Consider the following 72,089-nt stretch of genomic DNA (forward strand, 5'->3'; position numbering starts at 1 on the left):
AAGAAAAAAGATTTTTCATAAAGAAATTTTTTGTTAGAAACTTTAATAGAAAAAATAATTATCATAAAGAATTTTTTGTCAGAAAATAAAATAACAAAATATGTTTTTGAATATAATGATAAAATACAGTAATATTAAATAGCAGGAAAAAGAATCACTCAATAATCTATTTTTATAGTAAAGTTATTCAAAAACTAGTGGTTCACACAAATTTAAAAAAATTCAAATTTAAACTATTCAAATTGGAAAACAAATGGCACTAACAGAAAGTTTATATTTTTTATTACCTAAAAGCAAAAATAATTACATGAAAAATTAGTAAGTATTTTGCTTTAAGGATAAACAAAATAAAATAAATAAAGCAAAAAAGAAAACAAAAAAATTTAAAAAATGCCACCTACTGGGCCACCACGGCCTGAATACGACTAGAAACCCACCCATGGGCCAGGATTCAGGCCCGCAGCAGGCCCAGCAGGCCCACAGGCACAACATGATAAAGATTAGGCCCGTAAGCCTGCATTGGAGAGGAGCTCGAGAGGGATGCGGCAGTGGGGCTTATAAACCACTACGGCCCCTCTCAACTAGCGAGGTGGGACTAAACTTTTGGCCACGGGCAGCACGAAGCCTTTGGTCCCGGTTGATGGCACCAACCGGGACCAATGCATACCTTTAGTCCCGATTCGACGCCCCAACCGGGACCAATGCCTACCTTTAGTTCCGGTTGGTGCCACCAACCGGGACCAAAGGCCTCTGCTTCCCGCCCTTTGGGCTGCTGAAAAGAGACATTTGGTCCCGGTTGATGGCACCAACCGGGACTAAAGGGGGGCATTGGTCCCGGTTGGTGCCATGAATCGGGACCAATGCTCTGGCTATATAAGCAAGACTTAGAAGTTTCGCCAAAATCCATCTGTTCCTTCTCCGCCTCCACGCCTCCTACTCCTCGTCGCCGCTGAGCCCTGCCCCGACGCCGTCAGGCTGGTCCACCTCGCCGTCGTCGCCGCCGTTGCCCTCGACGCCCCTGCCCCGACACCGTCGCCGTCGTCGTCGCCGCGCGCCGCCCCTGTCGGCCCGACACCGTTGCTGTCGCCGTGTGTGCTGCCCCTGTCCCGACCCCGTCGCCACCGCCGTGCCGCCCCTTCCCCGACCCCGTCGCCGCACGCGCCGCCCCTTCCCCGACCCCGTCGCCGTCGCCCCGACCACACGCCGCCGCCTTCGGTCCGGCCGCCGGCCTTCCTCTCATTTTTTTCATTATTATAAAAATGTATATATATATATATATATATGTTCTCTATGTATATATGTTCATATATGCAAAAGTTAGATTTTTAGAAAAGTTTCATCTATGTATGTTCTCTGATTTAGTGCATTTTAGGTTAGTTTCATTTTTAGAAAAGTTTTATATTTTTAGGAAGAAGGAAGAAGGAAGAGAAGGAAGAAGAAAGAAGAAGAAAAAGTTTTATATATGCAAAAGTTACATTTTAGAGGAGAAATAAATAAGAAGAAGAAAAAAACAAAAAAAAAGAGGGGGGTGGGGGTTCATATGATGTTTTTTTGTGCATACGATGTTTTTTTTCATATGATGTTTTTTCATATGTGTATTAATTTTTTATTTAGGTTGTTAATTAGTAGATATCGATTTTAGGTTAGTGCATAGGTTAGTGTAGAGGAAAAAGTAAAATAAAGAAAAGGAAGAAAAGAGGAAGAAGAACAAAAAGAAGGAGTGGAAAAAGGAAATTAAGAAGAGGAAGAAGGAGAAGAAGAAAGGAGAAGATGAGGAGAAATAAATAAGAAGAGAAAAAAAGAGGAGAAGAAGAAAAAATAGAGTAATTTCTATTTTCTTCTTCTTCACCTCTATTCCTTTCTTCTTCTTCTTTTTTTCTTCGATCTTCTCCTCTATTCCTTTCTTATTCTCCTCTTTTTTTTCCTCTTCTTATTTTTTATCGGGTATGTCATTGTCGATATACCACCTCCCCGATAACTTCGACATGAGGGGGGGGGGGTCGATATACCCCATCCCTGATAACTTCGACATGAGGAGGGGGGAGGGGGTCGAGGGGTCGAGGGGTCGAGGGTCGAGGGTTCTAGGGTTTTAGGGTCGAGGGGTCAAGGGTTTGAGGGTCGAGGGTTGTCGAGGGTTCGAGGGTTTGAGGGTCGAGGGTTGTCGAGGGTTCGAGGGTTGAGGGTCATCGAGGGGTCGAGGGTTCTAGGTTTTCGAGGGCCAAGGGTCGTCGAGGGGCCGAGGGTTCGAGGGTCGAGGGTCGTTGAGGGGTCGAGGATCGCCGAGGGGTCGAGAGGGTCGTACCATCATGCGCATGTTACTTTCGCCTAATGATGAAGACATGGTTTTGTTGAATCCTTTGACACTAGACCCTAGAAGCGCTGCCGAGGCCACCCAAATTTACCAAGTTAAAAGAGCGTTGTCGTTGAGGCCACCCCGAACCATTGAAGCGTTGCCGAGGCCACCCCAAACCCTAGAGAACCGTCAAGGCCACTAATTAATATAATTCCTTGTTGTGATTAGCTAGCTAGGTCTACGTTTGCCACTGATATATCCATCTGTCATGTTTGTATAATAATTGTCATGTTGTAATATTTGCAGAAACTATGGAGCACGACCGAGACGAGGAAGCAGAACGGGTGTTGGGAGATATAATCGTAGGCGGAGGTGATGTCATGTCGTATCTCAACGAAACTGGAGAGAGTGAAGCAGGCTACGGTTATCGAACACGGGAGGAGGAAGGACATGATTATGATGGCTCCGGTGACCGAATGTCGGTGCAAGAAGGAGACCGTGATGACGGCTCCGGTGACCGAACAGAGTCCGGCCAGGTATATATATTAATTAAGCCTGTGCTGACTAGCTAATTGATGCATTCATTGTTTTGGTATCTACACATATTAACTCTCGTCTTTCTTCTTATTTCTAGCCCTCCGAATCGAGCACAACTTCGGTAAAGTTGCGCTCAGATGAAAGGTTCACGGTCACAGCAATCGCGCCCGATGGACAAACGATTGAACCCCTCCGGACCAAGGACACATTTACTGCTCAATGTGGGGTTCTTGTTAGGGACATGATCCCGATCAGCATCGAGCTATGGAATCAGCCTAAGAAGGAATAGCTTCAAGTTTCCTTTGTCGAAGATGCACAGAAAGAGGATTTTTGGAATGCGCTGAAGGTAAATTTCACCCTACCGGAAGAGGATGATCCGTAGAATCCAGTTATAGAGCCATTGATCAAGTCCTGTGCTCTCAAGAAGATGGCAGATCTATCCAGGAGGTGGAAGAATGAGCTGAAAGCAAAGTTTGTCGACCAAAAGAAGACACCAGAATTCATTGGCCGGTATGAGAAGCTTAGAGATCAATGTGACGCATTTGTGACCAACAAGACATCGGAGAGGAGTAAGAAGATGTCAGCGACAAATAAGATAAATCCTGCAAAGAAGGAGCATCACCATCGCACGGGGTCAGGTGGCTACCTCAAAGCCCGGCCGTTGTGGGCCAACGTTGAGAACGACCTGCTTGCTAAAGGGGTCGAACCAGAGACATTGAACTGGCCAGACCGTCCAAGGACTTGGTTCTTCGGGGTTGGCGGAACCTTGGACCCTGTAATAGGGAAGTGCGTTTGGACGAACGAGCAACTGCGAATACCCGTCACGAAGCTTCAGGACTATATCGCCGCAGCGCAGGAAGAGAGGTTCGTTCTAGATAGATAGAAGGACGAGCTCACAATGGCCCTTGGGAATCCTGAGCACCCTGGACGGACACGAGGCACGCCAGGCTCCGTTCCGTGGAAGGTTGGGTTTCTGGACGCAGGCGGTTACAAAACCCAGGAGAGGAGGAGGAAGGTGGAGCAGAGCAAACTGCAGGAGCTGCACGCAAGGGTACGGAAGCTAGAGGAACGCGGTGCAGTTCGAAGGAAGCGACCTGCCGAAGCTACCCCCGAAGCTACCCCGCCATCTTAGCGGAGAAGCAGCGTGGCTTCCACCGAGCTGCTTCAGCTGGATCATGTCTTCACGGCTCCTGCTAGCTACTCCGTGGATGCTATCACGGAGTCTCAACATTGCCACCTTATGACGCAATGGCATAACTACAAAGTCAAGGCGGCTGTCGGCTCTGTTCGACCTCCTGAACCTGACGCAACTTTTCACTGCCGTCCAATTCCAGAAGGATATGCTAGGGTGACGGTGGAAGAAATAACGGAGTGATTCGAGGAGCTCGTGCTTGACCACCCTACCGGTGAAGGGGAGACTAGCTAGGCTGGGTTCTGCTTTGAAGACTCCATGCCTATGGCGGAAGGAGCTCATCAACCTTTCGAACTGGATGCCTCCGCCTCCTCCTCCTCCTCCGGCGAGTCAGGGCACTCCGCCTCCTCCTCTGCCTGCTTCTCCGGTGAGTGATCAGGGCACTCTGCCTCCTTCTCCGGCGCGTGGCGGCACTCCGCCTCCTTTTCCGGCGCGTGGCGGCACTTCGCCTCCTTCTCCGGCGCGTGGAGGAACTCCGCCTCGTTCTCCGCCTGCACCGGCGCGCTTGACCAGCCAGCCTCCTCCTTCTCCACCTCATCAGCAAGGGTGGAAGAGACCTGCCACCGCTCCGGCTGCTCCGGCGTGTCGTAGTCCTTCTCCTCCGCCTCGTAAGCAACAAAATAAGACAGCCGCAGCCGCTCGGCCTGCTCCGGCGTCTAGCAGTACAGCCCGAGGCGGGAGGCAATACAGATTCGGTCCATCTCTCAAGACTCCAGAGAAGTTACCATACGAGATGACCGCACAGGAAAAAGAAGACATCCACCTCCGGAGGAGAAGATTGATCCGGTGAAAGCGAATCGCACTTTGAATGCCCTGCAGCGACCACCATCGTCTCTGCTGCAAACCAACTATGAGCGCATTACTGAAAAGACATATAAGGAAGCTAAGCGGTCGGGAAGTACTTGAAGTGACAAAAGGTTACAAGAACGAAGAACTGGGAAAAAAATTCAACAGCTCAACGAACAAGAGAATCGATCGTGCCCCCGACTCAAGGTGTCTAGCGATATCGTCGCTAATCATCCGGGGATCTTGCCCGGTACCAATCCTGAAGATTACGACGATGAACATTTTGATATAATGGAGGTGGACGAATTCAAATACGAGTACGGGAAGCCTCTCGTCAAAGATGGAACTACTCTAACAACGATGATGCAAAGATTCCATGATTGGTACATGGAAACCTACAGAAAGCAGTCAGCTGGGAAGAAAATCGATACTTTAACGCTGAAAGTTAAAGAGGATCAGCACGACCTCGTTGGAATTGAGGAGTTGGCTGTTCCATTTGAGGAGTTCTTCCAGTTTTTCAATCTAAAGGCCCTTGATAAATTAACGGTCACTTGTTACTGTCTATAAGTACTACTTCTGTCATTAAGTCTTTATATATAGCTCAGCTCTTTCATTGCATGGATATATAATTATCCTCACTATATTATGCAGATTGAAGATTGTCGAATGCAGAAAAAATGAAATGTATGATATTGGGTTCATTAACACAAATCTCATAGATGAATTTACGGTTACATTTCATGCTAAAGAAACCGAGGACAACTTGCTACGATCGTTGGTAATAAATCAAAACAAAGATGCAATACTCTTTCCTTACAATTTTAAATGAGTGTTACTGTCTTGTGCATATTAGGTTTCTCTTAATTATTACTCGAGGTTATAGTAGTTAATGTAATTGATGAGTTATGCATGTGTGCACAGGTTCCACTATATTCTTCTAGAGATTAAGCTTGAGCAGGGACTAGTAAATGTCTTAGACTCGAGATGAAAAGATCCCGAGGACTATACGGACATGTCTAAGATGCTTGAAAAGTAAGTTGAATCGATCATTATCGCACCATATCGGCAACTTTGTTCATTTCACGATATCAAGTAACTGTTTTCTTTGTCTCGCGGGGTTTGGAAAGTATTCACCGCATACGTTACTTCATTGCCGCGGAATCTGCGATGGAAATACCCGAAAGTAAGTACTACTAGCTAGCTAGTTCCGCGCATCTCCCGTTGATTCTAGCTACTTTCATCAATGCCATTTATAATGCTTCATTATCAGTTTGATTGACCTCTATTTCTCGTAAAGTGCTTGTGGCAGGAATCCGGGAATAATTACTGTGGATACTACGTCTACGAGTTCATCAACAACGCGATGGCCAAGAATAGGCGGGGCTACTTCTAAAGACAATATGAAGTGCGCAAGCAAAAATATTCACAAGTATATTTTATTACCATCATTTCTGTTGAGTTTCATTCATATATATGTATTGGCCCCCTTATTCAAATTAGATGTGGGAGATGCGGAATGAACTCCTACCAGAAGATCGCATGCGAGAAATTCAACATGAATTGGCTGGATTCTTTCTTGACCACGTCATCAATAAAGCCGGAGAATACCACCATGCATGTGGAAGTTGAGTTCATATGTTAGGGTATTGTAAGATATATATATATATATATATATATATATATATATATATATATATATATATATATATATATATATATATATATATATATAGCATCGTTAAGATATACGAAAACTTGTTGTTCGACCAATCTCTCGGAGAAGCAGAGGTCGATCACTTCTGTATATGTTCATGACGATCTTCTGTACTTAATAGTTTCCTTCATTTGCTTACTAGCTAGCTAGCGTGTCGAGTCCTCTCTATACGTAGCGTCGACCAAGCACAGAGATAAGCATGGACACTTCTCTCGATTAGTTAGCTAATACTATATATGAAACCCCTAAATTAACCCTACAAAACCCCCCTCCCTTTCAAGAAAAAAAATAAAAAACCTAGCCCCTGAAATGCTGACGCATGGAAGCCTTTTGGTCCCGGTTGGTGGCACCAACCGGGACAAAAGGCCCCATGCCTGGGCAAGCGGCAGCGGCCACGTGGAGCCCCCATCTGTCCCGGTTCCTGGGCCAACCGGGACTAAAGGGACATGGCTTTAGTGACGACCCTTTGGTCCCAGTTCGGGAACCGGGACCAATGGCCCTCATGAACCGGTCCGTATGGCCCTTTTTCTACTAGTAGGAGAGGAGACGGACGTGTGGGCGAGATGGTAAATTCCCACACACTAGCCCTTGTGCGTGAGTGAAAACAGACGTGTGTGGGCGAACTGCTAAACGCCCACACACCGGCCCTCCCGTATGGTGAAACGGACGTGTGGGTGACCGGATGATTGCTCACACACCAGCCCAGTCTTATGTGACACCACAAACAAGATTCGTGCAACCACAAACGGACGTGGATCCACGCGTGTGGGCGAGATGCAAACGCCACACATGTGGACGTTAGTATTTCCGTTTCTTTTTGGGTAAAATGTTAACTACAAATCTATGATCGATGAACAAAAACACAAAGACATGGAACAGCAGCCTTACATAAAAATAACGCTAGCCAATACAAATCCTGGTCACAGAAGCAGCAGCAAAGAAGGACCCCATCTAGCAACACTTGCAAATCCTGACCGTGCTGCCCGCCTTTGCGATGGCTGTCCTCCGCACGCCAAAGAAGTTTTTCAAAGACGTGGACAAGGCCCGACGGCGATTCCTATGGGCTCAACATGACGAGATCACTGGCGGGAAGTGCAAGGTTAGCTGGCGGATAGTCACGTCGCCGATTGACCGTGGCGGCCTTGGGATCCAGGACATGGAGCGATTCGCGCGCGCGCTCCGGCTCCGATGGCTCTGGCTGGCATGGGCTGACCCAGCACGGTCGTGGGTAGGCCTGGACGTACCGAGCAGGCTTTTCGGCCCGCTCGTGGACCGCGCTGGACCGGACCGATCGGTCCTGGCCCGCTGGAAAATATGGCCGGTCCGAGCCATGAATTTTGGCCCGAAAATCAACCGCTCCGGTCCGGTCTTAGCTCGGTTAACTCGGTTGGACCGTTTGGACCGAAACAAACATGGTTGTTTCTCAATGCGGCAGCTTTCCGGCGACGTGAACCAGCGATGGGGTCTGAATCCGGCGTGGTCAACACGAGGCAGTTCACATTCGAGCAGCTGGACGCAGCGATGAGGCAGTTCGACGATGGCGGCGAGAAGTCCGTCGACATGGCGTACGATAATGGCGGCCGTCCCTTTCCTTTCATTCAGCGTAATATTAGTGTAAAAGGATGGAGTTTCTCTGCCATTTTCCCTTTCCATTCATTCAACGTAGGAGAAGCAGAAAGAACGTGAAAGACAGGATCGATCTGATACGGCCGTTTCCCTTTCCTTTCACTAATTCGTTAATTAATAATCCGGCTTCTGCGTCCACTACGCCCACGATTAGGACTCAGCTCCACGTTAGGTATGATCCACTAATCACGGAGGACTAGCACACCCAAATTTGTGCGCTCATGCACGTGCTACCTTATTTGCATGCGGCTGAGAAAATGCTCCCGTGCCTTCCGGCGTCCATGGTCGCCGCGCAGAAGCTCACGACCACCACATCCACATCCTGACGCCCCCGCCATGGTCACCACATCCGTCTCTTGCCGTCGTTGCCGACGCCATGGTCACCACATCCGTCTCTTGCCGTCGTTGCCGACGCCATGGTCACCGCGAGCTCTCCATGGCCGGTCCTCTCGGTCCTCTCGGTCCGGCTCGGGCTTCGTCGCCGCCGGTCCGGTCCCTGCAAACAGGACCGCGAAGCTGGTCGGTCCGGTCCGGCTCGGTCCGCCGACGGCCGGTCCAACTGGCGGCTCGGTCAAGGCCCGGACCGTGTCCACCCTGAGTCGTGGGTGGGCACAGGATCACCATGCGATGTCAAAGACCGGGCTATCTTCGCCTCGGCCACAAAGGTAGAGGTGGGCGACGGAAATCGGGCCCTGTTCTGGCACTGCCCATGGCTGGGCGAGGAGCCGCTCTGCGGGGCCTTCCCACTGCTGTTCGGCCGCTCCATCAGGAAAAACCGCACGATGGCGGAGGCCCTGCATGGAGACAGATGGGTGCTCGATCTGAGACACGGTGACACTATGGAAATCATCCCCCAAGTCATCCTGCTACGGCACCGCATCAGCGAGGCCAACCTGATCCTCCGAGAAGGGGTGGCGGACGCGATCAGTTGGAAGGTGGGAGGCCAGTACACGGCAAGGGCAGCTTACAACATGCAATTCACAGACGAGCCGAGGGAGCACTTGCATCAGCTCATATGGAAGATTTGGGCGCCGGGCAAGGTCAATTTTTTTATCTGGCTACTCCACCTTAATCGTCTCTGGTGCAATGACCGCCTGCAGCGAAGAGGATGGCCCAACGTATATTTCTGTCAACTCTGCTACAGAAACCTAGAATCCTCATTCCACCTACTCTGGGAATGCCTAACTTCATGCCAGGCCTGGGCAACTGCGGCCACCTGTCACGGCTGTGCTGCACTCTCTCCAAGCACCTGGGAAGCCTGCGCGACCACCACCGAAGCAGTGACCGCGATTGTCAACACCGTGGCATCTCACGACAGAAAGGGCACCAAGACAATGATCGCACTGCTGGCCTGGCAAATCTGGCAGGAGCGTAACAGCTGCACATTCAAAGGTAAAACATCGAGCTGGCGTGACATTCTAGCGGCCTGCCGGAGAGACATTGAGCAATGGCGGCTCCCGGAGCCTGCGGCATAGAGGCCCCTTTCGGGGAGGTTAAGTGAGGAGTAAACCTGTATATTTTCTTTCTGCGGTGGGCGGCCTCTGTGCTCTCTCCTGCCGCGCCCTCAGACCCTGATCGCTTGATCAACTTTTTGTAAGCTCTCTCTTCTGCTAAGCCAGTGAAAAACCAGCAACGCTGGATCTTTCAAAAAAAAGATTTCTAAATCACCAAAAGTACCAACCTTTTTTCTCCCAACAGGTGAAAGTCAATCAACCAAAGTCGATAACGTATTCCGACCACCATTTACCCGGTTCTGGACGTAGCTATAGCCAAAGATTATATCCTGAACAAAGTCCGTACTTGCCAGAAAACGAAAACAATAGTCATATTGAAGTAGCAATCGGACACATAACAGCGGTAGTAGTGATCAAATCACTTGCCACTGTAGTGAATGATGCCGCTGAGCAGCAAATCACGTGCAGCTTCCGAAATATGCCTACTAAAAGATATCTTCACACAAAGATAAGGAGTGGCCGGTTGCCGAAATCAGCAAGATCAAAGTGTGCACTGAACATTAAAGAGCCAAATATTAAGCTACAGAAGGGCTCTCCCCCTTTTCTTCTTTAATATATGATACGCACACTCGTGCGTATTCGAGAAAAAAAATGCTACAGAAGGGAGTATCTGAACTCTCCATTTCAACAACTACAATGACATAACTTCTCACCAGGGAACCAGCATTTCATACTGCAACCGTGTCATTCATGCTTTTTAACAATGCAAACTGGAAATGATCAGGGGAGAACAGTACAACAGTTCTATGGCATACATAATCCATTGTTTAGAACATTAATTAGCATGATGCTGAAGATAGCATAACAAGCACCAAATGGTGATAGCAGAAGAAGTGCTGCTCTGCCCTACAAATTGTTAAGTTCATATGAGATAGATGCTCCAGGGCACAGCAAGTGAACAAGTAGTCCAAAACATTAAGTTGGAGCACGACATCCTATAGCACCATGAGGTATGGAGGTACAACGCCTTCTCGCCTTTCAAACATTCGATGTGAAATCATACTCTCTTGGAGGCGATGCCCAGTAAGAGTCAAGTTGCACCCATACTCTTCGAATCCCACATTTCCTATAAACACACCATCAATGTCACAATGCAACAGACGATGATGCTTCTCAATTAACAGCTCATGATCGTTGATCACAGCCAGTCTAGGGTAAAACCCCACCCCCAAATTGATTGGTGGTGATGCCTCCGTCTCTAACAAGGTAATCTTGTATTGAAAGCCTCGGGTCTCAACATCATATTGATCAGTGGTTTCCCTTTGCAGTTTGGTCCCTCCACACTAGTAGAAAACAGGGCTTTCGTCCAGGCCAGTTTAGCCCATTAGTCCCGGTTCAATCCAGAACCGGGACCAATGGAGCTATTTGCCCCGGTTCGTGAGCCCAGGGGGCCGGCCGGGCCACGTGGGCCATTGGTCCCGGTTCATCCGGACCTTTTGGTCCCGGTTGGTGGGACGAACCGGGACCAATGGTCCTGGTTCCTGGCCCACCACTATTGGTCCCGGTTGGTGGCATGAACCGGGACCAAAAGGGTTACCTTTAGTCCCGGTTCATGCCACCAACCGGGACCAATAGTGGTGCCTATATATAGCCCCTCGCGCAAGAGCAGAGCACACTGCTCTGTTTTTTCTGGCCGAGTGGGAGAGGGCTTGGTGGTGCTCTAGCTCACCTCCTATGCACACAAGGTGTTCGATGGAATGCCCGAGCCACACTACTTAAGGTTTCTCCTCTCCAAGCTCGACCGCCAAGCTCCATTTTCCTCAATATTTATCTAGGTTTAGCGGTCCGTCACGCCCCGTCCCCGTCTTCACCGCCGTCGATCACCCGCGCCGATCTCATCGCCGGCACCACCGTGGTGAGCCTCTTGTTCTTATCTTTTTTCTGAAAGGAAAAATATTATTACTTGTTTGTTTAGATAGATACTTGTATTATTTTCTTACTTTTATTATTGCATCTTATATAGTGCGCCGATGGTTTTGGTATCCGCCCCCGTCGGCCCTCGTCCTGTCTATGATTCGGATGTGGTATATATTATCTTTTCATAACTATTGGTTCATTTATTGTTTATGAAAATTATGTCGACCAACGTGACATAGATTTTATTTATCTAGGAGGTTGTTGAACCGGAAATTCCAACCGACCCTATTGTCGAGAGGTTAAATTTAGTTGAAGAAGAAAACAATTTCTTGAAGGAAAAAATAAAAAAACTTAAGGAGGAGAAGATGATATTGGAGTTGCATGTTGCGGATGTCGTCGATGATCACAAGATCAAGATGGATGCAATGCGCTTGAAGATGAGAAAGATTAGAAAATATGCCATTCATACCGAGGCTTGGTATCATTATGCCGTTGGATCAGTTGTTACCTTGGTTGCGATTATGATCGCATTTGTTTTCGCATTGAAATGTTTTACATAGTTTCAATGTATGGTTTAATTAATTTAGATGCTCTGCAGAGCTTTATGTTGTTAGATGAGAACTATGTATCTACTTTGGTTTTTATGTGATGATGAACTTCTATTAATTTGGTCACTTAATTATCTATTCATGATGCTCTGTAATGATTTTTGACACACTTAATTATATATAATGCACGCAGATGAACCGGCAATGGATGTACGGTGACAGACACACCTCCGAGTACATTAAGGGCGTGCATGATTTTCTCGAAGTGGCTGAGGCAAACAAGCAGAATGGTTTTATGTGTTGTCCATGCCCTATATGTGGGAATACGAAGTCTTACTCTGACCGGAAAATCCTTCACACCCACCTGCTTTACAAGGGTTTCATGCCACACTATAATGTTTGGACGAGGCACGGAGAAATAGGGGTTATGATGGAAGACGGCGAGGAAGAAGAGTACGATGACAACTATGTGCCCCCTGAATACGGTGATGCTACTGAACATCAAGATGCACCAGACGATGTGCACGATGGTGCTGCAACGGGCGAAGCTGCTGAAGATCAAGAGGAACCAGACGACGTGCCCGATGATGATGATCTCCGCCGGGTCATTGTCGATGCAAGGACACAATGCGAAAGTCAAAAGGAGAAGCTGAAGTTCGATCGCATGTTAGAGGATTACAAAAAGGGGTTGTACCCCAATTGCGAAGATGGCAACACAAAGCTCGGTACCGTACTCGAATTGCTGCAGTGGAAGGCAGAGAATGCTGTGCCTGATAAAGGATTTGAGAAGCTACTAAAAATAATGAAGAAGAAGCTTCCAAAGGATAACGAATTGCCCGACAGTACATACGCAGCGAAGAAGGTCGTATGCCCTCTAGGATTGGAGGTTGAGAAGATACATGCATGCCCTAATGACTGCATCCTCTACCGCGGTGCCTACAAGGATCTGAACGCATGCCCGGTATGCGGTGCATTGCGGTATAAGATCAGACGAGATGACCCTGGTGATGTTGACGGCGAGCCTCCCAGGAAGAGGGTTCCTGCGAAGGTGATGTGGTATGCTCCTATAATACCACGGTTGAAACGTCTGTTCAGAAACGGAGAGCATGCCAAGTTGATGCGATGGCACAGTGAGGACCGTAAGAAAGACGGGAAGTTGAGAGCACCCGCTGACGGGTCACAGTGGAGAAAAATTGAGAGAAAGTACTGGGATGAGTTTGCAAAGGACCCAAGGAACGTATGGTTTGCTTTAAGCGCGGATGGCATTAATCCTTTCGGGGAGCAGAGCAGCAATCACAACACCTGGCACGTGACTCTATGTATGTATAACCTTCCTCCTTGGATGTACATGAAGCGGAAGTTCATTATGATGCCAGTTCTCATCCAAGGCCCTAAGAAACCCGGCAACGACATTGATGTGTACCTAAGGCCATTAGTTGAAGAACTTTTACAGCTGTGGAATGGAAACGGTGTACGTACGTGGGATGAGCACAAAAAGGAGCAATTTAACCTAAAGGCGTTGCTGTTCGTGACCATCAACGATTGGCCCGCTCTCAGTAACCTTTCAGGACAGACAAACAAGGGATACCACGCATGCACGCACTGTTTACTTGACACCGATAGTATATACCTGGCAAGCTGCAGAAAGAATGTGTACCTGGGCCATCGTCGATTTCTTCCGACCAACCATCAATGTCGAAAGAAAGGCAAGCATTTCAAAGGCGAGGCAGATCACCGGAAGAAGCCCGCCATGCGTACCGGTGATCACGTACTTGCTATGGTCAATGATTTACACGTAATCTTTGGAAAGGGTCCCGGCGGACTAGCTGTTCCGAATGACGCTGAGAATCACGCACCCATGTGGAAGAAGAAATCTATATTTTGGGACCTACCCTACTGGAAATACCTAGAGGTCCGCTCTTCGATCGACGTGATGCACGTGACGAAGAACCTTTGCGTGAACCTGCTAGGCTTCTTGGGCGTGTATGGGAAGACAAAAGATACACCTGAGGCACGAGAGGACCTGCAACGCTTGCACGAAAAAGAGGGCATGCCTCTGAAGCAGTATGAAGGTCCTGCCAGCTACGCTCTTACGAAAGAAGAGAAAGAAATATTCTTTCAATGCCTGCTCAGTATGAAGGTCCCGACTGGCTTCTCGTCGAATATAAAGGGAATAATAAATATGCCAGAGAAAAAGTTCCAGAACCTAAAATCTCATGACTGCCACGTGATTATGACGCAACTGCTTCCGGTTGCATTGAGGGGGCTTCTACCGGAAAACGTCCGACTAGCCATTGAGAAGCTATGTGCATTCCTCAATGCAATATCTCAGAAGGTGATCGATCCAGAAATCGTACCAACGCTAAGGAGTGATGTGGCGCAATGTCTTGTCAGTTTCGAGCTGGTGTTCCCACCATCCTTCTTCAATATCATGACGCACGTCCTAGTTCATCTAGTCGACGAGATTGTCATTCTGGGGCCCGTATTTCTACACAATGTGTACCCCTTTGAGAGGTTCATAGGGGTCCTAAAGAAATATGTTCGTAACCGCGCTAGGCCAGAAGGAAGCATCTCCATGGGCCATCAAACAGAGGATGTCATCGGGTTTTGTGTTGACTTCATTCCTGGCCTTAAGAAGATAGGTCTCCCTAAATCGCGGTATGAGGGGAGACTGACTGGAAAAGACACGCTTGGAAGGGACTCAATAATATGCAGGGACGGATATTCTTGGTCTCAAGCACACTACACAGTTCTACAGAACTCTACCTTGGTGACCCCGTATGTCGATGAACACAAGAACAGTCTGCGCTCCAAACACCCGGAGCAGTGCGACGACTGGATTACATGTGAACACATCAGGACTTTCAGCAGTTGGTTGGAAACACGTCTCAGAGGTGACAACATTGTTTGTGATGATCTGTACTTGTTGTCCAGGGGACCATCTTCGACTGTAATGATTTGGAAAGGATACGAGATAAATGGGAATACATTTTACACGATTGACCAAGATGAAAAGAGCACCAACCAAAACAGCGGTGTCCGCTTTGATGCAGCAACCGACAATGGAAATGACACATATTATGGTTACATAGCAGACATATGGGAACTTGACTACGGAGTAGATTTTAAGGTCCCTTTGTTTAAGTGCAAGTGGGTCAATCTGTCAGGAGGCGGGGTACAGGTAGACCCACAGTACGGAATGACCACAGTGGATCTGAAAAATCTTGGGTACACTGACGAACCGTTCGTCCTAGCCAATGATGTGGCACAGGTTATCTATGTGAAGGACATGTCTACCAGACCGAGGAAAAGAAAAGATAAGGAAGCGAATACATCATACAATGAGCCAAAGCGCCACATAGTTCTTTCAGGAAAAAGGGACATCCTGGGAGTGGAGGGCAAGACAGACATGTCTGAAGAGTATGAAAAGTTTCATGAAATTCCCCCCTTCAAAGTCAAGGCTGACCCAAGCATCCTGATAAACGATGAAGATTATCCATGGTTACGGCGCAATAAGCAAACGACACAAGCGAAGAAAAAGTGAAGACTTTCTCCCGCAACTATTATGATGATAACATGCCAACTTTGTAACAGACGAGTATGATACCATTGTCCGTTTTGTACATGCACATGCTATGCCAACTTTTTCAGAGTTCATTTGAAAACTATGAATTTTAAAACCTCGCCAACCGAAGGGCGCTCACACCGGTTTATAAATAAAGCAACAAAGAAAACAAAAAAAAAGTTCCAAATTTGAAAACTAATGGCACTAACAGAAAGTTTATATTTTTTCTAAAACTAAAAGCAAAAAGAATTAAAAAAATAAAGCAAAAAACAACAAAAAATAAATAATGCAGAAAACAGAACAAAAAACTGAAAAAAATAAAAATAGCAACAATAAGTATTTTGTTGTAAGTAGAAACAAAATAAAATAAATAAAGCAACAAAGAAAACAAAAAAAGAGTTTTCAGATTTGAAAACTAATGGCACTAACAAAAAGTTTATAATTTTCCTGAAACTAAAAGCAAAAAGAATTAAAAAATAAAGCAAAAGACCAAAAGAAAAATAAACCAAAACCAAAATAAACTAAATAAAGCAACAAATAAAACAAAAAAACAAAAAAATTTGAAAACTAATGGCACTAACAGAAAGTTTATAATTTTTCTAAAACTAAAAGCGAAAAGAATTAAAAAATAAAGCAAAAAACAACAAAAATAAATAATGCAGAAAACAGAACAAAAAACTGAAAAAAATAAAAATAGCAACAATAAGTATTTTGTTGTAAGTAGAAACAAAATAAAATAAATAAAGCAACAAAGAAAACAAAAAAAAGAGTTTTCAGATTTGAAAACTAATGGCACTAACAGAAAGTTTATAATTTTTCTAAAACTAAAAGCAAAAAGAATTAAAAAATAAAGCAAAAGACCAAAAGAAAAATAAACTAAAACCAAAATAAACTAAATAAAGCAACAAATAAAACAAAAAAACAAAAAAAATGCCACCTACTGGGCCCCTACGGCCTGAATACGACTAGAAACCCTATGGGCCAGGATTCAGGCCCGTGGAAGGCCCAGTAGGCCCACAGGCACAGATGGCAGAGTTAGGCCCGAAAGCCTGCTTTAGAGAGGAGCTCGAGAGGGGAGCCGCACCGCACCTTATAAACTGGTGCGGCTCCCTCTCAACTAGCGAGGTGGGACTAAACATTTGGCGCGGGGCAGCACAAGGCCTTTGGTCCCGGTTAGTGGCACCAACCGGGACTAAAGGGGGCCTTTAGTCCCGGTTGGTGCCACCAACCGGGACCAAAGGCCGCCGCTTCCCGCCCTTTGGGCTGCTGAAAATTGGCCTTTGGTCCTGGTTGGTGGCACCAACCGGGACTAAAGGGGGGCATTAGTCCCGGTTGGTGCCACCAACCGGGACTAATGCCCTTGCTATATAACCAGGACTTATGAAAATTTCACATCTCCCTCGCCTCCCTAGCCAGTTGCCCCCGCCGCCAGGCTGCCCAAATCGCTCGCGCGCTCCTCGTCGCCGTTGCCGCCGCCGGCCGCCATCCCCGTCTCCCCGTGCCCCTGCCCCGCGCCCGAGCCCACGCCGGCCGCCGCCCCGTGCCCCTGCCCCGTCCCCGAGCACGCACGGCCGCGCCCCTGCGCCCCGGCCCGCCCCCACCATTGTCGACGTCGTCGCCGGCGCCCGCCCCCACTGCCGCCCCTGCCTCGACGCCGCCCCTCCTCCCCGTTTGGTCCGGCTCCGGCGACCCCCTTTCCTCCCTGTCCCCTCGATCCTCTTCATATAATTTTTTTTCATATAATTTTTTTTCATATGCATATGTTGATTATATGGATGGATGGATGATGTATATGTTCATTATATGGATGGATGGATGTTGTATGCTTTTTTTCATATAATTTTTTTAGGCAGATTTTTAGATTTTTTAGGCAGATTTTTAGAATTTTTTGTGTATGTATGTTATGTTTATATGTATGTATGTATGTTCATATGTATGTATGTTTATATGCAAAGCATATGCAAAGAAAATGTATGAATGGTCCTATGCAAAAAAAAAAACAAGCAATACAAGAAGAAGAAAAAGAATGAGAGGAAAAAGGAAAAAAGAAGAGGAAGAAAGGAGAAGAAGAGGGGATAGGAAGAAGAGGAGAAATAAATAAGAAGAAGAAAAAAGAAGAAAAAGAAGAGGAGAAGAAGAAAAGAATAGAGGAGAAGAAGAAAAAATAGAATTTTTTCTATTTTTTCTTCTTCTCCTCTATTCTTTTCTTCTTCTCCTCTTTTTTTTTCTTCTTTTTCTTCTTCTTCTTCTTCCTTCTTCCTTCTTCCTCTTTTCTTCCTTTTCCTTATTTTCCTTTCTCGAGGGATAAGAAGAAAAGAAGAGGAGAAGAAGAAAGAAAGGAATAGAGGAGAAAGAAGAAACTTTGACACGAGGGGGGGGTACCGATACCCCCTCCCCGATAACATTATTTAGGCACCCGAAAATTCACCAAAAAAGCTTTGGGACTACCGAAGAAGCTGCAATTTAGGCACCCGAAAGTAAGTACTATAGAGTAGCATATTCCAGGCATCTCCTAGTGATTCAAGCGCTAGTTTCATCAATACCATTTAGCATGCTTGCTAATTATCAGTTTGATTGACCTCTATTTCTTGTAAAATGGTTGTGGCAAGAACAAGGGAATGATTTCTGTGGATACTACATTTGCGAGTCCATCCGCCACACGACCTGTGAGCGGGGCTACTCCGACAAACAATATGAAGTGCGTAAATAACAATATTCACAATTTTATTTTATTACCATCATTTGTGTTGAGTTTCATTCATTCATATATATATATATATATATATATATATATATATATATGTATGTATTGACCCCCTTCTTAAAATTAGATGTTTCGGATGCGGGATGAACTCCTAGCACCAGATCGCATGCGAGCAATTCAAGAGGAATTGGCGGCATTCTTTCTTGACCACGTGATCGCTGAAGACGGAGAATACTATGTGGACCACGCGTCCGTATTTTAGGAGATTATATATTTGTAAAAGATAATTATTGTATATATGTAGCCGGTAGTGTCGGATAGATATACGAAAACTTGTTTGTTCGACCAATCTCTCGGAGAAGGAGAGGTGGTCGATATCACTTCTCTCTGTATGCATATATGTTCATGACGATCTTCTGTTTGCTTACTAGCTAGCTAGCGTGTCTAGCTAGTCCTCTCTATACGTATGTATGTATGGTACGTAGCGTCGACCAAGCACGGACAAAAGAGAGGACACTTCTCTCTATTAATTAGCTAGCTATAGCACAATATATGAAACACCTAAATTAACCCCCCAAAACCCCCCAAACCCCCCCCCCCCTTTCAAAAAAAAACAAAAACCACAGCCACATAAACGCTGACGCGTGGATGCCTATTGGTCCCGGTTGGTGCCACCAACCGGGACCAAAGGCCCTCCTGCCTGGGCTCAGGGGACATGCCACGTGGAGGCCCTTCTGTCCCGGTTCTGGATTGAACCGGGACTAAAGGGGGGAGGCATCAGTACCGACCCTTTAGTCCCGGTTCACCAACCGGGACTAAAGGCCCTTACCAACCGGGACAATAGGCCCTTTTTCTACCAGTGCCACCTCATCTACGCCACTGCACAAAGGCCTTCGGGGTTGCCGTGAGATCTTGAGAAATAGTGGAGTTTAGGCTCTTGTATCTGCAGCTCTTCAGACAGTGATATCTTCTTCTCTGGGGCACTGGCTGGCATTACTTTGGTCCTCATGACTTCCTGTCCGCGGTCAACATCGATAAGCTGGCTAGCTGTAGCATTGGAGCGGCATGCCGCTGCGTGTTGTCTTGTTCAAGAGGATTAAGATGGTTTCCCATGGGGACTTCGACGTGGTTTCTTTATTTCTCAAGTGTGTTTGTACTCTGGTTTGCTTAATAGAATTTTACTATGATCAAAGTGAACACTTTGTATTTTCCGTTTTTAAGTATATTTGAACTAAATACAAAGGTCGGTACGGTTTTATAATGTTTACATGTTGTTAGGAGAGTGGATTAGCCCATTTTAGTTATGATTAATCCATATTTCCATGGAACCTTCAAGAGTAGGTAGAACCTGGCAAAGGAAGCAACTATTCACTCGTGGCTCCCCCTTACGGACCGTGTTGGCCCTGTATAGATAGCAGTCTGCATCATCGATGAAGAACACATTTGATGTTACTTGTCGTCGGTGGCTCTTATATTCCTCACAACATATATATACTACTCCCTCCGTTCGAAATTACTTGTCGCAAAAGTGGATGTATCTAGATGTATTTTAGTTCTAGATACATTCATTTTCGAGACAAGTAATTCCGAACGAAGGGAGTACTATTGAAGGCTTTAAAATCAGGTAATTATCACCGTAGGTTTTGAAAGCGGCCCAAACTGCCCTCTAGCGTTTGGGAGGGTGGTTTGGCAGCAATGATGGTTTGGTTTGGTTTGGTTCTCGGATAGGACCAACAATCCAAACTGACCAGCCTTGAGCGAAAAATGGGTTTCCATTTGCAGTTTTGCACCTGCTTTGGTTAACATGGTTCTTGCATAGACCTTACGTTACGAACATCAGCTCCTGAATTACCAACAGTAGCATAGAAGGGGATGTAGCTCAGATGGTAGAGCGCTCGCTTAGCATGCGAGAGGTATGGGGATCGATACCCCACTTCTCCATTCTTTCTTTTTTCGTTTCTTTGCAGGTCTTGAGTACTCTAGAGTAGAAATTCATCCATACCAAAAAAGGAACAGCATGAAAGCGCATCTGGTGTAGTGGTATCATAGTACCCTCCCACGGTACTGACCAGGGTTCGATTCCCTGGATGCGCATTTTCTCAATTTATGTCTTTTTTCCTCTATAGTAATTTGGTGTCACTGCGGCTTCTAAAAAAACCATTTTTGTAGATATATAATGGTGGAAGCATCTGAATTAGCACATTTACCTCGTCCATGAGGTGTAGGCAGTCAAATTATCGCCAATTTTTTAGATAGAGATGAATTGGGAATTAGCACATTTTGCTGGTCCTTTTTTTTGGGGGGGGGGGGGGGGGGGGGTAAAAGAATGTCCCAATATGTCTTTCCTCCTCCCCAAGAAAAGTCTCCTTCCTTCTCCCACCGGCGCCGGCGCCGATCAGTCCCATCTCCCATGGCCTTTGGGCCATGGAGGTGTGGAGGATCTCAGCCCCCCGCCGGCGGGAGGGACCCTGTTCTCGTTTTTGTTAGCTTAATCGCCTTGGTTGGAGCTGTGTGGCGGTGGCGATGTCCCTCAGTAGGAATAATGTCTCCCACGTCCTATCGTCGCCCCGATGGTGCAGATAGCGTCAGAGGAGGATGTGTGGAGGTGCGTCTCCATCGGATCTCAGGGGATTCGTCCGGTGCTGGTCTTCGATGGATCTATTTGGATCCAGTTCATCTTCGTTCGTGTGGTTACAAGTATGATCTTTCCGATCTACAACTCTCTTCATTGGCGATGGTTGCTGCTCTGATGTGCTGATCTTTTGGGGCCTTAGCACGACGACTTCCCGACTGTCTACTACAACAAGGTTTACCCGGCTCCGTAGAGGGAGGGGCGATGACGGCGACGCACCTTCGGCTCACAAGGTGCGCTCCAGTGCTTATAGTCATTGCTAGGTGGTCCATGGACCTGGTTGTAATTTTTATTACCTCTTGTGTTCTTTATACTGCCATGATTAATGAATAAATTGAAAAATTCTCTCGCAAAAAAGGAAGAAAGAAAGAAAGACCAGGTCCCAATATGATGAACAAAAACACAAAGACATGGAAAATAACGCCGACCAACACAAATCCCGGTTAGAGAAGCAATACTTACAACAAGACTATAACTATTGAAAGTCAATCAGGACAGCATAATAAGCACCAAATGCAAATGGTAATAGCAGCAAGGACAAAGTGTCCAGTTCTACCGGTGCTAAAAGTAATAACATAGTGCCAAAAACGTTCTTATATTATAGGACGAAGGGAGTAGAAGAGAAGGCCAGGCTCACACTCGTTGATCAGAGCCATTCCAGGGACATGTTTGATGCCCAGTATTGGGACAATTTTTGTCTTTTTTCCTCTATAGTAATTTGGTGTCACTGCGGCTTCTAAAAAAACCATTTTTGTAGATATATAATGGTGGAAGCATCTGAATTAGCACATTTACCTCGTCCATGAGGTGTAGGCAGTCAAATTATCGCCAATTTTTTAGATAGAGATGAATTGGGAATTAGCACATTTTGCTGGTCCTTTTTTCCGGGGGGGGGGGGGGGGGGGGGTAAAAGAATGTCCCAATATGTCTTTCCTCCTCCCCAAGAAAAGTCTCCTTCCTTCTCCCACCGGCGCCGGCGCCGATCAGTCCCATCTCCCATGGCCTTTGGGCCATGGAGGTGTGGAGGATCTCAGCCCCCCGCCGGCGGGAGGGACCCTGTTCTCGTTTTTGTTAGCTTAATCGTCTTGGTTGGAGCTGTGTGGCGGTGGCGATGTCCCTCAGTAGGAATAATGTCTCCCACGTCCTATCGTCGCCCCGATGGTGCAGATAGCGTCAGAGGAGGATGTGTGGAGGTGCGTCTCCATCGGATCTCAGGGGATTCGTCCGGTGCTGGTCTTCGATGGATCTATTTGGATCCAGTTCATCTTCGTTCGTGTGGTTACAAGTATGATCTTTCCGATCTGCAACTCTCTTCATTGGCGATGGTTGCTGCTCTGGTGTGCTGATCTTTTGGGGCCTTAGCACGACGACTTCCCGACTGTCTACTACAACAAGGTTTACCCGGCTCCGTAGAGGGAGGGGCGATGACGGCGACGCACCTTCGGCTCACAAGGCGCGCTCCAGTGCTTATAGTCATTGCTAGGTGGTCCATGAACCTGGTTGTAATTTTTATTACCTCTTGTGTTCTTTATACTGCCATGATTAATGAATAAATTGAAACATTCTCTCGCAAAAAAGGAAGAAAGAAAGAAAGACCAGGTCCCAATATGATGAACAAAAACACAAAGACATGGAAAATAAAGCCGACCAACACAAATCCCGGTTAGAGAAGCAATACTTACAACAAGACTATAACTATTGAAAGTCAATCAGGAGAGCATAATAAGCACCAAATGCAAATGGTAATAGCAGCAAGGACAAAGTGTCCAGTTCTACTGGTGCTAAAAGTAATAACATAGTGTCAAAAACGTTCTTATATTATAGGACGAAGGGAGTAGAAGAGAAGGCCAGGCTCACACTCGTTGATCAGAGCCATTCCAGGGACATGTTTGATGCCCAGTATTGGGACAATTTTTGTCTTTTTTCCTCTATAGTAATTTGGTGTCACTGCGGCTTCTAAAAAAACCATTTTTGTAGATATATAATGGTGGAAGCATCTGAATTAGCACATTTACCTCGTCCATGAGGTGTAGGCAGTCAAATTATCGCCAATTTTTTAGATAGAGATGAATTGGGAATTAGCACATTTTGCTGGTCCTTTTTTCCGGGGGGGGGGGGGGGGGGGTAAAAGAATGTCCCAATATGTCTTTCCTCCTCCCCAAGAAAAGTCTCCTTCCTTCTCCCACCGGCGCCGGCGCCGATCAGTCCCATCTCCCATGGCCTTTGGGCCATGGAGGTGTGGAGGATCTCAGCCCCCCGCCGGCGGGAGGGACCCTGTTCTCGTTTTTGTTAGCTTAATCGTCTTGGTTGGAGCTGTGTGGCGGTGGCGATGTCCCTCAGTAGGAATAATGTCTCCCACGTCCTATCGTCGCCCCGATGGTGCAGATAGCGTCAGAGGAGGATGTGTGGAGGTGCGTCTCCATCGGATCTCAGGGGATTCGTCCGGTGCTGGTCTTCGATGGATCTATTTGGATCCAGTTCATCTTCGTTCGTGTGGTTACAAGTATGATCTTTCCGATCTGCAACTCTCTTCATTGGCGATGGTTGCTGCTCTGGTGTGCTGATCTTTTGGGGCCTTAGCACGACGACTTCCCGACTGTCTACTACAACAAGGTTTACCCGGCTCCGTAGAGGGAGGGGCGATGACGGCGACGCACCTTCGGCTCACAAGGCGCGCTCCAGTGCTTATAGTCATTGCTAGGTGGTCCATGAACCTGGTTGTAATTTTTATTACCTCTTGTGTTCTTTATACTGCCATGATTAATGAATAAATTGAAACATTCTCTCGCAAAAAAGGAAGAAAGAAAGAAAGACCAGGTCCCAATATGATGAACAAAAACACAAAGACATGGAAAATAAAGCCGACCAACACAAATCCCGGTTAGAGAAGCAATACTTACAACAAGACTATAACTATTGAAAGTCAATCAGGAGAGCATAATAAGCACCAAATGCAAATGGTAATAGCAGCAAGGACAAAGTGTCCAGTTCTACTGGTGCTAAAAGTAATAACATAGTGTCAAAAACGTTCTTATATTATAGGACGAAGGGAGTAGAAGAGAAGGCCAGGCTCACACTCGTTGATCAGAGCCATTCCAGGGACATGTTTGATGCCCAGATTAAGCGGCGGCCAAGCCCCAGGTTTCAGCATCACAGTCATGCCACACCGGCTTCAAGAGGACTGGTGCCAATTAAGAGATTGTGATGGTGCTATTAGAGCATCTCCAACAGGCGCGTCAAAAGACGCGCACGCGCGGTAAACCCAGCTTTTAGCGCGCGCGGAATGTTTTGCCGCGCTCCAGCGATGGTGGGAAACTCTCGCGCGCGGGAATCGTTTGCGCGCGCGCGCGAAAAGGCGGCAGCTCGCGCGCCATTTTTGGCGCACCGCTTCCGGCGTGCCTATAAAATGCGGCGCTCGCCACGCGCCTTCTTCACGACTCCGATTTCACTTCCTCTGCCACGCACCTCTTCCCCCCCCCCCTCTGCCACGCGCGCCTCCACCGCTCCAGCGCCCCGCCAACGACGCGCCACCATACCGCCGCGCCGCCGAGGAGCGTCGGGCTTCTGCGGCGTCCGCCTGCGCCGCAACGGTGGGTACTACTCTGAGATATGCTTCGGCGATCTCCGGCTCGGCCTGGGCACCTACGGGACGACGCACGAGGCCGCCCACGCGTACGACGCGGCGGCGTGGCGCCTAGGCAGGCCGCGCGGGCAGATGAATTTCCAGGACGTCTACACGCTCCAGCAGGCGCTGGACGTCGCCCCGTCGCCTCGTCTTAACACGGCAGAAGACCGTGTGGAGCACACTGAGCGGCAGCGCCGCCTCCTCGTTGCCCAGGAGGACGAGCGGGTCATGGGGGAGTGGCGTCGGCGCCACCCGGAGGACGTCGCCTACGAGCAATCCTACTGGGCAAGGTGCCGCGAGGAGGACACGCGAAGGCGCCGCAATTCGCGGTTGGAGAAGCGTCGGCGGAAGGCATTGGCGAATGCGCAGTCAGATATCGTTGCAGCAGGTGGGAGGTCGTTCTTCACGGAAAATGATGATCGTTGGTTGGACATATGGCTCGATACCTCGGACGACACCGACGAGTATGATGATGGTGATGATGATAGCGACTTGGAGTAGTTTCTATCTAGTTGTGCCGTAGTTTATCTATGCTTTCAAACTATCTATCTAGTTGCACCGATGTAAAATACCTTTGTATTGTTTTTTATTTATGCAATCTATCTAGTTTTTATTTATCTATGCTTCCGATTCTAAAAATAAAAAAAATATTGTGTGCGCGCTGCATTTTTTGCGCGTTGCTGGAGCGACGCGTGCGCGCTGCACTTTAGCGCAGTTGCTGGAGCTAGCGCTGCGCGCCGCGCCAAACCAGATGATGGGCGTGCGGCGCGCGGCGCGTTCGGCGTCTGTTGGAGATGGTCTTAGCTTCACAGCAGGCTGGACATTTTAATCACAGGTCAGGACACTCTTGAGTCAGAAGCTACTAGTATCTCTAAAGGTGTTTCGCTAGCTCTACAATGGACTATTTCGCCCATAGTTGTTGAATCAGACTGCCTCAAGGCCGTTGACGTGCTGGGAGACAAGGAAGTTGATAGATGAAAAAACTCTTTCCTGATTCGGGAGGTCAAAAAGAAACGGAACGAACAAGATACTTGTACTAAGTCTTTTTAGAGATTCCACCGTAGACTACATACAGATGTATATAGATATATTTAGAGTGTAGGTTCACTCACTTTGCTCCGTATGTAGTCTCTTATTAGAATCTCTAGAAAGACTTACATTTAGGAACGGAGGAAGTATTACTCATGCGGTAGGGTTCAAAGCTGTACGGCTGCTTTTTTGCTAGGGTCATGACCTCCTCAGGTCGTTAAACTCAGGGCCGACCCTGAGGGGGTGGCCGCCCAGGGCCCCCGAAATCTAGGGGGCCCCTCCAGGGTTCACAAGGAGCCCATGGCCCAGACCATAAGGAGGCATCGACCTGGAGCGCACGGAGAAATTCCTGTTTTCCTTCTTCCCATCGCGAGTTCGCCACTTCGCGACGATCCTATTCCCCCGGGGGCCCCGACCGCGAGTCGCGGCGCCGATGTAGATCGCTCTCCGCCATGCGGCCGGCTGGTCTTCCTCCAGGTCCCCAGTCCCATTGTGTTATCCCCCGTTCGTGAGATGCCTGTCATGTGCAAGACGAAGCCACTCCACTTATAAGGTCATCCCTAACCTGCTCTTTCTAGTTGGTCACGTTCATATGGTTCAGTAGCAGTCAGATCTTAGAAGGTCTCGCATATGACGCAGTACAAAATTTTAATTTCGTGTGCCAGTTGCTCTATTTGTCTGTACTTTGTCGACACAACACCAATCGCCTTATCTATTGAAAAAGTTGCCTGCTATATGTTCGATTGTCGTTCTTTGCATTCTCTCTCCAAATCATCATGACTGCAAATTTAACTTAAAAATTGGAAGAAGGTCTCAGCTATACACACATAACTTCAATCCAAACATGGTTATATAATAAAGCCACTCAGACTCCCGTAGCCGTCGGGTAGGTAAATGATTTTTTATTGTTGCAAATGAAGCTTTTAAACTTTAAACCTTTCATCTTGATGTTTGCCCTCTGTCAGGTATTCGATCTGTCTAATTAAATAAAGGAATACACTATTTACAATTTTCATTTTATTTTGAAACAATAGACAATAATAAGTTAGGTAAAGGAATGAATCTAAAAAGAAATGAGATTATTATTTTAGATTCATTCCTTTACCTAACTTATTGTTGTCTATTGTTTCAAAATAAAGATTAAAATATATCTAGATACATCTCCTTTTGTCCCCGGTTGTAATTTTGCCCTGGGCCCCCGAAATATCAGGACCGGCCCTGGTTAAACTTTGGTGAAACTGAACGCAAAAAACAAAGAAGTGGGGTATACCGTATACATAACCACCTTTTTATTCACCACACAGTTGCGATTTTCAACAAGCCATGTAAACTACCATCTACTCCCTCTGTCCGAAAATACTTGTCATCAAAATGGACAAAAGGAGATGTATCTAGATATATTTTAGTTCTAAATACACCCCTTTTTATCTATTTTGATGACAAGTATTTTCGGACGGAGGGAATACTCAGGTAAGTTAATTAGTAGATTCATAACAGGGGATGTAGCTCAGATGGTAGAGCGCTCGCTTAGCATGCGAGAGGTATGGGGATCGATACCCCACTTCTCCAATCTAATATTTTTGCTCATTTTTTGCAAATCCGAATACAGAATCCAATTGATGCGCATTTCTTCTCATTTTTATCTTTTTGTAAGTTTAATTCCCTGGATGCGCATTTTTATCTTTTTGTAAGTTTAAGTTCTTTTATACATCTCGACTTCTCGAGGTGTTGCTGTGGAAACTGTCGCCATCTGAATCAGCCAAATTATCATCATTTTTTTGTAGATAAATAATGGAAACATCATGGTGAAACTGTCACCAAAGCAATCTACAAAACTTCATCCAGATGAAGATGAACTAGGAATTAGCACATTGATGGTAAAAGGAACAAGACCAGGGTACACTATGAAGAACAAAAACACTGGGCAACAAATTTATTCAGCCAAATCGAGTGTCCCAAAAAAAGCCAATCAACCTCGCCAATTCAGCATCCACATCAAGAGACAGTCGCATTTCTTCAATCTAATATTTTTGCTCATTTTTTGCAAATCCGAATACAGAATCCAATTGATGCGCATTTCTTCTCATTTTTATCTTTTTGTAAGTTTAATTCCCTGGATGCGCATTTTATCTTTTTGTAAGTTTAAGTTCTTTTATACATCTCGACTTCTCGAGGTGTTGCTGTGGAAACTGTCGCCATCTGAATCAGCCAAATTATCATCATTTTTTTGTAGATAAATAATGGAAACATCATGGTGAAACTGTCACCAAAGCAATCTACAAAACTTCATCCAGATGAAGATGAACTAGGAATTAGCACATTGATGGTAAAAGGAACAAGACCAGGGTACACTATGAAGAACAAAAACACTGGGCAACAAATTTATTCAGCCAAATCGAGTGTCCCAAAAAAAGCCAATCAACCTCGCCAATTCAGCATCCACATCAAGAGACAGTCGCATTTCTTCAATCTAATATTTTTGCTCATTTTTTGCAAATCCGAATACAGAATCCAATTGATGCGCATTTCTTCTCATTTTTATCTTTTTGTAAGTTTAATTCCCTGGATGCGCATTTTTATCTTTTTGTAAGTTTAAGTTCTTTTATACATCTCGACTTCTCGAGGTGTTGCTGTGGAAACTGTCGCCATCTGAATCAGCCAAATTATCATCATTTTTTTGTAGATAAATAATGGAAACATCATGGTGAAACTGTCACCAAAGCAATCTACAAAACTTCATCCAGATGAAGATGAACTAGGAATTAGCACATTGATGGTAAAAGGAACAAGACCAGGGTACACTATGAAGAACAAAAACACTGGGCAACAAATTTATTCAGCCAAATCGAGTGTCCCAAAAAAAGCCAATCAACCTCGCCAATTCAGCATCCACATCAAGAGACAGTCGCAACATAACATGGTGAAAGATACATAAATAATGGAAACACCATGGTGAAACTGTCACCATGCAAGCTACAAACCTTCAACCAGATAAAGATGAACTGGGAACTAACACATTTATACCTGGTCCATTTTTTGGGGGGTAAAAGGAACAAACTAGGTTCCACTATGATGAACAAAAACAAAAAGACATGGAACCTTACAGAAAATTAACCTTGTCACAGAAAATTAACGCCGGCCAACACAAACCTTGTCACAGAAGCAGCAGCAAAGAAAGACCCCAGCTAGCAACACTCGCAAGATTATATATCACCGAAGTACCAACCTTTTTTCTGCCGACTGGTGAAAGCCGATCAACCAAAATTCTGAACTTATTCCTACCCAGTTGCCAAAATCAGTAGGACCAATGTGTGCACTGAACATGAAGGATCAAAAATACACAAAAATATTAAGCCACGAACCATTTCAACGACTAAAATGCCACAAATTCTCACCAAGGAAATTAGCATTTCAAACTGCAACCACTCCCTAGTAACAACGAAAACTGAGAGCAAACAGGGGTGAACATTATAACAGTTCCATATAGCACTAACATGATTTACGTCGCATAACGGTAACAATGCAGCATTTCAGGCAGCCTTTACACTTTGGAGGAGATGTGTATGTGCTGCTGCCTGCTGATACAGTCATTCACTCATCCTGACCTTCATTTTGTAGGTAAGCAGTTTGTGTATGTACAGGGAAGGAAAGCACAGAAATCCCTGGTTTCATCAGATGGTGCTCCTAGAATTGATAGTTTTATGTTCGGCAAAAAACTTTTACATGGCAACTCTTCAGTCTGCGGTTAAGAAAACTTCATATGCACTTCGGAGATATAGTGTATCCTCCTTTTCTAGACGCCTTAGACCATCAGAAATCCGAAGATTGAACATCAGTGATGCTATGGCTGTATGAAATGCACCGGCAACTATATTTTGATTGGTTTCGGATGATAAAAATTGGTTGTGTTTCCCACTGCTCCAGAAGAAGCAAAGCACCTTAATAACCTGATCCATATGGACATGGTGTTGCTATAAATTAGTACAATTAGATAGGAACATGTCATATAATAACTCTGATACACGGCAACTCATGTAACTAACTATAATGAATTCATATCTGTAGGCCAGTGTCAAATAGAAAAACAACAAAATATGACATGATATTTTTTGCATGACACGTAAATTAGCGCAAAACACATATTGTTTCAGAAAATAAAAGCTATTCGTAATCAAGCTTCAAGCACAAGATGTCAATAATTTTGTCAGTTAATAATTGTCACGATAAATAAGATAACCAATTGTTGGACTATTTTGCTTATGCAGGTTTGCCTAAGCTAGATGGGAATTAATGATAGACAGATGGATTGAAAGGAGCTGCACAACATACTATCAATGATAGACTTGGATGGACCATATCATGGGTAGGTAGCTCGATTCGAACAGCGTCAGTTAATTTCGCATTCTTCCTGAAATGGAAGATCAGTACAGTGTACACCATTTGCCAACCTCTTCCACAAATTGCAATTCACCAATAGAGCAACAAAAGTAGCACTGCACGGCTTGTGTCCCATCTAATAGCATCAACAAATGTAGAAACTCCCTCTGATCCATATTTCGTGTCGCTCAAATTGATGTATCTAGCACTGAAATACGTCTAGATACTTCCATTTGAGCGACAAGTAATATGAATCGAAGGAAGTACAATCTTGCAGTTATTTCCAGTCACTATCTCTCAACGTTCAACAACCAATGTAGAAGAGTTGTACAATCTTGCAGTTACTTTCAGTCACTATCTCTCAACATTCAACAACCAATGGAATCAAGCTAATCCGTAGCACCGGTTTCTTCTGTAATCTAAAAAATTCCTTGTCGTCCCATCAAAATCTGCGAGCTACAAACAATTTGAAGGTACAGTCGTCGTACCTCTGACCAAGGAGCCTGGATTGAACAATCCTTGTGTAGTATGATTTCAGCTTCTTGCCGGCTTTCGCAGCACCGCCGAGAGGTAGGTTGATGTCGCTGCACCGCCGGCCTTCTCTCCGACGACCCACTTGAGCTTCTTGTAACCAAACCTGTCAACGAGCTTGGCAACCACTCGCCTCCTCTCCTCGCTCTGGCACACGTAGCTGTCGATCCAGAGCAGCCCGCCGGCGCGCAGCACCCTGTCGACGTCGAACAGGAAGAACTCCAGCGCCTCCGGCGTCGCCGCCTGCCCCATGGCGGGCGACCCGGCCTCGTCCAGCGCCGCGGTGCCGACGTGCACCAGGTCAAACACCCCGTCGTAGAAGGGGAACCGGTGCGCCGGCGAGAGCAGGAGCGGGAACAGGCCCCTCGCCGCCACGAACTCGTTCATCGGCTTCCCGGGCCCGTCGAGCACGGAGGTGACGACGGTGACCCCGCGCTCCCTCATCCGGGCGGCGAAGTTGGCGGCGCCGCCGGCGACGTCGAGGCCGATCCGGATCTTGGACGCGGCCAGGCGCAGCACGTCGTCGACGAGGAACTCGTGGCCGCCGCCGCGCGCGGGGCCGTCCCAGCGGCGGTGGTCGAGGCCCATGCCGGAGGCCGGGAGCGGGGCGCGGGGCCCGCGGGAGAGGCACCGGCGGCGGGGCAGCGGCTCGCAGCCCTTGGAGACGAGCCGGCGCGGGAGGGTGGCGTTGCGCGGGCAGGCGGAGTGGGGCGCGTAGGACATGAAGGCCGAGAGGAGCGCCAGCGCGGACGGGGAGCGGAGGCAGGAGGCCGCGACGGAGGCCGGCATGTGGGTGAGCCCCGTCCGCGCGTCGCGGCCGAGCGGCAGCGCGTGCGGGGTGAGGAAGAGGAGCAGCTCCGGGGGCAGGCCGTCCGGGAGGCGGGCGCCGGAGGAGGAGGACCCGCCGCCGATCTCGAGCGCGATGGCGGCGACGTGCGCGGAGAGGTTGGAGGAGGCGGAGGGGGTTGTGCCGGCGGCGGGGTCGTGGCGGGGAGGGGCGGCGAAGAAGGCGAAGAAGGCGAGGAGGTTGGTGCAGAGGAGGGAGAGCAGCATGAGGAGGTTGAGCGGCGCCGGTGAGCAGAGGCAGGAGAGCGGCCCGCCGTGGCGGCGGCGGGACGCCGGCAGCTTCAGGGACACGGACCCCATGGCGCGCGGCTCCGTTGCTCCCCCGAGCGGGCGAGAAGAGGGATGGAAGGCAGCGGCTTTTGCGAGCTCGGCTAGTGGAAACCACGGCCCGGCGCGGCGGGGAGGGATCTCGGGCTCTGCTCCGGGCGCCGGCTTGCTCAGCGAGAGCGAATCGAGTGGAGTGGGGAGTGGGGAGTGAGATAGAGAGGACCGAGGGGGTTGTCGTTGTGTATGACATCCGGTCTCGTATGTACCTTGATTTATTTGTTATCCCAAACACAGTACATTTCTTTAGTTCTAAAAATACATCAGGTTCTAGGTTTGGCCTAATTCTTTTTTTCAAGTTTTTAAAAGATTCCTTGTATTGTTTGTTGGATTAGGTCTAACTCTTTTGACCAAACTGCGAGGGCGGAACTTTACGAGATGAAATGGGGACAAATGTCTTTTTAACCGTTGGATTTGATCGCGAATCTTTAGCAGAGGAACAACTATGTCAGCGAACGAAATTGATCGGGAAAAACGCAATCGTTGCAAACACATCCACTCGTCTTCGCACCACTCATCCCCGTATCTCTCCCGTCGCTAACCGTCCCTCTCATCTTTCTTCATACGGGCCACCCACTGCATTTGTTGACCAGGTAGCGGCATTGAATCATTCCTCTCTCCCAGGCGGTTCTCCGGAGATGGTGTTGTCCTGATTCCTTGCGGTGGCACAATGCAGTGGCGCGGAGGAGGAGGCTCGCGTGCGTCACGCGGCCATCATGAGTCGATGTCGCGACTATATCATCGATGATTTTTTGTCCAAAAAGACCCCCTGGCTAACAGAATTGTCAAAAAGTACTACCCGTCGATATATTTGACAAAAAAGACCCCTGGACCGTGGCGGCAGGTGCGGCAGGTGACACGTGGCACTTGCCGCCACGCCAGGAGGTGGGGGGCCCTGCCGCCACGGCAGGAGGCGGTCACGCGGGGTATAACGTATTTACCACAGTTCCTCTCGCCGGGATGGAACGGGGCGGGCCTGGTGGGCCCAGCTGCCACAAGACGAGGCGGCGTGCGCTGCTCCTGCCGGGCCATAGGCCGACAGATTCTGCTGCCCGCGGGCCCAGCCGGTGGGCCATGCAGCCACTATGTGAGGCGGCATCTCTGCTACACGCGCGACAACTGAAGGAAATATGCCCTAGAGGCAATAATAAAGTTATTATATATTTTCTTATATCATGATCAATGTTTATTATTCATGCTATAATTGTATTAACCAGAAACATAATACATGTGTGAATACATAGACAAAATAGTGTCACTAGTATGCCTCTACTTGACTAGCTCCTTAATCAAAGATGATTTAGGTTTTCTAACCATAAACATGAGTTGTCATTTGATAAACGGGATCACATCATTAGGAGAATGATATGATTGACTTGACCCATTCTGTTAGCTTAGCACTTGATCGTTTTAGTTTACTGCTATTGTTTTCTTCATGACTTATACATGTTCCTATGACTATGAGATTATGCAACTCACGGTTACCGGAGGAACACTTTGTATGCTACCAAACGTCACAACTTAACTGGGTGATTATAAAGGCGCTCTACATGTGTCTCCGATGGTGTTTGTTGAGTTGGCATAGATAGAGATTAGGATTTGTCACTCCGATTGTCGGAGAGGCATCTTTGGGCCCTCTCGGTAATGCACATCACTATAAGCCTTGTAAGCAATGTGACTAATGAGTTAGTTACAGGATGATGCATTACGGAACGAGTAAAGAGACTTATCAGTAACGAGATTGAACTAGGTATTGAGATACCGACAATCAAATCTCGGGAAAGTAACATAACAATGACAAATGGAACAACGTATGTTGTTATGCGGTTCGACCGATAAAGATCTTCGTAGAATATGTAGGAGCCAATATGGGCATCCAGGTTCCGCTATTGGTTATTGACTAGAGAGGTGTCTCGGTCATGTCTACATAGTTCTCGAACCCATAGGGTCCGCGCGCTTAACGTTCGTTGACGATATAGTATTATATGAGTTATGTATGTTGGTGACCGAATGTTGTTCGGAGTCCCGGATGAGATCACGGACATGACGAGGAGCTCCGGAATGGTCCGGAGGTAAAGATTCATATATTGGATGATATGGTGAGGCCAAGGGGTCAAGCCCATGAGGCTTTAGCTCAGTGCAAAAGGAGTTTTGCGGAGGCCACGGGTCCAAACGCCGAGGCCCATGGCGTCTGGGCCAGACTGTTGGGGAACATTGCAGAAAATAAAAATTTTCTACGCATCACCAAGATCAATCTATGGAGTCATTTAGCAATGAGAGAGAGGAGTGCATCTACATACCCTTGTAGATCGCGAGCGGAGGCGTTCAAGAGAACGGGGTTGATGGAGTCGTACTCGTCGTGATCCAAATTACCGATAATCCTAGCGCCGAACGGACGGCTCCTCCGCGTTCAACACACATACGGTTGGGAGAGACGTCTCCTCCTTCTTCATCCGGCAAGGGGAAAGGAGAGGTTGATGGAGATCCAGCAGCACGACGGCGTGGTGGTGGAAGCAGCAGGGATCTCGGCAGGGCTTCGCCAAGCTCAGCGAGAGGGAGAGGTGTTACGGAGGGAGAGGAAGGCGCAAGGGGCTTGGGTGTGCAGCCCTCCCTCCGCCCCTCTTTATATAGGGGCCCTGGGGGGCCCCGCCCCCCTATAGATCCAATCTCAGGGGGGGGGGGGCGGCGGCCAAAGGGGGGACTTGCCCCCCAAGTCAGGTGGGGCGCCCCCACCCCCAGGGTTTCCAACCCTAGGCGCAGGGGGAGGCCCAAGGGGGGCGCACCGGCCCACCAGGGGCTGGTTCCCTTCCCACTTCAGCCCATGGGGCCCTCCGGGATAGGTGGCCCCACCCGGTGGACCCTCGGGATCCTTCCGGTGGTCCCGGTACAATACCGGTGACCCCCGAAACTTTCCCGGTGGCCGAAACTGGACTTCCTATATACAAATCTTTACCTCCGGACCATTTCGGAACTCCTCGTGACATCCGGGATCTCATCCGGGACTCCGAACAACTTTCGGGTTACTGCATACTAATATCTCTACAACCCTAGCGTCACCGAACCTTAAGTGTGTAGACCCTACGGGTTCGGGAGACACGCAGACATGACTGAGACGACTCTCCGGTCAATAACCAACAGCGGGATATGGATACCCATGTTGGCTCCCACATGCTCCTCGATGATCTCATCGAATGAACCACGATGTCAAGGATTCAAGTAATCCCGTATACAATTCCCTTTGTCAATCAGTATGTTACTTGCCCGAGATTCGGCGTCGGTATGACAATACCTCGTTCAATCTCGTTACTGGCAAGTAACTTTACTCGTACCGTAATGCATGATCCCGTGATCAACCACTTGGTCACATTGAGCTCATTATGATGATGCATTACCGAGTGGGCCCAGAGATACCTCTCTGTCATATGGAGTGACAAATCCCAGTCTCGATCTGTGCCAACCCAACAGACACTTTCGGAGATACTTGTAGTGTATCTTTATGGCCACCCAGTTACGTTGTGACGTTTGGTACACCCAAAGCACTCTTACGGTATTCGGGAGTTACAAGATCTCATGGTCTAAGGAAATGATACTTGACATTAGAAAAGCTCTAGCAAACGAACTACACGATCTTGTGCTATGCTTAGGATTGGGTTTTGTCCATCAAATCATTCTCCCAATGATGTGATCCCGTTATCAATGACATCCAATGTCATGGTCAGGAAACCGTAACCATCCATTGATCAACGAGCTAGTTAACTAGAGGCTCACTAGGGGCATATTATGGTCTATGTATTCACACATGTATTACGATTTCCGGATAACACAATTATAGCATGAACAATAGACAATTATCATGAACAAGGAAATATAATAATAATCATTTTATTATTGCCTCTAGGGCATATTTCCAACATTCTCCCACTTGCACTAGAGTCAATAATCTACTTACACTATGATGAATCGAACACCCATAGAGTTCTGGTGTTGATCATGTTTTGCTCGCGGAAGAGGTTTAGTCAACGGATCTGCGACATTCAGATCTATGTGCACTTTACAAATATCTATGTCTCCATCTTGAACATTTTCACGAATGGAGTTGAAGCGACGCTTGATGTGCCTAGTCTTCTTGTGAAACCTGGGCTCCTTGGCAAGGGCAATGGCTCCAGTGTTGTCACAGAAGAGAGTCATTGGCTCCGACGCATTGGGAATAACTCCTAGGTCGGTAATGAACTCCTTCATCCAGATTGCTTCATGTGCTGCCTCTGAGGCTGCCATGTACCCCGCTTCACATGTAGATCCCGCCACGACACTTTGCTTGCAACTGCACCATCTTACTGCCCCACCATTCAAAATATACACGTATCCGGTTTGTGACTTAGAGTCATCCAGATCTGTGTCGAAGCTAGCGTCTACGTAACCCTTTACGACGAGCTCTTCGCCACCTCCATATACGAGAAACATATCCTTAGTCCTTTTCAGGTACTTCAGGATATTCTTGACCGCTTTCCAGTGTTCCATGCCGGGATTACTTTGGTACCTTCCTACCAAATTTACGGCAAGGTTTACATCAGGTCTGATACACAACATGGCATACATGATAGACCCTATGGCCGAGGCATAGGGGACGACACTCATCTTTTTTCTATCTTCTGCCATGGTCAGACATTGAGCGGAGCTCAATTTCACACCTTGCAACACATGCAAGAACCCCTTCTTGGACTGATCCATATTGAACTTCTTCAATATCTTATCAAGGTATGTGCTTTGTGAAAGACCTATGAGGCGTCTTGATCTATCTTTGTAGATCTTGATGCCTAATATGTAAGCAGCTTCTCCAAGGTCCTTCATTGAAAAACACGTATTCAAGTAGGCCTTTATGCTCTCCAAAAGTTCTATATCATTTCCCATCAAAAGTATGTCATCTACATATAATATGAGAAATGCTACAGAGCTCCCACTCACTTTCTTGTAAATGCAGGCTTCTCCATAAGTCTGCATAAACCCAAACGCTTTGATCATTTCATTAAAGCGAATGTTCCAACCCTGAGATGCTTGCACCAGCCCATAGATGGAGCGCTGGAGCTTGCATACCTTGTTAGCATTCTTAGGATCGACAAAACCTTCCGGCTGCATCATATACAATTCTTCCTTAAGAAAGCCGTTAAGGAATGTCGTTTTGACGTCCATTTGCCATATCTCATAATCGTAGAATGCGGCAATTGCTAACATGATTCGGACGGACTTAAGCTTCACTACGGGTGAGAAGGTCTCATTGTAGTCAACCCCTTGAACTTGTCGATAACCCTTAGCGACAAGTCGAGCTTTATAGATGGTAACATTACCATCCGCGTCCGTCTTCTTCTTAAAGATCCATTTATTTTCTATCGCTCGCCGATCATCGGGCAAGTCTGTCAAAGTCCATAATTTATTTTCATACATGGATCCTATCTCGGATTGCATGGCTTCAAGCCATTTGTTGGAATCTGGGCCTGCCATCACTTCTTCATAGTTTGAAGGTTCACCGTTGTCTAACAATATGATTTCTAGGACAGGGTTGCCATACCATTCTGGTGTGGAACGTGTCCTTGTGGACCTATGAAGTTCAGTAGCAACTTGATCCGAAGTACCTTGATCATCATCATTAACTTCCTCTCTATCCAGTGCAGGCACCACAGAAACATTTTCTTGAGCTGTGCTACTTTCCGGTTCAAGAGGCAATACTTCATCAAGTTCTACTTTCCTCCCACTTACTTCTCTCGAGAGAAACTCTTTCTACAGAAAGGACCCATTCTTGGCAACAAATATCTTGCCTTCGGATCCGAGGTAGAAGGTATACCCAATGGTTTCCTTAGGGTATCCTATGAAGACACATTTTTTTGACTTGGGTTCGAGCTTTTCAGGTTGAAGTTTCTTGACATAAGCATCGCATCCCCAAACTTTTAGAAACGACAGCTTAGGTTTCTTCCCAAACCATAATTCATACGATGTCGTCTCAACGGATTTAGATGGTGCCCTATTTAAAGTGAATGTAGTTGTCTCTAGAGCGTATCCCCAAAATGATAGCGGTAAATCGGTGAGTGACATCATAGATCGCACCATATCCAATAGAGTGCAATTACGACGTTCGGACACACCGTTACGCTAAGGTGTTCCAGGCAGCGTGAGTTGTGAAACGATTCCACATTTCCTTAAGTGCATACCAAATTCATGACTTAAATATTCTCCCCAATGATCTGATCGTAAGAACTTTATCTTTCGGTCACGTTGATTCTCTACCTCACTCTAAAATTCCTTGAACTTTTCAAAGGTCTCAGACTTGTGTTTCATCAAGTAGACATACCCATATCTACTTAAGTTGTCAGTGAGAGTGAGAACGTAACGATAGCCTTCGCGAGCCTCAACACTCATTGGACCGCACACATCAGTATGTATGATTTCCAATAAGTTGGTTGCTCGCTCCATTGTTCCGGAGAACAGAGTCTTGGTCATTTTTCCCATGAGGCATGGTTCGCATGTGTCAAATGATTCGTAATCAAGAGACTCCAAAAGTCCATCAGCATGGAGCTTCTTCATGCGTTTGACACCAATGTGACCAAGGCGGCAGTGCCACAAGTATGTGGGACTATCGTTATCAACCTTACATCTTTTGGTATTCACACTATGAATATGTGTAACATCACGTTCGATTCGAGATTCATTAAGAATAAACCATTGACCAGCGGGGCATGACCATAAAACATATCTCTCATATAAATAGAACAACCATTATTCTCGGATTTAAATGAGTAGCCATCTCGTATTAAACGAGATCCAGATACAATGTTCATGCTCAAAGCTGGCACTAAATAACAATTATTGAGGTTTAAAACTAATCCCGTAGGTAAATGTAGAGGTAGCGTGCCGACGGCGATCACATCGACCTTGGAACCATTCCCGACGCGCATCGTCACCTCGTCCTTCGCCAGTCTCCGCTTATTCCGCAGCTCCTGTTTTGAGTTACAAATATGAGCAACCGCACCGGTATCAAATACCCAGGAGCTACTACGAGTACTGGTAAGGTACACATCAATTACATGTATATCACATATACCTTTGGTGTTGCCGGCCTTCTTGTCCGCTAAGTACTTGGGGCAGTTCCGCTTCCAGTGTCCGCTTCCCTTGCAATAAAAGCACTCAGTCTCAGGTTTGGGTCCATGCTTTGGCTTCTTCCCGGCAACTGGCTTACCGGGCGCGGCAACTCCCTTGCCGTCCTTCTTGAAGTTCTTCTTACCCTTGCCTTTCTTGAAACTAGTGGTTTTATTGACCATCAACACTTGATGTTCCTTTTTGATCTCCACCTCCGCTGATTTCAGCATTGAATATACCTCAGGAATGGTTTTCACAATCCCCTGCATATTGAAATTCATCACAAAGCTCTTGTAGCTAGGTGGGAGTGACTGGAGGATTCTGTCGACCACCGCGTCATCCGGGAGATTAACTCCAAGTTGAGATAAGCGGTTGTGCAACCCAGACATTTTGAGTATGTGCTCGCTGACAGAACCATTCTCCTCCATCTTACAACTGTAGAACTTGTCGGAGACTTCATATCTCTCAACCCGGGCGTGAGCTTGGAAAACCATTTTCAGCTCTTGGAACATCTCATATGCTCCGTGCTGCTCAAAACGCTTTTGGAGCCCCGGTTCTAAGCTGTAAAGCATGCCGCACTGAACCAGGGAGTAATCATCACTAGGCGACTGCCAGGCGTTCATAACGTCTTGAGTTGCTAGGAAAACGGGTGCTTCACCTAGCGGTGCATCTAGGACATATGCTTTCTTGGCAGCTATGAGGATGATCCTCAAGTTCCGGACCTAGTCCGTATAGTTGCTGCCATCATATTTTAGCTTGGTTTTCTCTAGGAACACGTTGAAGTTGAGGGCAACATTAGCGTGGGCCATTTGATCTACAAGACATATGTTGCAAAGATTTTAGACTAAGTTCATGATAATTAAGTTCATCTAATCAAATTATATAATGAACTCCCACTCAGACAGACATCCCTCTAGTCATCTAAGCGATCCATGATCCGAGTCAACTAGGCCGTGTCCAATCATCACGTGAGATGGACTAGTCATCATCGGTGAACATCTTCATGTTGATCGTATCTTCTATACGACTCATGTTCGACCTTTCGGTCTCTTGTGTTCCGAGGCCATGTATGTACATGCTAGGCTCGTTAAGTCATCCTAAGTGTTTTTGCATGTGTAAATATGTCTTACACCCTTTGTATGTGAACGTTAGAATCTATCACACCCGATCATCACGTGGTGCTTCGAAACAACAGACTTTCGCAACGGCGCACAGTTAGGGGAAACACTTTCTTGAAATTATTATGGGGGATCATCTTATTTACCACCGTCGTTCTAAGCAAATAAGATGCAAAAACATGATAAACATCACATGCAATCAAATAGTGACATGATATGGCCAATATCATTTTGCTCCTTTTGATCTCCATCTTTGGGGCGCCATGATCATCATCCTCACCGGCATGACACCATGATCTCCATCATCATGATCTCCATCATCGTGTCTTCATGAAGTTGTCACGCCAATGATTACTTCTACTTCTACGGCTAATGGTTTAGCAATAAAGTAAAGTAATTACATGGCGTTATTCAATGACACGCAGGGCATACAAAAAAATAAAGACAACTCCTATGGCTCCTGCCGGTTGTCATACTCATCGGCATGCAAGTCGTGATTCCTATTACAAGAACATGATCAATCTCATACATCACATATATTTCATTCATCACATCCTTTTGGCCATATCACATCACAAGGCATATGCTGCAAAAACAAGTTAGACGTCCTCTAATTGTTGTTGCATGTTTTTACGTGGCTGCTATAGGTTTCTAGCAAGAACGTTTCTTTCCTACGCCAAAACCACAACGTGATATGCCAGTTTATATTTACCCTTCATAAGGACCCTTTTCATCGAATCCGATCCGACTAAAGTGGGAGAGACAGACACCCGCTAGCCACCTTATGCAACTAGTGCATGTCAGTCGGTGGAACCTGTCTCATGTAAGCGTACGTGTAAGGTCGGTCCAGGCCGCTTCATCCCACGATGCCACCGAAACAAGATAAGACTAGTAGTGGCAAGTAAATTGACAAAATCGATGCCCACAACAATCTTGTGTCTACTCGTGCATAGAAACTATGTATAGACCTAGCTCATGATGCCACTGTTGGGGAACGTTGCAGAAAATAAAAATTTTCTACGCATCACCAAGATCAATCTATGGAGTCATCTAGCAACGAGAGAGAGGAGTGAATCTACATACCCTTGTAGATCGCGAGCGGAAGCGTTCAAGAGAACGGGGTTGGTGGAGTCGTACTCATCGTGATCCAAATCACCGATGATCCTAGCGCCAACGGACGACACCTCCGCGTTCAACACACGTACGGTTGGGAGAGACGTCTCCTCCTTCTTGATCCAGCAAGGGGAAAGGAGAGGTTGATGGAGATCCAGCAGCACGACGGCATGGTGGTGGAAGCAGCGGGGATCTCGGCAGGGCTTCACCAAGCTCAGTGAGAGGGAGAGGTGTTACGGAGGGAGAGGGAGGCGCCAGGGGCTTGGGTGCGCAGCCTTCCCTCCCCCCTCTTTATATAGGGGCCCTGGGGGGCGCCGGCCCCCTAGAGATCCAATCTCAAGGGGGGGCGGCAGCCAAAGGGGGGGACTTGCCCCCCAAGTGAGGTGGGGCGCCCCCCACCCCCAGGGTTTCCAACCCCAGGCGCAGGGGGAGGCCCAAGGGGGGCGCACCAGCCCACTAGGGGCTGGTTCCCTTCCCACTTCAGCCCATGGGGCCCTCCGGGATAGGTGGCCCACCCGGTGGACCACCGGGATCCTTCCGATGGCCCCGGTACAATACCGGTGACCCCCGAAACTTTCCCGGTGGCCGAAACTAGACTTCCTGTATACAAATCTTTACCTCCGGACCATTTTGGAACTCCTCGTGACGTCCGGGATCTCATCCGGACTCCGAACAACTTTCGGGTTACTGCATACTAATATCTCTACAATCCTAGCGTCACCGAACCTTAAGTGTGTAGACCCTACGGGTTCGGGAGGCACGCAGACATGACCGAGATGACTCTCTGGTCAATAACCAACAACAGGATCTGGATACCCATGTAGGCTCCCACATGCTCCTTGATGACCTCATCGGATGAACCACGATGTCGAGGATTCAAGTAATCCCGTATACAATCCCCTTTGTCAATCGGTACGTTACTTGCGCGAGATCCAATCGTCGGTATCCCAATACCTCGTTCAATCTCGTTACCGGCAAGTCACTTTACTCATACCGTAATGCATGATCCCATGATCAACCACTTGGTCACATTGAGCTCATTATGATGATGCATTACCGAGTGGGCCCAGAGATACCTCTCCGTCATACGGAGTGACAAATCCCAATCTCGATCTGTGCCAACCCAACAGACACTTTCGGAGATACCTGTAGTGTATCTTTATGGCCACCCAGTTATGTTGTGACATTTGGTACACCCAAAGCACTCTTACGGTATCCGGGAGTTACACAATCTCATGGTGTAAGGAAATGATACTTGACATTAGAAAAGCTCTAGCAAACGAACTACACGATCTTGTGCTATGCTTAGGATTGGGTCTTGTCCATCACATCATTCTCCCAATGATGTGATCCTGTTATCAATGACATCCAATGTCATGGTCAGGAAACCGTAACCATACATTGATCAACGAGCTAGTTAACTAGAGGCTCACTAGGGACATATTGTGGTCTATGTATTCACACATGTATTACGATTTCCGGATAACACAATTATAGCATGAACAATAGACAATTATCATGAACAAGGAAATATAATAATAATCATTTTATTATTGCCTCTAGGGCATATTTCCAACACAGACGCCAAGGATTGTGGCGTTTGGTCCTAGAGTCCGAGTGGGACTCTTGCCTTTTGGGCAAAACCGACTTTGAGGAGGCTTTTGCTCCAAGTTTCGACCCCAGGGCTCAACATATAAATAGAGGGGCAGGGCTAGCACCAAAGACACATCAAGAAACACCAAGCCGTGAGCCAGCAACCCTGTCCCCTCTAGTTTATCCTCCGTCATAGTTTCCGTAGTGCTTAGGCGAAGCCCTGCGGAGATTGTTCTTCACGAACACCGTCACCACGCTGTCGTGCTGCCGGAACTCGTCTACTACTTCGCCCATCTTGCTGGATCAAGAAGGTGAGGACGTCATCGAGCTGAACGTGTGCTGAACGCGGAGGTGCCGTACGTTCGGTACTTGATCGGGGCGGATCGTGAAGGTGTATGACTACATCAACCATGTTGATAAACGCTTCCGCTTAGCGATCTTCAAGGGTATGAAGATACACTCTCCCTCTCGTTGCTATGCATCACCATGATCTTGCATGTGCGTAGGATTTTTTTTGAAATTACTACGTTCCCCAACAGTGGCATCCGAGCCAGGTTTATGCATAGATGTTATATGCACGAGTAGAACACAAGTGAGTTGTGGGCGATACAAGTCATACTGCTTACCAGCATGTCATACTTTGGTTCGGCGGTATTGTTGGATGAAGCGGCCCAGTCTGATATTACGCATACGCTTACGCGAGACTGTTTCTACTGACGTGCTTTGCACATAGGTGGCTGGCGGGTGTCAGTTTCTCCAACTTTAGTTGAACCGAGTGTGGCTACGCCCGGTCCTTGTTGAAGGTTAAAACAACACTAACTTGACGAAATATCGTTGTGGTTTTGATGCATAGGTAAGAACGGTTCTTGCTCAGCCCGTAGCATTCACGTAAAACTTGCAACAACAAAGTAGAGGACGTCTAACTTATTTTTGCAGGGCATGTTGTGACGTGATATGGTCAAGATGTGATGAGATATAAGTTTTTGTGTGAGATGATCATGTTTTGTTGAAGTTATCGGCAACTGACAGAAGCCTTATGGTTGTCTCTTTATTGCATAAGATGAAAGCGCCAAATAATTGCTTTACTTTATCGCTATGCGATAGCAATAGTTGCAAGATCAATAGTTGGCGAGATGACCATGTGATGACACATTGATATAGAACAAGATGATGGAGATCTTGGTGTCATGCCGGTGACTTTGGAGATCATGACGATGCTTTGGAGATGGAGATCAAAGGCACAAGATGATGATGGCCATAAAATATCACATATTTTGATTGCATGTGATGTTTATCTTTTATACATCTTATTTTGCTTAGTTCAGCGGTAGCTTTATAAGACGATCTCTCACTAAATTTCAAGGTATAAGTGTTCTCCCTGAGTATGCACCTTTGCGGAAGTTCTTCGTGCCGAGACACCACGTGATGATCGGGTGTGATAAGCTCTACATTCAAATACAACGGGTGTAAGACAGTTTTACACATGCAGAATACTCAGGTTAAACTTGACGAGCCTAGCATATGCAGATATGGCCTCGGAACACTGAGACGAAAGGTCGAGCTTGAATCATATAGTAGATATGATCAACATAGTGATGTTCACCTTTGGAAACTACTCCATCTCACGTGATGATCGGGCATGGTTTAGTTTATTTGGATCAAGTGATCACTTACATGATTAGAGGGATGTCTATCTAAGTGGGAGTTCTTAAGTAATATGGTTAATTGAACTTTAATTTATCATGAACTTAGTCCTGATAGTATTTTGCAAATTATGTTGTAGATCAATAGCTCGCGTTATAGCTTCCCTATGTTTTTTATATGTTCCTAGAGAAAACTAAGTTGAAAGATGATAGTAGCAATGATGCAGATTGGATCTGTGATCTGAGGATTATCCTCATTGCTGCACAAAAGAATTATGTCCTTGCTGCACCGCTAGGTGACAAACCTATTGCAGGACCAGACGTTATGAACGTTTGGCTAGCTCAAAATGATGACTACTTGATAGTTTAGTGCACCATGCTTAACGGCTTAGAATCGGGACTTCACGTTTTGAATGCCATGGATCATATGAGATGTTCTAGGAGTTGAAGTTAATATTTCAAGCAAATACCCAAGTTGAGAGATATGAAGTCTCCAACAAGTTCTATAGCTAAAAGATGGAGGAGAATTGCTCAACTAGTGAGCATGTGCTCAGATTGTCTGGGTACTACAATCGCTTGAATCAAGTGGGAGTTAATCTTCCAGATAAGATAGTGATTGACAGAGTTCTCTAGTCACCATCACCAAGTTAGTAGAACTTCGTGATGAACTGTAGTATGCAAGGGATGACGAAAACGATTTCCGAGCTTTTCATGATGATGAAATCGATGAAGGTAGAAATCAAGAAAGAGCATCAAGTGTTGATGATTGACAAGACCACTAGTTTCAAGAAAAGGGCAAAGGGAAAGAAAGGGAACTTCATGTAGAATGGCAAGCAAGTTGTCACTTCCGTGAAGAAGCCCAAAGCTAGACTAAATCCTGAAACTGAGTGCTTCTACTGCAAAGGAAACGGTCACTGGAAGCGGAAATGCCCTGAATATTTGGTGGATAAGAAGGATGGCAAAGTGAACAAGGGTATATTTGATATACAGGTTATTGATGTGTACCTTACTAGTGTTTATAGTAGCCCCTGGGTATATGATACTTGTTCGGTTGCTAAATATTAGTAACTCAAAACAGGAGTTACAGAATAAACTGGGACTAGTTGAGGGTGAAGTGACGATGTGTGTTGGAAGTGGTTCCAAGATTGATATGATCATCATCGCACACTCCCTATACTTTCCAGATTACTGTTGAACCTAAATAAATGTTATTTGGCGTTTGCGTTGAGCATGAATATGATTTGATCATGTTTATTGCAATATGGTTATTCATTTAAAATCAGAGAATAATTGTTGTTCTGTTTACATGAATAAAACCTTCGATGGTCATACACCTAATGCAAATAGTTTGTTGGATCTCGATCGTAGTGATACACATATTCATAATATTGATGCCAAAAGATGCAAAGTTGATAATGATAGTGCAACATATTTGTGGGACCGCCGTTTGGGTCATATCGGTGTAAAGCGCATGAAGAAACTCCGTGCTGATGGACTTTTGGAATCACTTGATTATGAATCATTTGATGTTTGCAAACCGTGCCTTATGGGCAAGATGACTAAAACTCCGTTCTCCGGAACAATGGAATGAGCTAGTGACTTATTGGAAATAATACATACCGATGTGTGCGGTCCAATGAGTGTTGATGCTCGTGGCGGGTATCTTTATTTTCTGACCTTCATAGATGATTTGAGCAGATATGGATATATCTACTTAATGAAACACAAGTCTGAAACATTTGAAAAGTTCAAAGAATTTCAGAGTGAAGTGGAGAATCATCGTAACAAGAAAATAAAGTTTCTACGATCTGATCGTGGAGGAGAATATTTGAGTTACGAGTTTGGCCTTCATTTAAAAACAATGTGGAATAGTTTCACAGCTCACGCCACATGGAACACCACAGCGTAATGGTGTGTCCAAACGTCGTAACCTCACTTTATTGGATATGGTGCAATCTATGATGTATCTTACTGATTTACCACTATCGTTTTGGGGTTATGCATTAGAGACAGCTGCATTCACTTTAAATAGGGCACCATCAAAATCCGTTGAGACGACGCCTTATTAACTGTGGTTTGGCAAGAAACCAAAGTTGTCGTTTCTTAAAGTTTGGGGCTGCGATGCTTATGTGAAAAAGTTTCAACCTGATAAGCTCGAACCTAACTCGGAGAAGTACGTCATCATAGAATACCCAAAGGAAATTGTTGGGTACACCTTCTACCACAGATACGAAGGCAAGATATTCGTTGCTAAGATGGATCCTTTCTAGAGAAGGAGTTTCTCTCGAAAGAAGTGAGTGGGAGGAAAGTAGAGCTAGATAAGGTAATTGTACCTTCTCCTGAATTGGAAAAGTAGTTCATCACAGAAATCAGTTCCAGTGATTCCTACACCAATTAGTGAGGAAGCTAATGATGATGATCATGAAACTTTAGATTAAGTTACTAAAAAACCTCGTAGGTGTTCCAAAGTACAGTCCGCACCAGAGTGGAATGGCAATCCTATTCTGGAAGTCATGTTACTAGACCATGATGAACCTATGAACTATGAGGAAGCGATGATGAGCCCAGATTGTATGAAATGGCTTGAAGGCCATGAAATCTGAGATGGGATCCATGTATGAGAACAAAGTGTGCACTTTGGTGGACTTGCCCGATGATCGGCAAGCCATAGAAAATAAATGGATCTTCAAGAGGAAGACGAACACTGATAGTAGTATTACTATCTACAAAGCTCAAGTTATCGCAAAGTGTTTTTGACAAGTTCAAGGTGTTGACTACAATGAGATTTTCTGACTTGTATCGATCCTTAAAAGTCTGTCCGAATCATGTTAGCAATTGCCGCATTTTATGAAATTTGGCAAATGGATGTCAAAACTGCATTCCTTAATGGATATCTCAAAGAAGAGTTGTATATGATGCAACCATAAGGTTTTGTCGATCCTAAAGATGCTAAGAAAGTTTGCAGGCTCCAGCAATCCATCTGTGAACTGGTGCAAGCATCTCAGAGTTGGAATATACGCTTTGATAAGTTGATCAAAGCATATAGTTTTATACGGACTTGTGGTGAAGCCTGTATTTACAAGAAAGTGAGTGGGAGCACTACAACTTTTCTGATAAGTATATATGAGTGACATATTGTTGATCAAAAATGATGTAGAATTTTCTGGAAAGCATAAAGGAGTGTTTGAAAGGAGTTCTTCAAAGAAAGACCTCAGTAAAGCTACTTACATATCGAGCATCAAGATCTATTGAGATAGGTCAAGACTCTAGATAAGTTTTTTCAATGAGTACATACCTTGAAAAGATTTTGAAGTAGTTCAAAATAGAACAGTCAAAGAAAGAGTTGTTGCCTACAAGGTGTGAAATTGAGTAAGACTCAAAGCCCGACCACGACAGACAATAGAAATGAAAGTCATTCCCTATGCCTCAGTCATAGGTTCTATAAAGTATGCTATGCTGTGTAACAGACCTATTGTATACCTTGCTCTGAGTTTGGCAAGGGAGTGCAATTTTGATCTAGGAGTAGATCACTGGACAGCGGTCAAGAATATCCTTAGTGAGGACTAAAGAAATGTTTCTCGATTATGGAGGTGATAAAAGAGTTCGTTGTAAAGAGTTACATCGGTGCAAGATTTTACACCAATCCAGATGACTCTAAGTCTCAATCTGGATACATATTGAAAGTGGGAGCAATTAGCTAGAGTAGCTCCGTGCAGAGCATTGTAGACATAGAATATTTGCAAAATACATACGGCTCTGAATGTGACAGACCCGTTGACTAAACTTCTCTCACGAGCAAAATATGATCATACCTTAGTACTCTTTGGGTTTTAATCACATAGCGATGTGAACTAGATTATTGACTCTAGTAAACACTTTGGGTGTTGAACACATGACGATGTGAACTATGGTGTTAATCACATACAAATGTGAATATTGGTGTTAAATCACATGATGATGTGAACTAGATTATTGACTCTAGTGCAAGTGGGAGACTGAAGGAAATATGCCCTAGAGGCAATAATAAAGTTATTATATATTTACTTATATCATGATAAATGTTTATTATTCATGCTATAATTGTATTAACCAGAAACATAATACATGTGTGAATACATATAAAAAATAGTGTCACTAGTATGCCTCTACTTGACTAGCTCGTTAATCAAAGATGGTTAAGGTTTCCTAACCATAGACATGAGTTGTCATTTGATAAACGTGATCACATCATTAGGAGAATGATATGATTGACTTGACCCATTCTGTTAGCTTAGCACTTGATCGTTTTAGTTTACTGCTATTGCTTTCTTCATGACTTATACATGTTCCTATGACTATGAGATTATGCAACTCCCGATTACCGGAGGAACACTTTGTGTGCTACCAAACATCACAACGTAACTGGGTGATTATAAAGGTGCTCTACAGGTGTCCCCGATGGTGTTTGTTGAGTTGGCATAGATCGAGATTAGGATTTGTCACTCCGATTGTCGGAGAGGTATCTCTGGGCCCTCTCGGTAATGCACATCACTATAAGCCTTGCAAGCAATGTGACTAATGAGTTAGTTACGGGATGATGCACTACGGAACGAGTAAAGAGACTTGCCAGTAACGAGATTGAACTAGGTATTGAGATACCGACAATCGAATCTCGGGCAAGTAACATACCAATGACAAAGGGAACAACGTATGTTGTTATGCGGTTCGATCGATAAAGATCTTCGTAGAATATGTAGGAGCCAATATGGGCATCCAGGTTCCGCTATTGGTTATTGAATAGAGAGGTGTCTCGGTCATGTCTACATAGTTCTCGAACCCGTAGGGTCCGCACGCTAATCGTTCGTTGATGATATAGTATTATATGAGTTATGTATGTTGGTGACCGAATGTTGTTCGGAGTCCCGGATGATAACATGGACATGACGAGGAGCTCTAGAATGACCTGGAGGTAAAGATTCATATATTTGATGATATGGTTAGGCCAAGGGGTCAAGCCCATGAGGCTTTAGGTCGGTGCAAAAGGAGTTTTGCGGAGGCCAGGGGGCCAAATGCCGGAGACCCTGGCGTCTGGCCCTGGGCCAGACGCCGAGGCCCTTGGCGTCTGGGTCTGACGCCAAGGATTGTGGCGTTTGGTCCTAGAGTCCAAGTGGGACTCTTGCCTTTCGGGCAAAATCGACTTTGAGGAGGCTTTTGCTCCAAGTTTCGACCCCGGGGCTCAACATATAAATAGAGGGGCAGGGCTAGCACCAAAGACACATCAAGAAATACCAAGCCGTGTGCCGGCAACCCCGTCCCCTCTAGTTTATCCTCCATCATAGTTTTCGTAGTGCTTAGGTGAAGCTGTGCAGAGATTGTTCTTCACCAACACCGTCACCACGCCGTCGTGCTGCCGGAACTCATCTACTACTTCGCGCGTCTTGCTGGATCAAGAAGGCAAGGACGTTATCGAGCTGAACGTGTGCTGAACACGGAGGTGCCGCACATTTGGTACTTGATGGGGGTGGATCGTGAAGGTGTACGACTACATCAACCGCGTTGCTAAATGCTTCCGCTTAGCGATCTTCAAGGGTATGAAGATACACTCTCCCTCTCGTTGCTATGCATCACCATGATCTTGCGTGTGCGTAGGAATTTTTTTGAAATTACTACGTTCCCCAATAACAATGCACGCTGACGGCGCTGATTCCTAGGCGCGACAGCGACGCTGATGGCGGTGATTCCCACGCGTGGGAATATGTACGTTGATGGCCTGCTTTTGGTTCTTTCACCCGGGAATCAGTCCTGCTTTTGCTACTTTTGCCTCAGCGGATGCGACGACACTACGAGAATCGCTCTGGCTATTGCTTGAGCCAATGCGATGGCACTGCGGTAATCACTCACTTGCTGCGGGAATCAGATGGTGCGGGAACCTGTTGTACCGACACTACAGGGATCCTAAAATTTCCCGCTTAATTTAGTCCATTCGCGCTTATTTTCTCGCCATCATTTGTCGTCTAAGCCTATAAAAGAAGACACCGAGGCTCTCGTCCAACCATCCTCGAAATTGCCACGACGCAAAGTGTGTAACACATTTTTTTAGTCGGTATGAGTTTGCCTTGCTCGGATCAAAGCATTAGGCCGAGGAAAATGAAGAATGCAAGTTTGCCTCCGAGGGTGGCAGTCCTGCGGTGTTGGTGTGGCGATCTTTGCAAGGTGAAGGAGGTGACGGATTTTTCAGATTGGTTGGGCATGAAGTTTTTCATGTGCGCCAACTATGAGGAAGATCCACCCGTAGCTATTTCAGAGTACGACAAGCCTCCAGTATGCTTTAACCATCACGAATAGATATTGTATGTATTTTGATTGATTCTTTAATAACATTCTTCTTTCTTGTTGTAGTCTCCTCCGCCTCCGTGCATGTACCATTGTTGGATTGACACGGAGAAGCCGGCTTGGGCAGTGACTGAGATTCGTGAAAGAATTCGCCGTGTATGGAATAGTTTATATGCGTAAGAGCGACGCGAGAAGGCAGAAGCTGAGGAGAAAGTAGAGCAAGAGAGAGAGTTAAAATAATACTATGCGGAGCAAAACCGTTTTTTTTTCGGGATTTAGGAAAGAGAAACGGGGAAGAGGCTCGTCACATGGAGGATCATGAACGAGAGCGAAAGGAGGCTCGTGAGGCGGAGAGACAGAGAAAGAAAGAAAGGGCTCGTGAGGCCAAGGCAGCAGAAGAAGCTGGCCATGGAAAAGGAAAATATCCACGCTTGCTCGGTAGATTCCTGTGGTAGTATTTTTTTATTTCGCAATCGTTTGTATCTTAATTTCTGCGGTTTAATGTAGCTTTATTTTAGTAGTTAAATGTAGCTTTATTTCAATAGTATGATGTATCTTAATTTTAGTTGTACCGTGTCTTAATGAAAAAAAATATAGTTTTACAATAAAAATGTGGCATTTTATTTCCCTCCACTAATTATCGAACGTCGTCCAACAAGTACAACAAGCACAAACTAATAATGCAAGTACAAAAAGTAGCATGTTTTTTATAGCAATTTCGGAAACTAGCAGTGCCAACACCTTATTTTCAAAACTAGCAACCATTTTCCATCTTAGACATAGAAAAAAAATGCACAACCCTTTCCGTCAATATTTTGCCGCCAACTCTTTCCCTCCATATGTTTCCGTCACCCATTTCCCACCAACCCTTTCCCGCCATATATTCCCGCCATATGTTCGCGCCATCCCCTTCGCGCCAACCCTTTCCCTCCATACCCCAGTCGTTCTTTCCCGCCATTTTCTCCTCTCAACCTATAAAAACCCCTTCACACGGAGGTGAATAAGCAGTGTAGTGTAGTGTAGTCGAGATGTCCCATTATCCTTTCGATCGTAGTATTCATCCTGGGATGAGCAGATGTCTTCTGAGGCTAGCCACTGATTTCAGGATGGACAATAGGATAGTTCCATGGGACGAACTCACCGGTAGTGACACCATAATGAATGAGCTGGCCCATGAATTACGTAGGTCTGGGTGGCCTGAAAGGACTTATGAGGAGGTACATACAGAACTTCTTAGGTTGCATGAAAGGTGGAAGAAGGTAGTGGAGCCGAAGAGTGAAACTTTCAGAAGGACTGCAACAAAGCATCCATTTTTATGGACTGAATAAAGCGAGGACGAGATGATATTGTTGGAAATATGCCCTAGAGGCAATAATAAAAGTATTATTATTATATTTCCTTGTTCATGATAATTGTCTTTTATTCATGCCATAACTGTATTATCCGGAAATCGTAATACACGTGTGAATACATAGACCACAATATGTCCCTAGTGAGCCTCTAGTTGACTAGCTCGTTGTGATCAACAGATAGTCATGGTTTCCTGGCTATGGACATTGGATGTCGTTGATAACGGGATCACATCATTAGGAGAATGATGTGATGGACAAGACCCAATCCTAAGACTAGCACAAAAGATCGTGTAGTTCATTTGCTAGAGCTTTGCCAATGTCAAGTATCTCTTCCTTCGACCATGAGAGCGTGTAACTCCTGGATACCGTAGGAGTGCTTTGGGTGTATCAAACATCACAACGTAACTGGGTGACTATAAAGGTGCACTACAGGTATCTCCGAAAGTATCTATTGTTTTATGCGGATCGAGACTGGGATTTGTCACTCCGTGTAAACGGAGAGGTATCTCTACACCCACTCGGTAGGACATCATCATACGCGCAATGTGACCAAGGAGTTGATCACGGGATGATGTGTTACGGAACGAGTAAAGTGACTTGCCGGTAACGAGATTGAACAAGGTATTGGATACCGACGATCGAATCTCGGGCAAGTAACATACCGATAGACAAAGGGAATTGAATACGGGATTGATTAAGTCCTTGACATCGTGGTTCATCCGATGAGATCATCGTGGAACATGTGGGAGCCATCATGGGTATCCAGATCCCGCTGTTGGTTATTGACCGGAGAACGTCTCGGTCATGTCTACATGTCTCCCGAACCCGTAGGGTCTACACACTTAAGGTTCGATGACGCTAGGGTTATAAAGGAAGTTTGTATGTGGTTACCGAATGTTGTTCAGAGTCCCGGATGAGATCCCGGACGTCACGAGGAGTTCCGGAATGGTCCGGAGGTAAAGATTTATATATGGGAAGTCCTATTTTGGCCACCGGAAAATGTTCGGGATTTTTCGGTATTGTACCGGGAAGGTTCTAGAAGGTTCCGGAGTGGGGCCCGCCTGCATGGGGGGACCCACATGGACGTGGGTAGTGGGGGCAAGGCCCCACACCCCTGGTCAAGGCGCACCAAGATCCCCCCTTAGAAGGAATAAGATCATATCCCGAAGGGATAAGATCAAGATCCCTAAAAAGGGGGGATAACAATCGGTGAAGGAAATAATGAGATTTCTTTCCTCCCACCTGGGCCAACGCCCCAATGGACTTGGAGGGCAAGAAACCAGCCCCTCCACCCCTATATATAGTGGGGGGGGGGGCGCATGGGAGCTATACACGAAGTTCTGGCACAGCCCTACCTCTCTCCCTACTCCTCCTCTCCCATGGTGCTTGGCGAAGCCCTGCTGGATTGCCACGCTCCTCCACCACCACCACGCCATTGTGCTGCTGTTGGATGGAGTCTTCCTCAACCTCTCCCTCTCTCCTTGCTGGATCAAGGCGTGGGAGACGTCACCGGGCTGTACGCGTGTTGAACGCGGAGGTGTCGTCCGTTCGGCACTAGGATCATCGGTGATTTGAATCACGACGAGTACGACTCCATCAACCCCGTTCACTTCAACGCTTCCGCTTAGCGATCTACAAGGGTATGTAGATGCACTCTCTTTCTACTCGTTGCTGGTCTCTCCATAGATAGATCTTGGTGACACGTAGGAAAATTTTGAATTTCTGCTACGTTCCCCAACAGTGGCATCATGAGCTAGGTCTATTGCGTAGATTCTTTGCACGAGTAGAACACAAAGTAGTTGTGGGCGTTGATGTTGTTCAATATGCTTACCGTTACTAGTCCAATCTTGTTTCGATGGTATTGTGGGATGAAGCGGCCCGGACCGACCTTACACGTACTCTTACGTGAGACAGGTTCCACCGATTGACATGCACTTGGTGCATAAGGTGGCTAGCGGGTGCCAGTCTCTCCCACTTTAGTCGGAACGGATTCGATGAAAAGGGTCCTTATGAAGGGTAAATAGCAATTGGCATATCACGTTGTGGTCTTGCGTAGGTAAGAAACGTTCTTGCTAGAAACCCATAGCAGCCACGTAAAACATGCAACAACAATTAGAGGACGTCTAACTTGTTTTTGCAGGGTATGCTATGTGATGTGATATGGCCAAGAAGAATGTGATGAATGATATGTGATGTATGAGATTGATCATGTTCTTGTAATAGGATTCACGACTTGCATGTCGATGAGTATGACAACCGGCAGGAGCCATAGGAGTTGTCTTTATTTATTGTATGACCTGCGTGTCATTGAAGAACGCCATGTAAATTACTTTACTTTATTGCTAAACGCGTTAGTCATAGAAGTAGAAGTAGTCGTTGGCGTGACAACTTCATGAAGACACGATGATGGAGATCATGATGATGGAGATCATGGTGTCGTGCCAATGACGATGATGATCATGGAGCCCCGAAGATGAAGATCAAAAGGAGCAAAATGATATTGGCCATATCATGTCACTATTTGATTGCATGTGATGTTTATCATGTTTATGCATCTTGTTTGCTTAGGACGACGGTAGTAAATAAGATGATCCCTTACAAAATTTCAAGAAGTGTTCTCCCCTAACTATGCACCGTTGCTACAGTTCGTCGCTTCTAAACACCACGTGATGATCGGGTGTGATGGATTCTTACGTTCACATACAACGGGTGTAAGACAGTTTTACACAGCGAAAACACTTAGGGTTAACTTGACGAGCCTAGCATGTGCAGACATGGCCTCGGAACATGGAGACCGAAAGGTCGAGCATGAGTCGTATGGTAGATACGATCAACATGAAGATGTTCACCGATGATGACTAGTCCGTCTCACGTGATGATCGGACACGGCCTAGTTGACTCGGATCATGTGATCACTTAGATGACCAGAGGGATGTCTATCTAAGTGGGAGTTCATAAGATGAACTTAATTATCCTGAACATAGTCAAAAGACCTTTTGCAAATTATGTCGTAAGCTCGCGCTTTAGTTCCACTGTTTAGATATGTTCCTAGAGAAAATATAGTTGAAAGTTGATAGTAGCGATTATGCGATCAGTAGAAAGCTTATGTCCTTAATGCACCGCTCAGTGTGCTGAACCCCAACGTCATTTGTCGATGTTGCGAACATCGAACATACACGTTTTGATAACTATGTGATAGTTCAATTAAATGGTTTAAGTAGATGCACCAAAGACGTTTTCGAAACGTCGCGGAACATATGAGATGTTTCGAGGGCTGAAATTGGGATTTCAGGCTCGTGCCCACGTCAAGAGGTATAAGACCTCCGACGATTTTCTTAGCCTGCAAACTAAGGGAGAAAAGCTCAATCGTTGAGCTTGTGCTCAGATTGTCTGAGCACAACAATCACTTGAATCGAGTGGGAGTTGATCCTCCAGATGAGATAGTGATGTTTCCCCAAAGTCATTGCCACCAAGCTGCTAGAGCTTCGTGATTAACTATAACATATCAGGGATAGATATGATGATCCTTGAAATATTCATGATGTTTGACACCGCAAAAGTAGAAATCAAGAAGGAGCATCAATTGTTGATGGTTGGTGAAACCACTAGTTTCAAGAAGGGCAAGGGAACAAAGGGATACTTCATGAAACGGCAATTGAGCTGCTGCTCTAGTGAAGAAACCCAAGGTTGAACCCAAACCCGAGACTAAGTGCTTCTGTAATAAGGGGAACAACCACTGGAGCAGCATTACCCTAGATACTTGGTAGATGAGAAGGCTGGCAAGGTCGATAGAAGTATATTGGATATACATTATGTTAATGTGTACTTTACTAGTACTCCTAGTAGCACCAGGGTATTGGATACCGGTTCGGTTGCTAAGTGTTAGTAACTCGAAATAAAAGCTACGGAATAAACGGAGACTAGCTAAAGGTGAGCTGACGATATATGTTGGAAGTGTTTCCAAGGTTGATATGATCAAGCATCGCACGCTCCCTCTACCACCGAGATTGGTGTTTGCGTTGAGCATAGACATGATTGGATTATGTCTATCGCAATACAGTTATTCATTTAAGGAGAATAATGGTTACTCTATTTTTGAATAATACCTTCAATGGTCTTGCACCTAAAGGAATGGTTTATTGAATCTCGGTCGTAGTGATACACATTTTCATGCCAAAAGATATAAGATAGTAATGATAGTACCACTTACTTGTGGCATTGCCATGTAAGTCATAATGGTATAAAACGCATGAAGAAGCTCCATGTTGATGGATCTTTGGACTCACTCGTTTTTGAAAAGTTTGAGACATGCGAACCATGTCTATTGGTGTATATGCATGAAGAAACTCCATGCAAATGGATCGTTCGGACTCACTTGATTTTGAATCACTTGAGATATGCAAATCATACCACATGGGCAAGATGACTGAAAAGCCTCATTTTCAGTAAGATGGAACAAGATAGCAACTTGTTGGAAGTAACACATTTTGATGTGTGCAGTCGAATGAGTGCTGAGGCATGCAGTGAATATCATTATGTTCTTACTTCACAGATGATTCGAGTAAATGTTGAGTATATTTACTTGATGAAACACAAGTCTGAATTATTGAATGGTTCAAGTAATTTCAGAGTGAAGTAGCAGATCATTGTGACAAGAGGATAAAATGTCTATGATATGATCATAGAGATGAATATCTGAGTTACGAGTTTTGGCACACAATTAAGACATTGTGGAAATTGTTTCGCAATTAATACCGCCTGGAACACCATAATGTGATGGTGTGTCCGAACATCATAGTTGCACCCTATTAGATATGGTGCGTACCATGATGTCTCTTATCGAATTACCACTATCGTTCATGGGTTAGGCATTAGAGACAACCACATTCACTTTAAATAGGGCACCACGTAATTCCGATGAGATGACACCGTATGAATTATGGTTTAGAGAAACCTAAGTTGTCGTTTCTTAAAAGTTTGGGGCTGCGACGCTTATATGAAAAAGTTTCAGGTTGATAAGCTCGAACCCAAAGCGGATAAAATGCATCTTCATAGGAAACCCAAAACAGTTGGGTATACCTCCTAATTCAGATCCGAAAGCAATATGGATTGTTTCTAGAATCGGGTCCTTTCTCGAGGAAAAGTTTCTCTCGAAAGAATTGAGTGGGAGGATGGTGGAGACTTGATGAGGTTATTGAACCGTCTCTTCAACTAGTGTGTGACAGGGCACAGGGAGTTGTTCCTGTGGCACCTACACCAATTGAAGTGGAAGCTTATGATATTGATCATGAAACTTCGGATCAAGTCACTCCCAAACCTCGTAGGATGACAAGGATGCGTACTACTTCAGAGTGGTACGTAATCCTGTCTTGAAGGTCATGTTGCTAGACAACAATGAACCTACGAGCTATGGAGAAGCGATGGTGGGCCCGGATTCCGATAAATGGCTTGAGGCCATAAAATCCGAGAGAGGATCCATGTATGAAAACAAAGTGTAGACTTTGGCAGAACGGCTCGATGGTCGTAAGGCTAATGAGTACAGATGGATTTCAAAAGGAAGACGGACAATGATGGTAAATGTCACCATTAAGAAAGCTCGACTTGTCATTAAGATGTTTTCCGACAAGTTCAAGGAGTTGACTACGATGAGATTTTCTCACTCGTAGCGATGCTAAGAGTCTGTTGGAATTATATTAGCGATTACTGCATTATTTATGAAATCTTGCAGATAGGATGTCAAAACATTGTTTCCTCGATGATTTTAATGAGGAAAGGTTGTATGTGATACAACCGGAAGGTTTTGTCAATCCCGAAAGATGCTAATAAGTATGCAAAGCTCCAGCAATCCTTCTAAGGACTGGAGTGAGCATCTCGGAGTTGGAATGTATGCTTTGATGATGATCAAAAATTTTGGGTTTGTACAAAGTTTATGAGAAACTTGTATTTCCAAAGAAGTGAGTGGGAGCACTATAGAATTTCTGATGAGTATATGTTGTTGACATATTGTTGATCAGAAATGACGTAGAATTTCTGGAAAGCATATAGGGTTATTTTGAAAGTGTTTTTCAATGGAAAGCCTGGATTAAGCTACTTGAACATTGAGCATCAAGATCTATAAGGATAGATCAAAATGCTTAATAATACTTTCAAATGAGCACATACCTTGACATGATCTTGAAGGTGTTCAAGATGGACCAGTCAAAGAAGGAGTTCTTGCCTGAGTTGTAAGGTACGAAGTTAAGACTTAAAGCTCGACCACGGCAGAATAGAGAGAAAGGACGAAGGTCGTCCCCTATGCTTAAGACGTAGGCTCTTCAGTATGCTATGCTGTGTACCGCACCTGAAGTGTGCCTTGCCATGAGTCAGTCAAGGGGTACAAGAGTGATCCAAGAATGGCTCACAGGACAGCGGTCAAAGTTATCCTTAGTAACTAGTGGACTAAGGAATTTTCTCGATTATGGAGGTGGTAAAAGAGTTCGTCGTAAAGGTTACGACGATGCAAGCTTGACACCTATCCGGATAGCTCTGAGTAGAGAGACCGGATATATATAATGGAGCAATAATTTAGAATAGCTCCAAGTAGAACAGTTGTTTGGAATAGCTCCAAATAGAGCGTGGTAGCTGCATCTAGGAGATGACATAGAGATTTGTAAAGCACACACGGATCTGAAAGGTTCAGACCCGTTGACTAAAACCTCTCTCACAAGCAACATGATCAAACATAAAACTCATTGAGTGTTAATCACATAGTGATGTGAACTAGACTACTGACTCTAGTAAACTCTTTGGTATTAGTCACATGGCGATGTGACCTGTGAGTGTTAATCACATGGCGATGTGAACTAGATTATTGACTCTAGTGCAAGTGGTAGACTGTTGGAAATATGCCCTAGAGGCAATAATAAAAGTATTATTATTATATTTCCTTGTTCATGATAATTGTCTTTTATTCATGCTATAACTGTATTATCCGGAAATCGTAATACACGTGTGAATACATAGACCACAATATGTCCCTAGTGAGCCTCTAGTTGACTAGCTCGTTGTGATCAACAGATAGTCATGGTTTCCTAGCTATGGACATTGGATGTCATTGATAAAGGGATCACATCATTAGGAGAATGATGTGATGGACAAGACCCAATCCTAAGACTAGCACAAAAGATCGTGTAGTTCATTTGCTAGAGCTTTGCCAATGTCAAGTATCTCTTCGTTCGACCATGAGAGCGTATAACTCCTGGATACCGTAGGAGTGCTTTGGGTGTATCAAACGTCACAACGTAACTGGGTGACTATAAAGGTGCACTACAGGTATCTCCGAAAGTATCTATAGTTTTATGCGGATCGAGACTGGGATTTGTCACTCCGTGTAAACGGAGAGGTATCTCTGGGCCCACTCGGTAGGACATCATCATATGCGCAATGTGACAAAGGAGTTGATCACGGGATGATGTGTTACGGAACGAGTAAAGTGACTTGCCGGTAACGAGATTGAACAAGGTATTGGATACCGACGATCGAATCTCGGGCAAGTAACATACCGATAGACAAAGGGAATTGAATACGGGATTGATTAAGTCCTTGACATCGTGGTTCATCCGATGAGATCATCGTGGAACATGTGGGAGCCATCATGGGTATCCAGATCCCGCTGTTGGTTATTGACCGGAGAACGTCTCGGTCATGTCTACATGTCTCCCGAACCCGTAGGGTCTACACACTTAAGGTTCGATGACGCTAGGGTTATAAAGGAAGTTTGTATGTGGTTACCGAATGTTTTTCGGAGTCCCGGATGAGATCCCGGACGTCGCGAGGAGTTCCGGAATGGTCCGGAGGTAAAGATTTATATATGGGAAGTCCTATTTTGGCCACCGGAAAATGTTCGGGATTTTTCGGTATTGTACCGGGAAGGTTCTAGAAGGTTCTGGAGTGGGGCCCACCTGCATGGGGGGACCCACATGGACGTGGGTAGTGGGGGCAAGGCCCCACACCCCTGGTCAAGGCGCACCAAGATCCCCCCTTAGAAGGAATAAGATCATATCCCGAAGGGATAAGATCAAGATCCCTAAAAAGGGGGGATAACAATCGGTGGGGAAGGAAATAATGAGATTTCTTTCCTCCCACCTTGGCCAACGCCCCAATGGACTTGGAGGGCAAGAAACCAACCCCTCCACCCCTATATATAGTGGGGGGGGGGGCGCATGGGAGCTATACACGAAGTTCTGGCACAGCCCTACCTCTCTCCCTACTCCTCCTCTCCCATGGTGCTTGGCGAAGCCCTGCTGGATTGCCACGCTCCTCCACCACCACCACGCCGTTGTGCTGCTGTTGGATGGAGTCTTCCTCAACCTCTCCCTCTCTCCTTGCTGGATCAAGGCGTGGGAGACGTCACCGGGCTGTATGTGTGTTGAACGCGGAGGTGTCGTCCGTTCGGCACTAGGATCATCGGTGATTTGAATCACGACGAGTACGACTCCATCAACCCCGTTCACTTCAACGCTTCCGCTTAGCGATCTACAAGGGTATGTAGATGCACTCTATTTCTACTCGTTGCTGGTCTCTCCATAGATAGATCTTGGTGACACGTAGGAAAATTTTGAATTTCTTCTACGTTCCCCAACAGATATCTTCATGTCGCCGCTTCCGGGTTCTGTATCGTCGAAGGGCAAGAGTTCTGCATCGTCCAAGGGAAAGAGTTTCGCGTCCTCGAAGGGCAAGAGTTTTGCATCGACGGAGGATGACGATGATGCCTTCATGTAATTTTTAAGGTACGTCCTCGAAGGGCAAGAGTGTCGTGGTTCTGAACGCTGGACAAAGGGACGTGGGGAACAATGTGTGAGTTTAGTGTCTTAATTTTCGCAGTTTCGTGTAGCTTTATTTCGCAATCGTTTGTATCTTAATTTCTGCAGTATAGTGTAGCTTTATTTAAATACTTAAATGTAACTTTATTTCAATAGTATGATGTATCTTAATTTCAGTTGTACCGTGTCTTAATGAAAAAAATATAGTTTTACAATAAAATGTAGCATTTTATTTCCCTCCACTAATTATCGAACGTCGTGCAACAACTACAACAAGCACAAACTAATAATGCAAGTACATCTGAATTTAACGGGACTGGTGCATATACATAATGTTTCATACATAAGTCGGAAGTCTGATACTGACATATGTAGATATCATGGGTCGCACACGTAGATAGATGAATCATTGTAGTCGACGATGACCACCTGGCCTTCCGTTCGGACCGGAAAACTCCAAGCGATTAGGTGGTCGAGTTACACGAAGACCGCGACCGTACTCCAGTTGGTCTTCATGTGTCTGCGACTCCTGCATAGGTGGTGGAGTCTGTAATCCTTGTTGCGAACCTGATGCATAATTGTAGGCGTATGGTTGTTGTGACTCCTCGGGGATAAAAGATGGGCCAATAAAATCCTCTCCAAAGAATTCCGTAACTACTGCATTAATATTGTCGCCATCATCATGTGATGATCCCTGTATGCGTGTGTCTGAGGCCAGGTTGGGTGTACTCATCGTCCCAATTTACATGAGGTATGTCCTGCACATAGAAACATTGTAAACAAAAACTATTAGAGGATAATATGTAATCTCACTGTAAATGCATTAAAATGTAAACATGACTACCTGATCAGATCCCTTGCCTGTACTGTCTGGACATTCTACCTGGTACTGGTTTAAATCTGGGACACGAGTTTCCTCGGGCATGGAGATCCCTTGCGTGGAGAGATAGGTTGAGATCCCTCACCTTGAGTGTATGCGCCATATCCTGTGTATGCATATGGGTTTGGGGAAAGATACAGCTCGGGCATAGAATCCAAGCCCATGCCATGGTCCTGCGATGTCTGCCCCTGCACGAAGCAACATCGAAGAAGAGCGATATAGTGGCAGAGATGAGTCATGTCGTGGCAATGTCGTTGTAGTACCCGGACCCTCCCCCCACTGCCCATGGCTTCTACGCGCCTCGCTCGGTCTGGACGACGGCGCCGCACTCGGTCTGGCTGACCTTGGTACTGGCATGTTGTACGCTCCAGTGACAATGTCGTCGCCTCTACCACATCTCAACTTTGTTACCATGTATTCTTTAAAACGTTTATGGAATGGCTTGACAGTTGGTCCCCTAGCCGGCATGCTTTCCATGCGATTTGCCCTATTTCGTTAGCAGTTTCAAGCTGAAAAATATTTGGTTGAAATGATTATGAAATGATGGACCTGAAAAAAATTACTAGTGATTACCATCTGGTCACGATAAAAAGCTGCATGCAGCTCAACATGTCTCTGCATCTGCTCCTCCTGCGTGAGATTTGTTGGTATCGTAGCTGGTTGACTGGCTAGGCTTGTACGCGTGCTGATGCAGTACCACTGCTTGTACGCTTGAGCTGTACTTCCATCGTATAGTTTTCAAAATTATATAACTAAATGATACCCCGCGCGTTGCTGCGGGAATTTGTTAATGTATAAGACATACATTTATGGAGTGAGAAATAGAGAAACCATGAAAGAATTATATAAAAGAAAGTTTGCTTGAACCTTGGAGAGAAATATCTAAAAATAAGTTAAAAAGTGTTGGCCGCCCCTCTAATAGACTCGTATGATTACAAAATGACAACCACTGAGCTCTCTTTACTGCAGAAAAAAATAGAACACATCATGTCCCTGAATATAGAGATACAAATAGTACTCCGGCAAGTGAAAAGTAACAATTAGATCGTGTAAAGATCTGAATAATTGTAGTTGATAACCGAAATGCACTATATACATTAATGTGCATCGTAGTTCGTCTAAGGCAATTCTACAAAAGAAGAGAGCAAAGGCATACCGAGATTTTGGTTGCACAACATGGGGATTTTCCTTTCCGAAGGCTCCTATACAGTTCTGATAGGATTCTAATGTGCTCCACCTGCAAAGAATGAAGATACGTGCCTGATTACTTTTTTCTCGAATATGCACGAGTATGCATATCATATATTAAAGAAGAAAGGCATAGAAAGCCTCCACCACAATTACATGGTTTTTGTTACATATTACTCCTCACTAGTCTCCCACCTCTCCACCCTAGTAAAGAAGGGAGTTACATTCCCTTTCATTAACCCGGCCGATGCCCACAGTTGGCCCTCATGGCTCACTCGCCCTAGTAGATACTCCAAGCAAGGGCGCGCCCCCTCAAAAATAATAGCATTCCTATGCTTCCACAACTCCCACCAGACTAAAGCAATAATAGTTCTAAGATCCTTGATGCTCATGCCTTCCAAGCCCTGCTTAGCCACAGCCCAATCCACCAACTTATCCTGTTGAGTGGGAGTCCAATCCGGCTTACCCAAGGCCTCGCAGATCCTTGCCCAAGAAGTCCTAGTGAAAACACAAGTGAGTAGAATGTGGTTAATGGTTTCATCCTCCTGGTCGTAAAACGGGCATGCGTCTTGGTGTGGTAACCCTCTTCTCGCTAGTCGGTCCGACGTACAACACCGGTCCCTGAGGGCCAACCACGTGAAGAACCTGCACCATGAGGGTGCACGTGATTTCCAAGTTAGATCCGCCGTCACGCTTCCTACTCGACCCCAAAAGCCATCCACATAAGCAGATTTCACGGAGAACTGTCCGGTGGCCTCCCATGGCCATACCACCTTATCAGGCACATCCACCCTTGGCTCCCAAGCTGAAACCCGATGCCATACCAAAAAGAACTCGTGCAGCACAGCCGGTCCAATATCCGGGCCAACGTCCAAAGCCCAACTCCCATTATCCACTGCCGGACCAACTAACCTGGATTCTCTGATGCTCTTAGGAACCAAACTGTAGAGAAGTGGTGCAACCTCTTGAATCCTGTTACTATCAAGCCAGCGGTCCTCCCAAAAACGTGTCGTGAGCCCAGAGTTAGCCACACTCCTCATAGCCGCCATGCAAAGCCCCAATGACTCCTTCGGGACCTTTATCTTGAACTCTCGCCATGGCCCTGTCTCATCAGTCCTCGCAAGCCACGGCCATCTTGCTTGCATAGCTATGTTCATCCAACGCAAGTTCGGCAAGCCAAGGCCACCTGCCCACTTCGGTGCGCACACCACGTCCCAAGCCACCGCACAATTTCCACCATTAGCCTCCGCGCGTCTACACCACAAGAAACCTCTGCAAATCTTCTTCATTGCATTAATTGTTTTCAACGGTAGATCCAACGCCATCATTGCATGGATCAGCATGGCACAAAGCACCGATTGGACCAAGGTTAGTCTGCCACTCTTTGGCATAAGTGATGCCTTCCATTTTGGAAGCTTATTAGCCATTTGATCCACCAAATACTTCAACTGACTCGCCGATGGCCTCCTTAATGAGAGTCGCAGCCCCAAATACTTGATCGGGAAGGCTCCCAGGGGGCATTGGAGCTCCGCACATGCCATGGTGATTTGCTCCTCTGAGCATCTAATAGGAATAGCGGCCGATTTTTGCATGTTGATCCTTAGTCCCGAAGCTTCGCCGAAGAGCTCCAATATACACTTGCACGCCGCAAGGTCCACCTTATTTGGTTTGACAAATAGGACAACATCATCCGCAAAGAATGATAGTCGCTTCTCCATTCCCACAGGCGCCAATGGCTCCATCACCCCACGGGTCACAGCTAGTTGCATCATCCTTTGCATTGGCTCCATAATAAGAATAAAAAGCATTGGGGAGATAGGATCCCCTTGCCGTAACCCTTTGCAGTTGTAGATCGTGTCTCCCGAAGCACCATTGACCATTATTTTTGTGGTCGAGGTTGAAAGTATTCCACAAATCCAAGACCTCCACCTTGGCTCGAAACCCATATGCTGCAACACCTCCACCAAGAAGGGCCATTGCACCGAGTCGAAAGCTTTCGAGATGTCTAGCTTAAGCAAAATCGCCGAGCTCTTCCGAGCATGAAGCTGTCTTGCCATACTTTGCACAAGCATGAAATTATCATGCAAGGATCTACCCTTGACGAAAGAACTTTGATGATTACCAACCAGTTTAGGTAGATCTTCCAGGAGTCTACACGCAAGCACCTTCTCGAAAATCTTCACAGCCCCATGCACAAGGTTTATGGGCCTGAAGTCACACATCTCCAGGGCACCATCCTTCTTGGGTAAAAGAGAGACCAAGGACTTGTTGATGGTCGCCAAACCCCTCATGTCACCATTGTAGAGCAGCCCATTGCTCTCATGAAATCCTCCTTGATTATACTCCAGCAAGTCACATAGAATCTGCCCGTGAAACCATCCGGGCCCGGCGCTTTATCCCGAGGCATCATCTTGATCACTCCTTCCACCTCCTCCTCCATAAACGGCCGCTCAAGATGCCCCAGATTTAGGCGTAGAAGACCCAGCTCATCCAGGTTGATCGCATATCTACGAGGGCATGCACCCCCAAAAGCCGCACCAAAGTACGCATCCACCGCCGAAGCCACCTCCTCCTGGCCGGAGTACAAATGATCATTGTACTTGACCATCCTCAATACATTCTTTCTTTGCCTATGACTCGCTTGTTGATGGAACAACCTCGTGTTCCCATCACCCTCCCGCAGATGCAACATTCTGGATCTCTGCCTAGCAATTGTTCGCTCCAAAGAGCTCAACCCCAGAAGCTTCCTCTTTAAACACTTGCGCAATTCCCTTTCTGCATCCGAAAGCGTCCTTGCCTCCATAGCCAAATCCAGCTGCTTAATGACCTCGATAGCAATGGCAATTTGAAGTTTCACGTTGCCGATCCAACGATCACTCCACTTTTGTAGACACGTAGCCATAGCTCTTAGCTTGGTTTGCAAAGTGAGGTAGTCATTAGAGGCCGCCGGAGTTACGGACCAAGCCATCTTGACCACTTTGAAAAACCTTCCGCACGAGTCCAAAATGCCTCAAACTTGAACCTCTTCTTTGTGCCAATGGAGACATTCATATGCAACATCAGCGGGCAATGGTCGGAGACCGCAGTACCCAGAACCTAAAGGAAACACGTCGGGTACGCCTCATCCCACTCGTTTGACACGAACACATGGTCGATCTTCTCCAAAGTAGCCATCTGCCTCTCATTCGACCACGTATAGGGTCTCCCATTCAGATAGAGCTCCTTCAGTTCAAGCAAGTTCAGCTTAGCTCTGAACCTTCCCATCATCCTACGGTTGATCAACGCATTGCTTTTTTCCTCCTCCCGGGCAATAAGATTAAAGTCTCCCGCTACCAACCAGGGCCCAATGTGCAAGTCCCGAATGTCAACAAGGTCTTGCAAGAAAACCACTTTTTCCACCTCATCCTGTGGCCCATAGACACAAGTGAGCCACCATGGCCATTCGTCCTCCGGACACATCACAAGCGCTATTAACGTATGATCCGTGTAGTGCGGATTCGATAGCCACGTAACGGCGGCATCCCGAGCCACCGAGATCCCACCTCGTGTACCCACAACCGGCAAGTAGAAAAAGTTTTCATATTTAGCACCAAGGCATATTGAGCAGGAATTTAATGCTATATTTGCCAGAAAACCTGGGAAAAAGAAATGGCATTGTACGGCCCGCTCTATTGGCCCTTCTCAATATGTGATGTGATTCCCTAATGCTAGTGAAGTAGAGAGGGCATGTTGTTATGGAAAACGCTTGCCTCTGAAGGAGGGGAATATTGTTGTATGTATTACTCCTTGGACTGCTTCTATTGGGGCAAAAGGTGTTATGGAAAAAGCATGGATTAGGATACACAACATTCCCATAGAGAAAAGATGCAATGAACATATAGCTTATGCTGGAGCTCTAGTTGGGATTACTTTGGAAGTTGATGAATCGACTGTTCATAAACCTGAATATGCTAGAATCCTTCTCGGTTGTAGAGAGGTTGAGAAAATCCCCCCTTCAGCTGAAGTAATGCTGGGAGAACAGTATTATGATTTCTTCTATGAAGTTGAAAAAGTTGTGACTGTGGGCGCTGAGAAAAGTCAATCCTATACTGCTGTGGATAGCAGTGCATCCCCTTCCTTCCCCAAGAAAGCGAGGATGGACTCATATCCTGCTTCTTCCATGGGGCAGGGGGAGACGAGTACATCCATGGCTGGTAATTTCTCCTCCCAGAACTATGATAAGGGTATGCAGAGGCTTCCTGCAGTTGCTGAGAGTGAAGAAAAAGATGAAAGTGATGAAGGTAACAACACACAGCTGCTGATTGAGACTATGGCCAGAGAACATGCGGCTGAAAAAATGTCCTATTGTGGATCTCAATCTGGTAAAGTCTCGTGTGAGAATGTCTCTGAGGATCTGGAAGTGGAAGAGAGGACTGAATCTCCCAGTAATGAGATCAGTGTGCATCAAGGTGCTTGGGGGATGATTACTCCTGTTCCACCCTCACCTCTGTTTGTGTGTCAAGATGTGAATGCTTATGGGAATGCTTTTCCTCCCTTGTCAGACTATGTGGTTTGGCCCTCCCTGCCTCATATTGTGCCTCTCGAGGAGGGTTCCATGGAAGGAGGAGAAAATTGCAGTGTCTATACAATTGAATCCCCCTCTGGATCCCCAATTCATGACAGCATGTGTCAGGAAGAGGAAATCTCGTGCAGACAGAAGCAGAAGTTGGAGAAGGTGGGAGATGTGGCTACCAACAGAATGAGGAAGCGAAATTTGGAAGGTACGAATATACCTAGTTCAAAAAACCAATTTTCTGCTTTATCTGACTCTGCCATTATACTGCGTGCATCTCTGATGGGAGTGCAAATACCTGATGATGACTTTGCAACTGTTGATATTTTACGTGAATTAGAACTCTCTAGAAATCTGCTGCATGATAAAAATATTGATACTAATTCACAAAAAATAACTGTCAATGATGGGTTGGGCAATGATGTGCCCCTCTCTTTAACATGGGATGATGATAGTGGAGATATTGAGGAACCATTTATCCTGGTTCAATCTAAAAACAAGAAAAAGAAGTATCACCGCAAGAAATCGGTGGTGGTTTTATCTCCTAATAAGTCCAGTGGACCTGTGACTAGAAGTCAACAAAAAAGGGGGGGTAAGGCTGCTATGGAACCTGGCAGACCTACCAGAGTGAGAGATAAACCCGAACGATATAAATGAAAGGGTTTTTTTGGAATTGTAGGGGAGTGGGTAAAAAGGGCATGTCCACCTGCCTCATTGACATGATAAATGCCAATGAACTAGATTTTATTGGACTTCAGGAAGCCATGAAGAAGTCGTATACTCCTGCTTTTTTTAGATAAATTGACCCAAATCATAAATTTCATTGGGAGTGGAACCCTTCGAGGGGGAAATCTGGTGGCATTCTTTGTGGGCTTAATAAGGAAAACTTTGATATCCTTATGACCAAGTGTGGTAAATACATCCTGCAGTTGAACCTGTTTGATAAGAACAAAGACTGTAGCTGGGCCTTGATGACTGTGTATGGTGCTGCACACGATGAACAGAAGCCTGAATTCATTGTTGAACTGTCATCTATGTGTCACAACAGTAGTATTCCTTATCTAGTTGGGGGAGATTTTAATATCATTCGACATAATGGGGAGAAAAACAAAAAACATCTATGTCCCACTTCTCGGAGGTGTTTAATTCTGTTATACACTTGCTTGGGCTGAGAGAGATTTATATGAGTGGTGCGTGTTATACCTGGTCAAATAAACAAGAAATCCCAACTTTGGAAAAGCTGGATAGAGTTTTCATGTCTCCTGGGTGGGAGGATTTATACCCTCTTGCTTCTGTCCATAAGCTGGTCAAGGAAATATCTGATCACAACCCTCTGTTAGTGGATGGTGGGAATGCCTCCTCTAGAACACCAGGTAACAGGTGTTTTAAGTTTGATAATGCTTGGCTCAGTAATCCAGAATTCCTCCCTCTGGTTTCTGAGATTTGGTCGAGGCCAGTTTACACTTCAAACCCCATTGAATCCTTGAATATTAAGCTTAAGAGAATTAAGAAGTTTTTTAAGGGCTGGGGATCTAATTTGTTTGGTCATAATAAGATCAGAAGGAATATTATCAAGCTTGAGTTGCAGGAGCTTGAAAAACTGGAGGAGGCTGATGGTTTATGTGGGGAAGCTTACACTAGGAAGTTGGATATTCTAGTAGAGCTTAATAAGATGTATGTTGAAGAAGAACTACATTGGCATCAGTTCTCTAATGAGAGGTGGCTTCTGAAAGGAGACAATAACACTGGTGTCTTCCATAAAGTAGCTAATGGCCGTCGTAGGAAAAACTCCATGATCTCCCTGGAGTGTGGGTCCATTATTATTGAAGGCACTAAAAACCTACTGTTCCATGCTACTGAGTACTATAAAACCTTATTTGGTCCAGCTCCTGGCCATATTTGTCAGATAGATGCTGCTTTGTGGTCTCAGGATGAGATGATTACTCCTGGTGACAATGAGGACTTAACTCGACCTTTTTCATTGGAAGAAATCAAAAAAGCTCTGTTTAGCATGAAAACTAACCGTTCCCCTGGTCCAGATGATATTCCTGTTGAATTCTATCAACACTGCTGGGATGTAGTAGCCCGAGACCTCCTATGCCTATTTGAATGGTTTCATGATAGCAAGCTAGATGTACAATGACTTAACTATGGCATCATAACTTTGTTGCCTAAGTAGACTGATGCTAATAGAATCCAATAATATAGACCCATTTGTCTATTGCGTTGTCCCTACAAACTTCTTACTAAAGCAATGGATATTAGAGCTAGTAAATATGCCCACAAGCTATTTAGTATTCACCAGAATGCTTTTATTAAGGGGAGACACATAGTGGATGGAATCCTATCTCTCCATGAAATTCTGCATTATACTCATTTCAGAAAGTAGGTGGGAGTGGTTCTTAAACTTGACTTTGAAAAAGCTTATGACAAAGTTAATTGGGATTTTTTGCTTGATTGTCATAGGAAACGTGGGTTTAATTCGAAGTGGTGTGGGTGGGTCTCTCAAATACTGAAAAATGGCATGGTTAGTGTCAAGATCAATGATGAGGTGGGACCTTACATCCAAAGTGCTAAGGGGGTGAGGCAGGGGGATCCTCACTCCCCTTTCCTGTTTAATATTGCGGCTGATTGCCTGACCAGAATGGTACTTGCAACACAAAAGAATGGTCTCATTAAAGGATTAGCTGCTGACCTTATTGAGAATGGGGTTTGCATCCTGCAATACGCGGATGACACGGTGCTTTGTTTTGAACATGATATTGACAAAGCTGTGAATATCAAGCTCTTGCTTTATCTCTTCGAACTTATGTCTGGGCTTAAGATCAATTTTGAGAAGAGTGAAATATTTAGTATTGGGGGGGATAATGATACTAATTCGGATTATGCCAACATGTTTGGATGTCAAGTGGGCACACTTCCTATTAAATATCTGGGAGTCCCTGTTACTTACTCTACTCTCAAGAATGCGGATCTAGATTTCCTCGACGGAAAAATGATCAAAAAACTTGATGCCTGGGTAGCGTATGCGGCATCTTCTGGAGCTAGACTGACGTTGTTAGGGTCCAGTTTGGATGGAATTCCCTCTTTTCTCATGTCAATGTTCCTCTTCAATAAAACCTTTATTGAGAAGCTGGATAAACATCGCAGGCGTTTCTTTTGGAGGAGGAAAAATAAGAAACGTGGGTACCATATGGTTAAGTGGACGAGGATATGTCGATCGAAAAATATTGGGGGACTAGGGATTAAAGATCTTTATAAACAAAAAAATGCCCTACTCGTTAAGTGGTGGTGGAAATTAGAAACGACTGATGGGCTATGGCAGCGTATTGTAAGAGCTAGATACTTCAGGAACAAAACAGTAGCTACCATTCGGAGCCGCTTTTCGGACTCTCCCTGCTGGAAAGCGATTATGAAGGTCAAGGACTCTTATATGGCAGGAAGGAAAGTTAAGATCGAAAGTGGAAACCTTGCTAGGGTTTGGTATGACCCGTGGGTTGAGAATACTGCCTTGAAAGATCGCTTTCCTAATCTTTTTGGTATTTGCCAAGAGCAGGAATGCACGGTTGCATATTGGGCGGCTAACAGTTATGAACTTGGCTTTAGACGTAGACTGGATGGGATGTTGGGTGAGCAGTGGGCTTGGATGGTTATGGAAGCTAAAAACCTGTCATTGAATGACTCCCCGGATAAGATCTTGTGGGCCTTTGGTAGCAAAGGGGAGTTTACTACTAAATCGTTATATGAATGGTTGGAAAGAAATCTTTCGGGTCCTAACTATAGGATGGTGTGGAAAGAACCTATCCCGCTGAAAAATTAAAATTTTCCTTGGCAGCTGTTTCAGAATGCAGTTCTCACTCGAGATAATATGCGCATTAGAAACTGGCCTGGAAATCCTGTTTGCTCCTTCTGTACTGAAGTCGAAACAGCAAATCATCTGTTCTTTACCTGTTCTCTTGCTCGTTCGGTTTGGGGGGTGTTGGGCATGACGGCTGGGGCATCCTGTTGTCCTTGCTCTCTGTGGAAAAGCTTTGCTTGGCTTTATAAGTTCTTTCCGGATGGGAAACATTTCTATATGATGATTATTGCTACAATATGCTGGGGGATTTGGACCATCCGCAATAGTCACATTTGATAATCATGTTGTTCGCTCTCCTCGTGAGGCTGTTTTCACTGCATGCTCGTTTTTGATGTACTGGGCAGGTTTGCTAAAGGAAGAAGAAAGGGCGAAGCTCCAGGCTGGAGTGAAGAGGTTGGCTCACGCGGCTGCTGCACTGGCGGACAGATCTCTTCCTCGAGGCAGATTCCTCTTGGGTGACGGAGAGGGGATCCAGATTGGTTAACAGTGTTCAGCGCTCGGTCTTTTTGCTTGCCACCTCCCACTGGGGTTTGATGCCCGTTGGCTTTATGTCTTCTGGTTATGGTTTTCTTAGTTGCAGATGTCGTTTAACTTGCCTCATCCTGGGATTTTCATCGTTGTTTTGGGTTGTTGCTTGTGAGTGTCATCAGGTTTTCGTCCCATGGCGGGTGGTCTGTTCCAGGATCATCCTGCGGTGGGTTTCCTGATGATGCGACAACTCGCTCTCCCCTTTCAGTTTCATTAGGCGCTCAAGGCTTATTTCTTTCATCATGCTAGTTGTAGTGGTTGGATCCTAAACAACATTTGGATACAGACTGATGTATTTCCGTTGATTGCGAAATTAATTGAAAGG

At 45.7% G+C, this 72,089-nt stretch overlaps 1 protein-coding gene and 3 non-coding genes across 4 annotated transcripts; 3 read left to right on the forward strand and 1 right to left on the reverse strand.

The window, feature by feature from the left end:
* Positions 1–20,204: 20,204 nt before the first annotated feature.
* TRNAA-AGC (transfer RNA alanine (anticodon AGC)) lies at positions 20,205–20,277 on the forward strand. The gene has a single exon. It is a non-coding gene; the product is annotated as a tRNA-Ala (tRNA).
* An 82-nt stretch (positions 20,278–20,359) lies between these two features.
* On the forward strand, positions 20,360–20,430 carry TRNAG-CCC (transfer RNA glycine (anticodon CCC)). The gene has a single exon. It is a non-coding gene; the product is annotated as a tRNA-Gly (tRNA).
* Positions 20,431–27,118: 6,688 nt separating this feature from the next.
* On the forward strand, positions 27,119–27,191 carry TRNAA-AGC (transfer RNA alanine (anticodon AGC)). The gene has a single exon. It is a non-coding gene; the product is annotated as a tRNA-Ala (tRNA).
* Positions 27,192–28,342: 1,151 nt separating this feature from the next.
* Positions 28,343–31,950, reverse strand: LOC123087916 (probable methyltransferase At1g29790). Its single transcript, XM_044510032.1, has 2 exons — positions 30,488–31,950; positions 28,343–29,569 (listed from the first exon to the last, which is right to left on the reverse strand). Exon 1 carries the CDS (start codon positions 31,674–31,676, stop codon positions 30,534–30,536), a length of 1,143 nt encoding a protein of 380 aa, XP_044365967.1. The 5' UTR covers positions 31,677–31,950; the 3' UTR covers positions 28,343–29,569; positions 30,488–30,533.
* Positions 31,951–72,089: the final 40,139 nt, after the last annotated feature.

Source organism: Triticum aestivum, chromosome 4A (assembly GCF_018294505.1).
Source record: "Triticum aestivum cultivar Chinese Spring chromosome 4A, IWGSC CS RefSeq v2.1, whole genome shotgun sequence".
NCBI classification, from domain to species: domain Eukaryota; kingdom Viridiplantae; phylum Streptophyta; class Magnoliopsida; order Poales; family Poaceae; genus Triticum; species Triticum aestivum.

Excerpts from the sequence above, each read along its gene's own strand:
- LOC123087916 (XM_044510032.1), bottom strand. The coding sequence starts at position 31,676 with ATGGGGTCCGTGTCCCTGAAGCTGCCGGCGTCCCGCCGCCGCCACGGC.